The sequence below is a fragment of the Scomber japonicus genome, chromosome 13 (genome assembly GCF_027409825.1).
Source record: "Scomber japonicus isolate fScoJap1 chromosome 13, fScoJap1.pri, whole genome shotgun sequence".
Lineage (NCBI taxonomy): Eukaryota > Metazoa > Chordata > Actinopteri > Scombriformes > Scombridae > Scomber > Scomber japonicus.
This window is the reverse complement of record NC_070590.1, coordinates 24,544,498-24,607,029: the sequence shown is the minus strand read 5'-3', so window position 1 is coordinate 24,607,029 and position 62,532 is coordinate 24,544,498. Positions and strand designations below refer to the sequence as shown.

At 40.5% G+C, this 62,532-nt stretch overlaps 4 protein-coding genes across 5 annotated transcripts in view; all 4 read left to right on the top strand.

Moving 5' to 3' along the window:
* Window positions 1-7,092: 7,092 nt before the first annotated feature.
* On the top strand, window positions 7,093-13,516 carry dhx33 (DEAH (Asp-Glu-Ala-His) box polypeptide 33). Its single transcript, XM_053331176.1, has 12 exons — window positions 7,093-7,450; window positions 8,240-8,400; window positions 8,657-8,884; window positions 8,999-9,169; window positions 9,501-9,686; window positions 9,927-10,038; window positions 10,539-10,698; window positions 10,825-10,913; window positions 11,000-11,127; window positions 11,284-11,487; window positions 11,583-11,669; window positions 11,828-13,516. Exons 1-12 carry the CDS (start codon window positions 7,240-7,242, stop codon window positions 12,134-12,136), a joined length of 2,046 nt encoding a protein of 681 aa, XP_053187151.1. The 5' UTR covers window positions 7,093-7,239; the 3' UTR covers window positions 12,137-13,516.
* A 1,379-nt stretch (window positions 13,517-14,895) lies between these two features.
* On the top strand, window positions 14,896-17,842 carry c1qbp (complement component 1, q subcomponent binding protein). Its single transcript, XM_053331419.1, has 6 exons — window positions 14,896-15,281; window positions 16,483-16,633; window positions 16,728-16,818; window positions 16,995-17,090; window positions 17,199-17,321; window positions 17,405-17,842. The coding sequence occupies exons 1-6, from the start codon at window positions 15,029-15,031 to the stop codon at window positions 17,552-17,554; spliced, it is 864 nt and encodes a 287-aa protein (XP_053187394.1). The 5' UTR covers window positions 14,896-15,028; the 3' UTR covers window positions 17,555-17,842.
* Window positions 17,843-20,728: 2,886 nt separating this feature from the next.
* On the top strand, window positions 20,729-40,241 carry LOC128371173 (carbohydrate-responsive element-binding protein). 2 transcript variants are annotated; one of them, XR_008322796.1, is made up of 17 exons: window positions 20,729-21,247; window positions 23,389-23,495; window positions 23,612-23,694; window positions 23,781-23,870; window positions 23,955-23,996; window positions 27,527-27,701; window positions 29,255-29,335; window positions 33,053-33,204; window positions 33,348-33,957; window positions 34,047-34,120; window positions 34,702-34,972; window positions 35,666-35,781; window positions 35,884-36,006; window positions 36,222-36,349; window positions 38,151-38,274; window positions 39,381-39,505; window positions 39,608-39,748. XR_008322796.1 is itself a non-coding variant. In XM_053331418.1 (17 exons), exons 1-17 carry the CDS (start codon window positions 20,910-20,912, stop codon window positions 39,769-39,771), a joined length of 2,808 nt encoding a protein of 935 aa, XP_053187393.1. In that variant the 5' UTR covers window positions 20,731-20,909; the 3' UTR covers window positions 39,772-40,241. The 2 variants fall into 2 exon arrangements, 1 of the variants encoding a protein (XP_053187393.1); XM_053331418.1 differs by having other exon boundaries at window positions 20,731-21,247; window positions 39,376-39,505; window positions 39,608-40,241.
* Window positions 40,242-42,041: 1,800 nt separating this feature from the next.
* The window catches only part of srrm3 (serine/arginine repetitive matrix 3), a 72,734-nt gene continuing 52,243 nt past the window's right edge, over window positions 42,042-62,532 (top strand). Inside the window, exon 1 of the mRNA XM_053332212.1 lies at window positions 42,042-42,158. The gene's annotated coding sequence lies outside the window, so the exon portion shown is untranslated. The remainder of the gene's footprint in view (window positions 42,159-62,532) is intronic.

The window sequence follows — 62,532 nt, the reverse complement described above, 5'->3', positions numbered from 1 at the left end:
ATGCCTGTAAAAAATGTTGTTGTTGTTGTTGTTGCAAACCATTCAACAGTTACATGCAAAGCAGTAGTCTAACTAAATCAGTTAACCAATCACACTGCTAGTGTGGCTAAAGAGGCAGTTATATCATCGAGAATAATCTAAGCGAGATAACCTTCAACTAAACAGTGAATAGGATGCCAGTAATTAAAATGATGGTTAGCACCATTATTTAGTAAGGAGTGTTGCATAAGGTAGTGTGTGACAGACTATCCACATTATTATTTATGTCTGCAAGAGGATTCTGATAAAGAAGAACTGATATCACAGATGTTACAGCAGGGGAAGTGTAGCAACTATGAGGAAACCTGTACAGACCAAGACAATAACACCATAACTTTGGAATATGGAGGTTGGTAGTAATAGATTAATTAAGAAATGTTGATTAAATGTATATAGTTTTACCTTTTAAGACTGAGCCAATACCTCCATCATCATTTCAAATCAAACCCTTTTTCTAATGAAGTGGGAAGTTACAAAGTCTGAGTTACCTCATTGACTTTGCTAGATTGATTGCTCGGTTGATTACTAAATACACAGGAAATGAACATGATTACATAGTGCATGTTGATACTTGATCATCACTTCCTGAGATTTGAATGTAATGCAAAAAACCTTTCAAAAAGATAGTGAATCATTCGCTATGAATGTATGACAGTGTAGGTGTCCACTGCACTGTCTGGGCCATTACAAAGGGAAGGTTATATACTGAACTTTTACTGAGGACACTTTGTTCCCTCCAGCTCTGGATATGGATACTTTTGCTTAAATCATAAACTGAGAAGGTGATACTGTACTACTATGTTTTATTACTATTAATTACATAAGAAAATTAGAATAATACAAAGTGCTTCAAAAAAACTGTGAAAGTTTAGTGAAAATGTGTTTTTTAAAGTTTAAAGGAGGTGCCCATTCTCACTGTTTCAGTGCCTGTAGGCGGTATGACTAAATGCAGCATCACCATAAGCTTTAATCCTGGACTGAGGAAGAGTTCATGTGAGAGAGTCAGCAGAACAGAGATCATAAACTGTAGGCAGGTCACTGATAGTAGTCTTGAGCAAGGGGATTTGAAAATGATGAGAGGCACCATAAATCAATTCTAGAGCTTACAGACAGCCAGTGTAGAGACTGAGATGTTCACTGAGTCTGATTTTAGTGAGGATCCTGGTTGCAGGTTCTTAGGTAGACCTGCGAACCGAGAACTACAGTAATCGGGATAACCCTAACCATGAAATGGTGTGACCTTTGCAAATGCTTCTTAAATGGCACAAGGACACTTTACTGGCATTTTAAATATATTTTATTATCAATCCCTGACGTTCTTAGCCACAGATGTAATGTTAAGAGATTGTGCACTGAGATGTGAAATGGGGTTGTGTCTTTTGGCCTGCTCCCTGATAACCAAAATCCATGTTTTGTCATTATTCAACTAAAGAATAATTTGAGCCATCCAATCATTGATTTCTAAAATGTAATTTACAAGATTGTCAACAGGGCTCTAATCATCACGGTGCAAAATGTAGCTATTTTAAAAGTTTAAAATAAGTGCTGACAGTGCGTGGGAGTTGATTTTGTTAAGCTGGTAATGGTAAAAGCTTGGTCCACTTCCCCCAAGAGAGTACATATCAGTTACCCCTGCTTTAAGATCTGTTTCCTGTTTCGATTTGAAACTAAAGTTTTACATTTGATTACAGTGAAGTGCCACTGCCTGTGGCCTTGATATGAGCTAACATTTTTAATATGAAAGTGCATTTGCATGTACATACAATATACTGAAATAATAATAATAAAATAATAATTAGTTCTGATATTTTTTTTCTTTTGAGGATGGACTAAGATATTTCACTCCAGTTTGATCAAAAGTGACATAATGCAAAACTGGAGGTTTCTCAGATTTGTGAATTTAGAAGTTTTAAAGGTGAACATTCAAGCAAGGTCACCAAAAGATGTGACCCTGCATGAGGTTGGGTGATCAAAACCATCAACGGAGGAAATGACATTAAAGATACTGTAAAACTCATTGCCATTCCACAGAGGCATATGGACTAAATTTTTTTTTTTAATATAACTTAATAGACCATAGATGAATAATTCATTAATTAATATAGTTGTAGTGGTAATCCTTTCAAATCAAAATCATAACTGAAGAAAACTGAATTAAAAGATCAAATTTATAGTCCTGATTGAACAATTGAAATCAGTAGCTTGTATGTACGTTCATGTTTGTAGGTGAATCTGATTATGGGATGACTATTATGTCATTTTGAAAGGATGAAACTGAGTGTTTAAAAGCTTGAAATCTATCTGTTTTGCAAGATTGAAAGCTCTGAAGACTTGCATAAGGTTTTGATAGGCTGAAAAAAACCCTCTAATCTCTCCTACATATTTCAGAGTTTCATATTAGTAACTGTTCTCTCAGTGTATTAGTTAGTTTTCCATAGTTATGTGATCTGAAAACTAAGTGCACATATGTTGGGGAAGCATTTTGAAACTTGAGTTTTGTAAAATCTTTATTTTGAAACTTGGGCGGGTGTCCATTTGCTCTCATATTGCAGAATATTATCTCAGAGCTGAGTTTACAACACATGTCTCACAGTTTTGTTCTGAAACACCAAAACAAACAAACTGAAAAAAAATCCTGGGGGCAGGAGCATTGCTCTTAACGTGTTATATGATAACATATAAATATATAAATACATTTTGTTAAATAAAATAATTAAATGACTGTCTTGGATTTCTTCTCTATATTTCCATAACTAACATTTAATTTAGGCTATTTCTGTATTCCTACATGTATTTATTTAGCTGTTAACAGGTCCTTGCAAATGACCTGTGGCAATCCTGTGGAGTACATGGAGAATCAGAGGCAGTGGAAGACAAGTATGCAACAAGGCTTTTTGGTCATTCTTGAGACAGAGCATCTGTGCCCAAGGGATCCACCTGAGCCCTCAGCATAAACCAGCTCTTGCAGTGAGTCATGCTGACATATTAGTTTGAGCTCTGTGAATCAGGACCACAGTGACGCTACAACCTTTGGATGTGAAGCTTCCATTCACCCGTGAGGGGGTCAATCCTGGACTATATCCTGCCTTTCCAGAATGCACCCAAACCTGTTGGGGAGACATTGGTGGCACCACTGCCCTGAATGATGAGTGCAGTGCAGTGCCCAAATGAATGGCTGCATCACGTGGAGTTTAATACACCTGTCTCATTTTGGATGGAGATTGAAAGCCTTAAACCAACTTTGCAGTGGCCAAGCCTTGAGGAGGCCTAAGGGGCCCACAGCCGCTGCTGCTGAAACCACCCAAAAACCTCTGAAACTGGGCCATTTTCAGCTACAAGCCTAGATGAAACTGTTCTAACAAAGGTAAAAGTTTCATAACCCTCTGTGAGGTGAGGGTAGCTGACATTGTGGGAAGTGCAGGCATAAACCCACAAACAATATGTAATGTGTCTGTTCAAGATTGCTCTTTTTCATATTCATCTTGAACCCTAAGGCTTCTTGTGTCTCACACAACCTGAATGTGATAGGGTGCGGATCAACTAATTGTTTAATTTGAAGGTGGACAGAGCAGCTGCCAACACCCTGGTGAATACTCTTGGTTAGAGATTAAGGCCAAATGATAGGACCTAGAACTGACAGGTCTGCCCTGGAAAAGCGAACCACATTGGTTGCTGGGCAGATGGGGACATGAAAGTATACACCCTTTAAATTTAGGAAAGTACACCACTCTGCTTATGTGACATCGCCTTGAACCACTAGTTTAATTTGACCCCACTTGCTAGCTAACCAGGTCAACCTGTGCATACCTCAACACTCCATTTGTATCTGTCATTAGAGTATGCACGCATCATGTATGTGCGCATCATGTATGTGGGCACTCCCCTGTCTCAATGGACTTTTGTTTGATGTTCAACATCTTGAAAGGCAGCACCTTTTTATGAGCACATTTAGATCTAAGATGGAACACAAGCTGACATCTTATTTTGGACAAAGTATTTGGAGTAAAACCCAGCTAGCTGTTCACTGGAGTTTGCTCTCACAATTGGCTACTTCAGAAGGAAGGTTCTTCAGCCAAAATCTGTGACTGCCATATGGACCCCAAAAAAGGGAGGCGGACACAGCTCAAACTGGATTTTGTTGCATTAGTCATAGTAGTCAGGGCCCAAGGGACTGACATTGTCCCCAGCTACCCAGGCATAATGTTCCCCTGAGGTCCTGAACCTCTTGAGGTTTTGCAAACATTGTTTTACTGCACCAAATGTTTTTGGTTTTTTGGTTTTTTTTAAAGATTTAGTGATTATATTTGTCTGACTTTCATTTCTGTCTTTCATAATTCCTTACAACATAAAGGATAAATGCTTTCGTAGCCTAGTGATATCACTCTCAGAAATGATAAGCCTCTCTTGCAATAGGGTGAACGATCTCTTGCACAATGGACTTCATGCATCTAAAACCATGTAAACAAATAGCCAGTGTGGTTCATATCATCTTGAGCCAAAAAGGGCTTCTTAGCAACCTAGCAAGTAAAACTGTTGAACCATGTTAATAAAGTTTAATACAACATATGCTGTAGCCTACATGCTTTCATAAAATACACCATAATGAAAAAGTGTTTACAGTTAGTAAATGGCACATTATAACATGATGTGCACATACTCTGACAGAGTACTAACAGATACAAATGGAGTGTTTAGGTATGCACTGGTTGAACTGGTTAGCTAGCGAGTTGGGTCAATTTAGACTAGTGGTTCAAGGCAATTTCACAAGAGCAGAGATTTCATCTCTTCTCAAAACGTCCCTCGGAGGCAGCTAAGTGCCTGAAAGAGAGAGAGAGAGAAATGACAGCTGACAGTAAAACTACAGATCTGAAACATTCTTTAAAATGTACAAATGTGCAAGGTTCCCCATATTTTTTTTATTTTTGCCTATTTTCACGCTTTCATGTTCTGTTTCATACAGTTAAGACTAGAATAAGTCTATATGGAATAACCAACTTTCATTCAAAAGCAGTCTCTCATTAGGTAGGCTTAATGAAAGACTTTTTATTTTGCACTTTTTATTAAAGGATTGTTTTTAGGGTTTCATGATTGATATGAGCATGTATGACATATGCTATGCCATTTTTATAAAAAACATTTTTTTATTGTCATAATTATAATGATACCTTGTGAATATCTAAGTCTTTCTAGTTTTCTTAATAGCTGAATACTTATTTTAAATTAAAACCAGTGCTGTCCAGGACAGCGCAACATGAAAGAAGTGATAGTGGTGATAGTAGTATGATGGATGAAGTACTCCATGACCCTCCTACACTCACATATTTATATTATCCCCTCTGAGAAAATAGTTCCTGAACACAAGTACCGAGAAGAATGCAAATTGAGAAAGGCCTACAGAAGAATTCCAGTGTTGAAAAGCATTCATTGTCAGTGTTTCCCAAGCATGATTACTGGTAAGTTGATGAAATGACTGCATTGTTCAACATTTTAACACATTAGCAGGCTTCTCATGAATTTAGTCAACAGTGGTGTAATATGTAGCCCGCTTTAGTTAATGTTTATCATAAGGTCATAGCTCGTTAGATTCTAAATGCAGTTAGCTCAGGTAAGCAACATTCATGACCAGATGTCAGTTGACCTAAATTGACCTCATATTAATTGACATTGACACTGACACTTTGCGTTTATATAATCCCTGTAAGATATGTCATATAGCACTTAACCATCTCTGTAGGAGCAATGGTGAGGCTGGTGAAGCAATGACCAGGCCAGGGCAGCGATGGAGAGACACAAGGTTGAATGTTGACAGAATGGTTAACTTAGGAGAGATGTAATTTTCCACTTCTGCCAAAAATGTATAATTTATAAAGGCACAGCATTTATGCTTTGTGTTGAATTTTTTATTGCATAATGTTGACATGAAATGAATAATAGTACTCATATCTTGGATGTGATAAAACTAGTGACTAAGTCTTGTTGTGCAATGGGAGTGAATTAACTTTCAACCAACACCTCTCAACATATGTGTAGGGGGCATGACGCCACAGCTGGATGAATCAGTCGATGTGATGATCTTGACAGAGATTTTTTTTTTTAAATTAAAGAAAAGGAAGCACCTCACTGCATTTCCTTCACATTACTGCCACCCTGTGACATTTTAAAGAAATACCTTAAAATAAGCACTGTTCACTCTATGCATTTTCACCTAGTAAAGATGTACAAAGACTTGCTGTCACATGCAAACTGGGCAGTATTTCCTCAACCTTCCTAGCCGTTGTCAACAGAAAAATATTTGAGTATATTCAAAACCCAGAACATACCTTGCATATATCTGCAGATTAGGTTATATCAGGGTTTTTAGAACAGAATAAGTCTTTGACTGTCAGACTTCACAGATGAAAAGGAGAACTTTTACTCCTTAACAGACGCAAGAAATCAATTCTCAGTCAGGGGTATGCTGAATTTCAACTCATTCTGGTTTAACATCCCTCTAAAATATTTGATAAATGTGGTGGATTTTCTTACAATATGATTTCTGTATTGCTAGACTACCTCTCAAGCTGTCTAAATTTCTTTATTACTGTAGGTCCTACTATTTTGGAAAGTGATTTATAAGCACAGGTACACAGCTCTCCAATCTGCAATAACAGTTAAGTCTGGTTTAAAAGAAAATCTTTATGGTAGGATACTGTAATTTGTTGGAGAAAGGTATTAGATCTATTTTACATTTGATGGATTCAAGAGTTATTCTTTTAGAGTACAGTGAATTCATTGATAAATTCAACGTGAAGTATACAAAATTCCAAGGCAAGGCAAATCATGCTGAATAGGGTGAACAATGTGTTGCCTTGTGATGTGTTAGTGCCACAGATGCTTTTACTTTATATAGACAAAAAAGGGAAACGTGCACAAACAACCATATTCATCCCATAGAAGGTACATGTGCATATTGTAAGCGAATCTGCCTGACAGTCAAAACTCAGGGTCAATTTTACACTAAGTAATGACGCCTAACATCTGCGCCGGAGTTGACCACGTGGGGACGTTTTTTTTTTGCAGAGGTAGAAAAACAACCGCAGTGTCGCCTGCCTGTCCGTCAGTGAGCATGAAAAATAAACTTTTTTTTGTTTCTTTCTGATAATTAATTCTCTCAACAAAAAGCCACGAGGGTTTTACGATCAGGGTCACTCTTTCTAGACCATGCCCCACGACCCCGACCCTCCTCCGGCTAAAAAATTCAAGCCGGGGTCTGTTTTTTTCCGCCTGGATAAGAATAAACCTGGAATGCTGCTGCCGAGAAAGGGAAATGTAAGCACTTCAATAGACGTCCAGAGGAAACAGCTTCCCATCCACCAGGCGAAACCTCAACTACTGAACCAGCTGAGGCAGCTCCACAGCGCTATTCTCATAGGTACAGTCCGCTACTGTTAACATGTGTTAGCCACTGTTGTAACACTCAGTTTAAAGGGAAGTGAACCATGTTATCAACTCAGTTAATCTACAGGTTAGTTATAATCTGTACTTTTAAATACTTGGCATGTTTCTAATTCAAAGCAGTAAATTCAGTATGTATATATGTATGACGTGAGAGCCCGACCGATATATCTGTCAGCCGATATTGACCTATCACAGATATATTGGTGTCTCGAATATGATGTCCAATTTGTGCCAATATATATATTTTTAAGTTATGAAGGCGTCATTTTATGTATATTTGATCCTTTTTCTTTATTCACTGTTTAGTGCACTGTTATCATTTTCTACATTAAAGTTTATTGTGAAACTGTAAAATATCACTGCCCCCATTATTACACATCTTTACCACAAACACATTTTTAGGGATAACTATTAAAAAAGTGTGTTTATGATGATATTCTTATTGTTATTGGCCCATTTGTCGATATCAGTATATTGGTGTCAGCATCAGCCCCTAAACCAGTATCAGTCGGGCTCTAGAAGTGACATATGAAATATTTACATATGACAGGTTGTGACATAATGTTCACTCACAGAGCACTTTATTAGAAACGTTATATTGCACTGGTGTTCTCAGTAAAGTTCTGATTGTATTTTATGCCTCTGCCTGGCATATTTTCCCATCAAAATATGTATATCACACCCAAGTGAATATATTTGTACTCCACAGATTCATAGTGTGACATCTGAATTGTTTCTAACTTGCATTCTCTCTCTCACCCAGGGGAGACTGGCTCTGGGAAGACCACCCAGATTCCACAGTATCTGTATGAGGCCGGCATCGGGCGACAGGGCATCATTGCCATCACTCAGCCACGTCGAGTTGCTGCGATCTCACTGGCTGGAAGGGTGGCAGAAGAGAAGAGGACTCAGCTTGGCAAACTGGTAAGCACAATAGTTGGGTTTTCCCTTATATATAGAAGCATAGTCTGTTCTTTAATCAACAGCTTGATAATAATTCTAATCATGAATGTATTTAACTTTTATGATGATGTAGTAAATTGAGCTATATATATATTTGTTGAATTCATTTTTTATCAACAGATTAAATCATTGTGGTAGATATTTGAGTTGATATACTGTAAATGTTAAGTCTTACCAGGCTGTTAACACCTTTTCACATCAACCAACTTGTTTCCAGGTCGGGTACACAGTGCGTTTTGAAGATGTCACCTCCTCTGAGACAAAGCTGAAGTTCATGACAGATGGCATGCTGCTACGAGAGGCCATCGGAGACCCCTTAATGCTGCGCTATACTGTGGTGGTCCTGGACGAAGCTCACGAACGCACCGTGCACACCGACGTGCTGTTCGGCGTGGTGAAGACTGCTCAGCGCAGGCGCAGAGAGCTTAATAAGATTCCTCTGAAGGTACAAGGACTGTTGATATTTTCTTCCTTTCTTTTCCTTCACTGCTCTGCTGTCTAGATCTGTCGAAGCATCTCTTTTTATTCACAGCTTCTCTCTTTCGTGTCACCCACACAGGTCATAGTGATGTCGGCCACCATGGATGTGGACTTGTTCTCTGAGTACTTGAACAAGTCTCCTGTGCTGTACCTGGAGGGCAGGCAGCATCCCATTCAGATCTACTACACCAAGCAGCCCCAGTCAGACTATCTGCAGGCTGCACTTGTCTCCATTTTCCAGATCCATCAGGTAGTCTTTTTGAATTGTTATGTTTTAGTTCTTCCAATATACTATATTTTATGTTGCTATGGAAATGTTACACTAACCAGTCCTGAAGAAATAGAGCAGATTGTATCTCTACAGGCACCTGACAGATACCATTCTCTTATTTACTTTCTCATGTGCAGTCAGGTGCATTTAAATAGATCCAATCTAAATCAAAGCCAAAAAGCAGAGAATCTCCCTCAGCATCACAAAGAAGACAAACCTGTGGGTGCATGTTCATGTACTCTATGTTTGTTAGTCGGAGGTGGTGGTGGTGATTCTTCCTGACACTTGAATGTATTTGTTTGTGTTGCAGGAGGCACCTCCGTCCCATGATATCTTAGTCTTCATGACAGGCCAGGAGGAGATCGAGGCTCTGGCAAGAACGTGCCGGGACATCGCAAAGCATCTGCCAGATGGCTGCGGTCCCATGGTGGTTATCCCTTTGTATGCATCGCTGCCCCCATTACAGCAGCTCAGGGTCTTCCAGCCGGCTCCCAAGGTAAACACGCTACAGATTGCTACAGATTAGTGCAGACAAACTGATATGTTTTTTTTTAAAAGCCCTGGTTCTCTTCTTTGCATTCCAGTTCTCGACAAGACATGTTTGGTATTGTTTAAGTTTTACTATGTCCCTAAAGCCACACCTACCACATGTGTTTCTTTTCACTGTCTAACTGTTTTAAATAATTGTATACCTTTGCTTTAAATATTGGTCCTCTCTACCTTTTCTTTTTCTCAGGGTTGTAGGAAGGTCATCCTCTCAACCAACATCGCTGAGACATCAGTTACAATCTCTGGGATCAAATATGTCATAGACACAGGGATGGTGAAGGCTAAACGTTTCAATCCTGGTAAGATGATACACACACTCATTCACACATCAGTGTTAACTTCAAAGCAGCTATAATTGTTTTTTTGTGTGTTTTTTATGTGTTTCGTGGTGGGTGGCTTATTCAGTTAGCCGCAATCTGCCACCTCATCACTAGATGTCACTAAATCCTACACATCAATGCTTTAAAATGTGATGTCAAACTTGTATCTGCTGCCCCCAAGAGGCCAAAAAATCTGTAATTGCAGGTTTAACACAGCATTCTGTTAACACCTAATAATGATGAAAGTCTGTTTTAAATCACGACAAAAGAGACAACCACGGTTCATTTATTTTGAAATGTCATGTCAAGCATACTTCAAGGTGATAACTCTACTTATTAATTTATCTTACTCTTCTCAAGATTTGACCACCATGATTCCACCTCTTCCAACTGGAAAAACAATAAGCAATGTTTTTTTTTTGTTTTTTTTTTGGTTATTTGTCTCTCTTCTAACTGTACATGTGCTGTGTGTCTCTCAGACAGCGGACTGGAGGTGCTGGCGGTGCAGCGGGTGTCTAAAGCGCAGGCATGGCAGCGATCGGGCCGGGCTGGCAGGGAGGACTCCGGCTCCTGCTACCGTCTCTACACTGAGCCAGAATTCGACAACTTCATCCCCATGACTGTGCCTGAGATCCAGAGGTAGGATGTTGTTTTTGTTTCTTTTCTTTCTCACACAGATAATAAAGCTCAGTATATAGGTCAGTGTGATTGAATGGCCTGTTCTGTTATTTTCTTTTCCCCTGCATGTGTGTGTGTGTGCTGCAGATGTAACTTAGCCGGTGTGATGCTGCAGCTCATGGCTCTAGGGATACCAGATGTGATGAATTTTGATTTCATGTCCAAGCCATCTCCAGGTAAAATTGATCATGAATCACTGCGCACCTCCGGTCCTCCAGAAGGATTGGAAGGCCGTAGTAGTAACCTGGTATGTTTACCCCAGAGGCTGTTCGCTCGGCTGTGGAGCATTTAGAGCTGCTGGGAGCGGTGGAGAGGAAGGATGGGCAGGTTCTCCTCACTGCTCTGGGAAAGAAGATGGCGAGCTTCCCTCTGGAGCCAAGATACGCCAAGGTAAAACATCCAGGGAATGCACAAGATCACATAACTTGATAGTCTTTGCTGGGGGTTCTGCTCTGAAAGATGATCCTAAACACCAGCCTGTAGCGTAAAAACACAGATACAATCTAGTTTAACACCTCTCCACCTTTTGTTTCCACCATCTTATAGACCATCCTGTTGTCCCCTGACTACTCCTGTTCAGAGGAGATTTTGAGCATCGTGTCCCTGCTGTCAGTGGACACCGTGCTGTACAACCCTCCGGCTCGGCGGGATGAGGTGCTCGCAGCACGCAAGAAGTTCTCCTCCAGCGAAGGGGACCACATGACCCTCCTCAACATCTACAGAGCGTTCAAGAAAGTCAGTGGTAATAAGGTGAGTACAGCCGGATCAGTAGGGAACGAAATGCAGAAATCAAAGGGTGCATTTGACCTAGCTTTCTATAATTTAGTGTGTGTCTGCTTTTAAAGGAGTGGTGTCGAGAGAACTTTGTCAACAGCAGGAACATGGGGCTGGTGAAAGAGGTCCAAGCGCAACTTAAAGAAATCTGCCTTAAGGTAAACATCTGCACACTTACCCTTATGTTTATATAGTAATACTGTGAGTGTTCTGTCTAAAGATGATAGCGTAATGTTGTCAAGTGTTGGTCTCATTTCGGATCCCAGCTGTAAATCATTATTTTAAGCACACCCTGTTGTGTTTCTTCACCTACCAGCTGAATCTGAAGCTGGAGTCATGCGGGGCAGAAACGGGGAACGTTCGCCGCTGCCTCGCTCACGGGATGTTCGTCAATGCCGCAGAGCTACAACACGACGGCAGCTACTTGGCCCTGGACACCCACCAGCCTGTAGCCATCCACCCCTCCTCCGTCCTTTTCCAGGGCAAGCCAGCATACGTGGTGTTCAACGAGCTGCTGCACACGTCCCGCTGCTACATGAGAGACCTCTGTCTGGTGGACGCCGACTGGCTGCTGGACGCCGCGCCAGAGTACTTTGGCCGCAAACTGCACTCCGCCAAGAGCTAACCCATAGAGAAACAGGACTGATAGGATCTCATAGGAAGAAAAATTGAAGAGAATCTTAATTGAATTTGGATTAAGACACTTATTGATCTCATACAAGTGCAAATCAGAACAGAACATTTTATCTCTGGATTTCACTACCTCCCAGTTGACAAACCTCTGGCATGTATCACTGCAGCAGGAATCTGCATATTGAGGCCTCACAACTTTGACTTCCTCCAGACTGTAATTCCAGTTTTATAAACTGTGTACTTCTTCTGCCTGATAGTATCTCATTTTGCCATTCGGCCACTTCTTTAACACCTAAAAAGGAGATTTTGTTTCTAAAGTGTCATGCTTCATGTTCTTTCAACCATATGCATGCATTTTTAACAGCACAGATAACCTCACTGGAGCACGGCTCTTTAAATAAGCAATGTCTCTGGCTGATATGATTTATCCTTTCATTCTTTGTTAAGTCTAAGCAGTCTCTGTAGAGTCAAAGCATCACCATGTGTGAATTTGTGTGTTAAGCACCTACTAATTAATCAATTCATAAATCAAATGTGGGTTAGTTTGAGCATTCATTTGAACAGTGTTAACAGTAAAGTTAACAGATTTATCACAAATCTTTATTTTGCATCCAACATATTAGCTTTACAGAAGCTAAAAAAAGCATTTTGTTTTAAACTTTCTCTCCTTGTAGTTTTGGCTTTATACAAAGTGGTCTTAAAAGGTTTTATATATGCAAGGACTTTAGATTTGTTTCAATCTATGATGTTATGTAATCACACAAAAACACAAAAAACACCAAAGTTGAGTTCAAATGTTTTCACGTGTCACACTGACATGATTTGACACTGACAATTAGTCTGTGTGCAGCATTTGTCTTGTTCGCATGTGCATGACCCTCCCCTTTTTTCACATCTATGATTGTGTCACCAGTTTTCCCCCAAATACATGCACGTAAGAAGTAGCATGCCAGTGTCTATCTCCAGGTTCTACTCTTTGCTGTCGTATGTTGCATAAATCCTCCAGCCCCTACACAGACTAACAACAGATGTATGCAACGCATGTAGGCGATAGTTACTGATCTGATCACTCAGGTCTTTCACACTTCATAGAATGTAAGTCACACCATGTTGAGGAATAGAACGGATGCATTTCTCGTATTTTTTTACACTGGACTCAGGATTGTACAATATACATAACCTGAATAAATGACAAACAGTTTCTAACTTTTCAAAATATCAAATTCATCTGGGTAGAGATCAGTCAGACTGTTCCATAGAGGTTGTATGTTTGGTGATTAAATCTCTTCCAGATCACCATGCCCACGATTTCTTTCCATTCACAAATAAAAGGTTGACCATTTAAGATCTGCATGTACTGTTCCAACGTTTATAAGATTAAATGCACGCTTTTTGATAAGTTTATTATTATTATTATTATATTTGGTTTGTTACAGTCTTACATAATCACCATTGCGATTTTTTAAATAATAAAAATCCAACTTCTGACACAGAGCACAAGTCTTCATGTGTAGAGCAAAGATTTCAAGAAGAATATAGACTTTCCTAGTGTTTAGTTTTGACACAGTTATGATCACATAGATGTGTGAGTGGGTGTTAAAGAACTTTTGAACTCTATCAGACCTGAAAGATACCATGTTTCAGTAGTTGCTAAGAAATAAAAATGTCTGAGAAAAACAATGAGAAAGGAGGAGACCAGAGTCATAGAGTCACCAGACAGCTGCATCTTCTGGCAGCAGGTTTTTATGTCTGAATGATGCAACTGATTCACCTCATTGCCTCAAAACATGCTGCACTGTAAGTGATGCAACCTTCCTCCAGGGTGTCCACAGCAGCCCAGAAACTGAGTTTATGTCACAAATTTTAGGTTTAGTGGGGCAATGAATCAGTTTATAAGTAGTTATGAGGATTTCTTTTTATTGTTTCATTAAGTTCTTGTAATTTTCGGTTTCAATAAAATGCATTTAAATTTCTCTTCCGTAGGAGTGGTGTAAAACCTAAAAAATACAATCTGCTCTTTGAATGCTGTCAAGTAGCTCCTGTGCAAAATAATCAGAAAGAAATAGACATAAAATTGTTGAAGCTGCCAACTTGAGATCACATTAGTACGACGGCGTATTAGGGCCATACAAGTAAAAAGGAAAGTATATCAGTATTTCAATATTTCAAAAACAACATGGCTCAACCTCAAATCCAAACCTTTTCTTTAATGTTTCTGCTGCTGGATAATATCCATTAATAATTTTAAATTGCAATTCTTTGGCTTTTGGGCTGATTGGCTATTTCAGATATTTTGTAAATTTGTTTGTAATTTTTAGATTACTCTCTCTTATTCTAGCGTTTGTTGCCCTTGTATACCGCATGAACATCTTTCGTATTATGTTATTATTGCATTTTTATTATCAGTAATTAGCATTTGTTCAATGTTTATATCTGGTAAGACTATCTGTACACTGGAATGAGATAGAGTAGAGTTTTTTATCAATTGTATTATTCGGTCTAGATGCTCGTTTCATACGTTTAACCTTCCAGTCGCTACTGAGGGCAAAGCAACATTAAAGTAAGGGGGCGCTGTTTGTGTAATGGCTGTGTGTGTACATTTTACATATATCATTCAATTTATGTTTTTTTTTTTCATATAAGACTTTGTAACGATAAGATATTATTCTATCTGATAATATTATTAGGATACATACAACATATTGCTGCATTTCTTCTTTTCCTATCAAAATACTACTTCCGGTTTAAAGGTCATAGTTAAGACAGGTCAAGGTGTCCTTCCACACGTGTTTTACAAGAAGCAGCTGTAACGGAGAGCTAGACGGCTCTTGTGTGTCAAACTAATTTATCCTGTTGTTACACGCCTTAATATTTCTATACCGTCATGTTGAAGTCAGTTGTCCGACTGGTGGGAGCCGCTGTCCGCCTTCCTACGGCCACCACGTCCACGGCCCGAGCTCTGCCGCTCAGCTGCCCGACACTGCGCACTCCTAGCTCGGCAACAACTCGGCCCTTCACCCGGTCTCTCTGGATGTTAAATAACAACGGAGCCTCGTCAGGATACAGACCCAAACTGTTCAGTTCAAAGGTGTTGGGTCCCTCGGCGTCTTGTGGATGCGGTGGACTGCACACAGAAGGTAACAGATTAACGTTACTTGAGAAATTCATATTTAACCTGCTAGCTTAGCTGGTGCCGGGTAGTATTACACGTTTAGAGCGCAGCTATGATTAGAAAGTATATTTTTCGTTAAATGTTCACATAAACATGACTTTTTTAAAGATGCTTAATTAACTAACTTACTTACTTTAGTAATGTGAGCTTTGTACATACCAGAAAATAGGTCAGGACACTCAAATGTATGTTGTCGCTAGCTTTGGTTAACGTTAGCAAGAATTCACCTTGAACGATGTGTTTACTTGTCATCGGAAAAAGCAAACATATAAGGGTTTTAGTAAATAACTGTTGTTTAGGACGTAGAAGAAATCATTTTTTATAATATATGGTATAAATGATAGCATTGTGTGGCTGATGAAATAGCATGGTGTGTAATGAGGGGGAGGTAGGAAGGTCAGTCACTGGAAGACTGAAGACAAGTGATGAGGGTCCATAACATCCAATGATAATATTAACAACTGCAATAACACAAGCAGTGTAACAATGGATGATGAGGTTGTGCATATCAGGAATGAATGGAATTAATTATGGTGACAAAACCGAAGTTGAGCCACATGGTGTGATGTTGGAGTTTCCCATGATGAAACACTGGGGAGGCACAAGCTCACATCAGTCGTCATGTCAAAGGTTGTGCATTAACTTCAGGGAGGAATAACTACACTGCACTGTCAAACGAAGAGTACCAATTATTAAATCAGAATCAAGTTTTTTGCCAAGTAGGTTTGCACAAAAAATTAATTTGCCTTGGTATTGTGGTATCTAACAGTCAAAAATATACACAATATTAAGTGAAGAATGTAAAACAGAAAAAATAATTTATAATTTTAAAAATGTAATATCTAATGTATTCTAAGGGAGAAGAGCTACTGCAGGTTCAAATGCTAAATTGAAGAGAATGAGAGGACATGTACAGCAGGAGTAAATGGTGTTTGCACTGCAGTAATAATAATATATTACAGGTTGCATTAATGTAACATGCCATAATAGATTAAAGATCACAAATGTGTAAATAAGATTTGTGTTGTACTTGATGTGGCCTTGTTGTAGATATCCCAGTTAGAGATAGAGATGAGAGGTTGCTTTGAAAGCTCTGTGTAAGCAGATAGAACTACAGAAAAGATATAATGTTTGGCAAAGTTTTAATCTCATATTCTTTCACACAGGTGACAAAGCTTTTGGCGAGTTCCTGTTCGATGAAATCAAAGAGGAGAAGAAGATCCAGAAATCCAAAGCCCTTCCTAAAATGTCTGGAGGATGGGAGCTGGAGATGAGTGGCACAGAGGCTAAACTTACAAGGAATAACGCTGGAGAAAAGTAAGTCTGTAGCAGCTGGCAGTGACACAATTATCAAATGCTTGGAGTTAATGTTTCACTCTAAACATGCTGATGTTTCGTCTTGTTTTTACAGAGTCACTGTCACATTCAATGTCAATAACAGCATTCCTCCTAACTTTGAGGAAGAGGCAGAACAAGGGCAGCAGAAGTCAGCAGAGGAGGAGGTGAGCCATAACACACATGTTAAGATGAATGCAGATGTGTTATTGTCATGATGTGAATGAAGTTTCTGCAAAAATCTTTCATCCTATAGAAGTGGAAACCCTCTCAACTGCATTGGCTTGGAAATAACTGTAGCAAATGAATTGGTAATTAATGTGCACTATGTTTCTCTTCACAGCCAGAAATAGTTTCAACACCCAACTTTGTCGTTGAAGTAACGAAACAGGCTGCAAAACATTCCCTGGTGTTTGACTGCCATTTCCCTGAAGACGAGGTAAACACAGAGATTAATACTGAACATTTACATGTCACATATCACCAGCACTTCTCTGCCATTGATCCTAGATAATGAACAAAATAAGCTGAATTTGCTTTTGTGTAGATGAGCCACGGTGAAGGAGAGGAGAGCAACATCTTTGCCATCCGTGAAGTCAGTTTCCAGCCTGAGGGAGAGACAGATTGGAAGGAGACCAGCTACACACTCAACACAGACTCCCTCGACTGGGTAAGATTTGAGGTGCTTAAAATCATCTCATCACACCTGACGAACGATATATTCGACAACTTAATTAATGTGCTGTTTTCTAGGCCCTGTACGACCACCTGATGGACTTCCTGGCCGACCGGGGGGTTGACAACACCTTTGCCGATGAGCTGATGGAGCTGAGCACGGCTGTCGAGCATCAAGAGTACATCAAGTTCCTGGAAGACCTTCAGGGCTTTGTTAAATGCAACTAATATAGTTAGGAGGCAGAAGTTAGATTTCACTTTTCATCAGTCCACTTTGGAGGTCGGGGGTATGACGGCACAGTTAAGACTAAAGTAAATGTTGCAGCACTGAATGATTGAAACGTTTGTCACTCTAAAGAGACTGATGATGACTTCAGTTTGACAGTGAGCCGTGCTGTCAGCAGTTGTCACATTTTAAGCTGCGAGTGTGTTCTCTTCATTGAAATGTGTCTATATTTTTCTGTAAGTTAAAATATCCTGTGAGTATAAATATTTGAAGTCCATAAATAATGCAGGTCATGACGATGTGCAGAAACCATCATTTTTGAGTTCCTGTCTTTTTCCTGCAACGGTTTAATATGGTCCAGTCAGTATTTGGTAATGTTCAGCTATCTTCGAGCCAGTAAAGAGATAGTTTAACATGTGGAATCAAATCAGATCCTCCATAAAATAATATGGTTTACAAAATCAGTCTTTATTATAATGAATGTGACAGCTTCTGGATTTACAGTGTGATAATCCTGCTTTAAGTCTTACTTACAGCCAGCTTGTGAAGGGAGTTCATGTTGACTAATACTGATTTGACTGTCAGACCATAATACATGAAGACTGAATTTGAATGATATACACCAATATATGTTCAGATAAAGGAAGGTCAGTGTCCAATAAAGCTCTTTGATATTTATCGATGACTTATTTATTATCATCAGGTGTCACGAATGTTTTGATGGTGTTTGAAAATCCACAATATGTCAACAGTCAAAGTAGATGTGAAGCTTATATGAGGCTTCAGCAGTCTAAGTTAGTCATATCAAGTGAATGTCAGACACATTTAGTCTTTTTAGCATCACATACCCTTAGTGTTTCCCTGTTGAGCTGTGGTAGAAGTAAAATAACAAAAAGAGGGACTTTGACACTAAAAAGACTAACTTTGAAACAAATCTACTTGATTTGACTCATTTAGGCAGCTGAAGCATTTTTGCACTTACAATTGTAAGTGCATTATGAAGGGATCTAATGGTTAGTATGAACAGGAGGAATGATTACAGCAAGAAAAAATCTATTCCAATGCTCATTTGGACTGTTAAAAGAAAGATTTGAGAATTAATGTGAACCTATTCTTCAACAGTTTTCACTTTCCAAGTTTTCAGGTCTGAAGGACACCAAGTAAAAAAAAAAAAAAAAAAGCATATTTCTTATCTGAACAAATCTTTTCTTTTTGAACTCCAGGGTTACATCTTTCTGCAGTCAAAGGTTCAGTGACTGAGGAAAATCATTTTTATAGACTTTTGCATTAGATCATTTCTAGTGGTATAAGTGTATTAAAGTTCAAGTACTACCTACAAGAAGCTGAAACCACAGAAAAGGGTTTTATTAAGTTCCCTGTAGTTCATGAGGTATATAAAGTGACTGAGCTGACACTATATAAACTGTAATAATGCATTTAAGCTGCAATTTTTCAGTTGGTAAGCAGCACAGACAGTGTTGATTGTTAACATCATTGAATCAAAGGGGATTTAATGTGTGTGCATAGCTTTTTTCACAGTGGTCAACAAAAAATGATACTTTAATGTCAAATTCAAAACAGATCTCTGTAAAGTTATCTAAATTAATTACAAATATAAAATACAAAATACATGAATTTATAAATATCTGGTAGCAGTTCCAGCTCCCCATCAGCTTTGCACATCTGGATTTTTCCCTTCTTTTGCAAAGTTGCTTCAGCTGTCAGGTTGGGGTATTTTGAGGGAACAGCCTTTGTCCCGGCACAAATTTGTTCTCAGTTAGAGAACTGGACTCAGACTCAGTCCCATTAGGACATTAACATTGTTTTTCAAGTACAGCTTTGGATTCATGTCTGGGCTGATTGTCATACTGGGAAACATCTCCAAAGTTGCAGGTTTCTAACAGATCACATCAGGTTTTCCTTGGATTTTGGCTGCATTCACTTTAACCTCTACCGTCACAAGCCTGCCAGAGCCTGCTGCAGAGAAGCATCCCCACAGCATGATGCCGCCACATCCATGATTCATGGAGGAGATGGTATGCTTATGATGGCCAAAAGGCTGTATCTTGGTTTCAGATTTCAAAGTCACCCACTGGCAAAATGTAGCTGAGATGTCATGAGTTTTTGTTTAGTTTTTTTTTAAATTTTAAATTTCCCTATACTCCCATAAAACTGCAAATGGTGAAGTATGCAGATAGCTGCTGTTTCATGCACAGTCTCAGGTCTGAGCCTCTGAAGCCTGGAACTCCTTCAGAGTCATGACAGGTCTTGATTTAACTCAATTTCGAGGGATGTTCAATAACTTGACTGTTCTTGGATCCATCTGCTGACTTGTATCTTTCAGTCACCTTTTTGCAGTATTACTTTAGATTTTTCCACAACTGACTCACCAAAAGTGGGACCTTACAGAAAGAGATGTAGTTATATTGGAACAGTCAATATAACAGTATTGAAACACACAGGTGATCTCCATTTAATTAATCATCCCACTTCTAAAAGTAGATGATTTTATCAGTAATGATTAACTTATCTGATGATCAGTGACAAAAACACTCTTTCATACAGTGTTGTAAAATGCAAAGAAATAAACTTATTTTATTATTGGAATATTATTACTGATGTATTTATATGTAAGCACGTTCATTTAGTTAAGCTGGAGCTAATATGAAAATACAGCTGGGGCAGTGAGTTACAATGTATCCCATTCTATGAACTGACCATCTGTAAATTAATTCATATAGCTTTCAAAATTAATATCTGAAATGTAGTGGAGTAGAGGTGCAAAGTAGAACTGGTACTCAAGCAAAGAACAAGTAGTAATAGTATACTGATGTAAGGTACATAGGGTACTTTCTACCTGTGGATCATTGAAATGAACTGAAACCATTCCTGACCAATAGTAACCTACTGTGCCGTTACTGTACCATATCAATATTACATTATTATAAAATCAAATAGCCCTATCTGATATATGAAATAGTGATTATGAAGCCAGTAAGTATCAATTATGATTATAATTTTACATTAACGTTATTATCATTATGATTTTCTACTATGGTCTATTAATTATTACCGTCCTCAGTGGTTTCTGTTCAGGACTTTACCACCAGGTAGTTGACATAATGATAGTGCGCTCTTACACAACAGTTACCACACACTGTATCCAGAGCTGCGGAGGGAGACGCACGCTCAGCTGACAGATGAGGGGCCTCACTGGCTTCACCAAGCGGCTGCTCTCTGAAGAAGTATTCAAGTGGTTCAAGACAGAGGAGGAGGAGGAAGAGGAAGAAGAGGGGGCGTCAGCTGAAGAGAAAGAACACACTTTGGCGGATAGTCAGCACTGAATGAAAAGGCAGCATGGCGAGCAAAGGGACAGCCGGACAGAGCGAGCTGCAGGGCTCCTCAGACTCAGAGTCAGAGCCGGAGGGGGAGCCTCCTCGGATGACCGATTGCGGACCGTCCGCCGGGTCTGTCCCCTGCTCACAGGTCATCCACAGCGGACACTTCATGGTGTCATCGCCCCACAGCGACACCGCGTCCCGCAGGAGAAAGAGCGGCACTTCTCTGAGATATGATTTCGACACGGTGAATAGGACGTGGTGCCAGACGTACCGGTACGGCCCGTTCAGCTCCGGGAGCCTGAGCATCGACCCCACTCTGACCCGCCTGTTTGAGTGCATGTCCCTGGCCTACAGGTGGGTCCCTATCAACTGGCACAGGATGACCTCACCTCAGTTCAGCTCAGTTTAGCTGATTTTCATTTGTAGGTCTGCCCTCTTTAAACTGGTGTAACCCCTTACTTTCACTCCTTCAACCCCCCAGCTGTTGAAACAGATCTATAGATAAACTGGTGTGGATTTGGAGTTTACACACATCTGTACAAACATTTGAAACCAGGGTGATTTATCAGAGGAAGGTTTTCTGATTATTATTAAAAGGCATATTTAAAATAATCCTGACCCCAGTGATCCTTTTAACATACGTTTTTAAGAACCACGGATTACTACACAATAAGAGCTCCACATATAGGTATATGTTGTTCAAGAGTTTTCCCTCTTAAAACTGATAGTGAGGATCTGGTTGTGTGTAGAAGAGGGATTTTGCAGTCTCTTGCACAACAGCTCAGAAAATCTTCACTGAAAACTGGACTTTGATTCTAGTTGGCAGCACAGGACAGATTACACTGCAACTGAGGGAAGGAGAGAAGATCCTGGAAAGATGCCCCTGCCCTGACTTATTTACTGTTATTATGTTAGCTTTACTTTAACTTTATATTAACTTTTTATAAGTTATTACACACAGACACTGTATGCACTTTAATTGAATTCTCTGCTATGTTAAAGTAAATGTTTAGTTACATTTGATATGGGACCATGTGCTTAAGAAGATGTAGCAGGGTTACACTTTATAATAATAAGGATACAAAAACATACTAATGCACAACATATGTGTATTTAATGCATGGATTAATACAGGACTTCCTGCTGTTCACCAATAATAGACAATAAACTCACTATGACTGCATGTGATTATTTAACTTTTGATAGATCATCTATTAATGACATTAATTGACAACCACCAAATAAAAAGAATGTAAACACAGATACTGTTATTATCAATGTAAAGCATAATACTCACCAGTATTAGAAAGCAGTATTATGCTTTCTAATCAGGTACAATACATCTTTATAATGTTACAATCTTGTAAATGTGTCATCAGGACTGTTGAATCATGCAGCAACATGTAAATGTTTGCATCTGACTACTGCTTTGATTTATTCAAAATCCTTTATGTAATATGTATAGTATTTTTTATGTGAATATTGATCTGCTTCATAGATCAGATGCACTGGTAAATAGTAATTTGGTGGTATATCAATGAATGTATGAAGTAACTGTGAATCAACACTGATAGTTTATTAACTATACTGTCATAATGACTTGATGACATGGTGAGCAACATGAATTCATGATACATCCTGCATGCATTCAATCATCACAGGCCATGCATTACTATGTTGTAGTCATAGGTTGTAGTATGTGTAGCATGTGTTTTGTACTCTTACTATAATGGGTAACCAACTTCAGTGCTTCTTTAACAGCTTCTTCATATGTGGTGCCATCAACCTTTGGCCCAAAGATTTGTTCCTACTACTCACTGTGTGCCAATTTAGTTTTTGTTTTTATAGTTTTGAGAGTTTCAAGAGTTGCACAATAAACCCTGAACAAGACATGTTTACCACTAAAACAGACCACAAAGAAGAAGAACCTAAAATATATCAATACTGGTGACTGATTTGTTATTAGTGCTTTGTATCACGTGCAGCAGGTATTAACTACTGCTGCTCTCCTGCATAGTATTAGTCATTAACCAGACTGAGGTTAATTGGTTCTCTTCCTAATTGGTTTTTCTTGCTGTCTCTGCTGTTTCTGGAGTGTGTGACATGCAGCGATGTCACTCCGTTAAAAGCATGTTGAAAATGATTCCCAGAGCTTCCTAGCAACTCCCTGAGCACCTCACATTAGGAGGCCTTTTCGCACCACTCTGCAGGCCAAGGGACAATGGAGAAAAAAAAAAGTGCAAACAGCGTGGCAGCATGGTGGTGAATAAGTTGATTAGGTGCTATTAGTCAAAATCAGGACAGGTTTCCAATAGGGTTGTTTTTTCCACTGTGTCCTTTTTCTAAGATTAGAGTACCTTGTCATGTCTGCCTGTCTGCTTCTTTCTTTTATGGTTTTTAGGTGTGTTTTTGGGGTTTTTCTTTGTTTAAATAAAAGTTAGAATAAAAAAGAAGTGATATGAATATTAATCATGACACGTTTTTTTTTCTTGCAGTGGTAAGATAGTCTCTCCCAAGTGGAAGTCTTTTAAGGGTCTGCGGCTTCAGTGGAGGGATAAGATCCGTCTGAACAACGCCATCTGGAGAGCGTGGTTCATTCAGTGTGAGTCCATCGCTCTTTAACATCTCTCCACTGAGAAAATGACCCAAAAAAAAAAAATAAGTGACCAAATGTAAAGGAGGAATCTACTTTTGCTGCTTTGTGTCTGCTGTGTTTAGATGTGGAGAAGAGGAAGAACCCAGTGTGCGGGTTCGTCAGCCCGCTGGAGGGCTCTGAGGCAGACGCACACCGAAAGCCTGAAGTGAGTGATTTGTGTCTTAGGTATTTTTCATGAAGCACCACTTACATATGAATCCAAAGTCAACTGCTAACATAACATATCAACAGGCAATCGTATTAGAGGGCAGCTACTGGAAGCGAAGGATCGAGGTGGTGATCAAGGAGTATCACAAGTGGAGGATTTATTATAAGAAGAGGGTAAACACATAAACTTTCCATCTTCTGCATGTATATTTTTATTTACTTCTAATTCAAACTTTTTCTTTTTTTTTCCCTTTGCAGCTTCAGAAAAAGAAGGATGATATTTTATCAATGCTACAAGAGGTATGACCTAAAGATTCTTTTGTTATTGTCACTCTAGTGTCTGTCTTTCTATAGGTTTTGAAAACACACTCACATAGACAAACATTGAGTTTGACCCCTTGAAGGCTGAAGTTGGCCGACTGACCCACGCTTCAGTACGTGTGTGTGTGTGTGTGTGTTCGTGTGTGTGTGTGTGTTGGTAACCGGCTAGCATTGTTTACTTTTGAATGCAGTTGGAGCTGACCATATGATCATCAGAGTCGTCCAAGCAGCTATTTTTAGCACATGGATGTAGCCTGTCTCTCAGTTTACCAGAGACGTAAAAGAGAGAGTGAAAAAAAAAAAAAAAAAAAAAAAGGAGACAGAAACGTGCAAAACAACTTGCGTCATGGCCCTGACATTTGTAGACAATTGACACATATTGATTGTCAGCAACAACAACACCTCCAACAGCTCCCGGGGTTTTTACCTTTATTCAAGGGAAATAACTGCAGAATTTAATTTCATTTAATCAAATCTGACCCACTTTCAGCAGTGCTTTGTAAAAAGTTAAGTGGCAGAGGGGCTAGTGAGTACAGTGGTGATGTCACGGCTGCAGAAACAAACAACAGAGGTTGGGGGAAAGGAGAGAAAGGGATCCTGGGGAAGCACCTCATTCATGTTAGTATTCATATGAGAGTGTGACAGCCCACCCTGAGACTCTGCCATCCTACTACTCCCTGTTAGACCATTGCCAGCATCATTTACTGCCTTGTTTTCAGAATAGAGTTCAAAGTTAAGACCACTGCACACTAAGATAAGATCTGTCTGTCTGTCTGTCTGCAAACTAAACAATACACATTGTGCGGTATTTGAAAGGATTCATATCAGCAAGTGCTTGAGAGGTCAAAGATCACTAAACCAGGTTTATATGCTACATGTTATCTTGCTTTTCTCTTAACGGTTTACTTCCAGAACATGGGAAAAAAACACCTCGGTAAAACCCATGGGTTGTTTTTTTTATGTTAGAGTTCATTTCATATACTTAATAACAGTCGCCAGCTTTAAAAGCCCTAATCTAAAATGTAATTGGCTATATAATTTTAGCTCCAGTCCCATTCTCGTAAAATTTTCAACAATCTGATTTGCTGCGGTGGACAGTGGCTTTATCACCTCCCACCAGCCGTCATATTTTAAAAACATTCTATGAGCACATTTATTACAGGTTCAAATTATATCCTGTACTGTCAGTCCTAATTTTAAAACTCAATCAGTTTGACAGTGAAATAATGTTCCAGCAGGCTGCAGATTCAACACAGGCAGTAGGAGGGGGACTGCTTCATGAGGAGGGGGAGTGCACTGTGTGACATATGAGAAGTCTGTACATTGATAATTATAGAATATTACCATTGATTTTAGCGGTGTGGCTTTGTGGCTTCCAGTGTCAGTCTGTTAGTCCAACACTTTGGTCCAGACTGATCTATCTCAAAAACTATGAGATGTATTGCTATTTAAGTTTTATTCAGAGGAGGAATCCTACTGAGTTTGGTAATCACCTGATTTTTTATGTAGTGCCACCATGAGGTTGACACTTTTTGATTTTATGTAAAATATTTAAACAACTATTTGATAGATTGGTGTGAAATTTACTACACATAATGAACATCACAAGAGGATGAATTGTAAAGGATTTGGTGTTTCCTTTACTTTTCATGTAGCGCTGCCATCTGATTTTAATGTGTCCAATAGAGTCGACCGATATATCGGTCAGCTGATAATATCGGCCGATATTGGCCTGTCACTAGATATATTGGTATTGGTGTTCATGCTCTCCAATATGTGCCAATATTTAAAAAAACATATATAGGATACATTTTATGTATATTTTATTTTTCCTTATTTAAGTTTAATATATACATATTAAATTCACAGTGAAGTCATTTTATAAAAATTCTTAAACTGTAAGATATTATGCCTCCATCACATAAATTTGTCAGTGTTTGATAACCACAAAAAAGAGTGTTTATGTGTATATTCTCTACATATATATATAATATTATCAGCTGATATATATATCGATATTGGAATTTTTAAATTTCCTAATCTTGTTACCGGCATCGGCCCCAAAAATCCAGTATCAGTCAGGCCCTAGTGTCCAACACCTCATTTTATGACCTAATACTTGCAAAACAGACATCCCCATCAGCCTCAGCTGCACTTTGTGTTTAGGGCTTATTCGCAAATGTCAGCATGCTAACAGGCTAAACTAAGATGGTGAGGATGGTAAACATTACCTGTCAGCCTCACACAGCCAGCAGCATGACTGTAGACTCTCAGTCTTTTTGCATGTGTGTGCTGTAAATGTGCAAAGTAATGTCATGACTCAAGAGTAAGAAGCTGTTGGCATTAAAATATCATCCCTGCTTATGTTAATCTGTGCTTATTTTATTTCTTTCCTTGACACATCATCTCACTTCATCTCTTCTTATTTCACATTAAACTGAATTAATGTCATGTACCACTTTGTTGCAGGAAACCCCTCAAAAAATTGTAATTTAACGCCCATCGGAAGTGGCAAATTGCAAGGTGTTCATATGCATGCACGTTTCTTTCTTCACCGAGGCAACAGCAGTTTGTGCTGATTGGGGCTTCAGGTCTGCACGTGAATGTGACTGCCAGAATTAGGTCAGGGACAAAAGGCTGCTGCTTTACTGATGGTGAGACATCAAAAATAAAGAAATGAACAAAGCCGACATAATGATAACCTGTAAGGGGCTAGTGTTTTTGAACAATATGTCAAAAGTGCCTTTTCATCATGCGCTGTACACAAACACACACACAAACACACAAATACACACACCAATCTTACTTCATTTGTACTTGTACACACTTATATTCTCCCTCAAAGCAAACGAATCCAGAGGCAGATAAATAAATTATAAGAGGGGATGTCGTATGCTCGCACGTAATCAAAACAGTTCCCGGCCCAATCTGGACTTCCCTATAAATGTGGCCTCAGACTTAGAGGTGGAGGGTAAAGACAAGAAGATCAGACTGAAGCAAACAGACACAAGGAAGAGACCCAGACTGGAGCTTCATTTCCTGTGAGTTTTTTATTGGGATCTGAGAAGAGAATGGGCACTAGGAACAATTTAATATGACATGTTTCTGGCTGGCTAGATGCAATATTTATTCTGTGTGTGGATGTAAAATGTGTTCAAGCTGCTTTGATATTTGTCTTTTAAGCAAATTTACATTTTTAAGGATAACAGGATTCACTAATTTTGCATTTATTGAACAAAGGATATATTATATAGCTTTTTGGTGTTTTACATGCATTTGTCAGTGCAACTACCATGAAGGTTTTTTTTAATCATTACCTTTTCACCTCCAAGGCACACCAAAAACTGGATGTTTACAGACTGGGAGAACTAAATGCCATCAATGCCTCACTTTGGCCTTGTGGTTTTTTGTAGAGGGCCCTCTAATGGATAGATGAGGGACTGATTTAATGTTTCACTCTATAGAAGTTGTTCCTGTAGGTGATTCAATCTCTTGCTGATGTGCTCTAGGGTCAAATCTGCCAGGCCAAGCTGGAGAAATGGACCAACCAGATGTATCAGGAGCCTAAGGCCGCGCCGGTGGAAGCCCACATGTTTGACCTGGACTGCCTTCTGTCCGACATCTCCGACACCCTGTTCACCATGACACAAAAGCCGTGTCCCTGGGCCAGTGACAGCCACAACAGTGAGTAGTCTGCCCTCTGAAGTCTCAGACTGACGTTGAGAGGGATCTGAGTTTGACTTTGCTCTAACTTCAAATGATTAGAAGTGCTTAATAATAAGGATGGATCACTGATGGCCTGAGATCTGCATGACAACATTAAATGCCCCCATTGTGTATTAGCAAATCATTTGGATGGACTTTTAGGCTGGAGTATTCTGTAGGCTATTTCATTTTCATTTTCATCAAATAATTGTCAAATCTCTTATTGGTAGCCACTATCTCTGTTATGCACAGGAGCCAAGACAATAGATGGACATAATCTACTGTATATGAATATCTGCTGTAAGAAAGTAAATCGTAAGTCATCGGTAATGTTTTTAAGCCCCTGAACACACGTTTTCTGAATCAGTATCTCACTGTGAAAGTGTCATGTAGGGTCCTATATGACACAGAATGTTAGTTTCTTCTGGTTTGAAGTAACAAACTCAAGGACAGTTGGATAGTATCAAATCTGACCAAACTGAACCTTTATAGTTCTAACAAAACATATTAGTTTTGGTTTTGACTGTCAAACTAAATATATAATACCTAAAGATGTTTTTTCACAGCTATAAATGTTGCTTATTTATTTGTGATTATTTGAAGGGATAGTTTGATATTTTGGGAAAAGCATCTATTGGCTCTCTCACAGAGAGTTCAATTAATTCAGGGGTGTCAAATATATGGCCTGCGGGCAAGAACCGACCCACCAAGGGGTCCAATCTGGCCTGCTGGGAAAATTGCAGAAAAGTAATTCCAGTTTTTCAATAAGATGCAATGCTACTCTTGCTTATTTTCACTCACCATTCACAGTCAAAGCTTCTGATCTTTCCGTGGACATCCATCTTGAGAGAATTGACTTGCAATGTGAATACATTTTTTCCTCAGTGGACTTGGACACACTTTATCAGTATCTCTGACCAGGGTATCCCTAGTTTAGGTTATTGTGGATACTGTGATGATACCACTTGATTAGATAATAAAAACCACTCTCCAATAAAAGGCTGAAGCTAGCAGCATATTAGTTTAGCTTAGCTTAAAGTTTGTAAAAGGCTAACCTCATTCTGTTAGACTCAACATGGTATATCATATTTGTTTAATCAGCACAAAATGTGTGTAAAAATGTAATTTCAGAGATTTACACGGGTAACATATCTTTTCTGGCCACGGTTACTTCCTGGAGTCTTGTAGTCACTTATGCTAAGCTATGCTCATATTGAAAGAACAGATATGAGAGTGGTATTTATCTTCTCAGCTGCCTCTCAGCAAAAAAGAAAATTAATGTATTCCCTAAAATGTTGAACTTTTCCTTTAATATCCTTGAAAAATACTTAGGATTTGAAAGTTTTCAGGGATTTTAATGTCTGGATCCACAGCCACAGTTTTGGGGAAGAAGTAAAAAGAACCCGCCCAACAAATAAGCTTGCATGAAGCAAGACGATACATTGACAGACGCACTCTTGTATTTATCTTTTTCTCTCTCTCTCTCTCTCTCTTTCATGTCTGATGTTCTGTTCTGTTCATCTCTTCTTCAGCATACACCAGTAATGCTGATATGATCCAGCCAGGCCTGACTCCACTACAGCCCAACCTGGATGATTTCATGGATATACCAGGTACTGTCTGCCTGCCTTCCTACCTGTCTGTCTGTCTGTCTGTCTGCCTGCCTGCCTGTCTGTGTGCTGGTGGGATCTCCACACACTATAGTAGAATGGCAACAGATCAATATCCCTCATTGATTGTGCTTCTTTGCAGTATCCATCCAGTTTCAGCTGCCCATCTTCAACATAGTCAATTATTCAGTGACAGAGTGGTGCATATGTGATTGATTTGGTGTAGAAGAATATATTTGAAAGCTGACAGAGAATGTTTCGACTGACAGATTCACTAGAAGAGGTATCAGAGTTTTAAAAATCATGTCAGATTTTCAGCCTCAGAGTTCAGTGTCTCCATTCTCAATAAATCAGAATTCTAGTAACCTATTCTGATTAAGGTCATGGAACTGAATTTGAGATTAAACTAGTTAATGCAGATGTTCTTCTATGTTGTATTTTTTATGTGTTCATTGTTTTTCCAAACACCAACAGAATCAAAAATTCTGCTCTTGAGTGACACTTTTTTTTGTTAATATGCTGTGTCTGCAATATATTATTTAGCCCACGAAAGGTTAAAGAGTGGTCAAAGGCAGGGTTGAGCCAGCAGAATGGGGAAGTGGAAGAGGATGTAACTATTTAAATTTTACTGTGTTTAATCATGACCCTTGGGTTGGGCACTACTTAGGAGCCTGGGGGGGAAATTAAAAGATGGGCTGGGTAGATGGTGGAGTTTCCTTCTCCAAAAACAAGTTCCAGATGAGCAGATTTTAATATTTGCTTTATTCTGAACCTTTATTTGTTAATCTGGAGTATTAAAGGTGAGAATATGTCAGTGTCGTGTGGAGTAATCACAATCAGTAATTACAGGTTTACCATGAGTCATCAGGACTTAATGTGCTACAGGGTTGGGTATCATTTAAAAAGTTAGGATCCAAGTAAAGGGTACTTGGATCCTAACTTTTTAGTGATACCAATATCAATTGAGTACTTCATTCGATACCCATCATGCCACCACTCCTCCACATCTAAATGATTTGATTTTTACACAAATGGATTTTGAAAGTCTTCAAATTATTAATATTCATGTCTGCTCTGATCGGTGGCAGTGGGTCAATCGCTTTCGTTGATTGTGAGGAAATCCATACATATTTTCTATCTCTGGGTGCAAAAGGATCAATTACAGGTATCATTTGACAGGAGACATTTTGATACTACTTGGTATTGATTTATTTCAGTCAATACCTTAAAGGTATCGAGTACCGATACCCAGGTCTAATGTGCTAGCAGAAAGTGTCGGATATATTCCAGACACTAGTTATAGTAGACAGTAGAAACGTGCTTGTGCTTGTAGCTAAATATGCAAGGCTAGTGAGCGATTTGTAGTTGTAGAGTACCCTGATGAATGCATAAAGACTAAAATGAGATATTTGAAGTCAAGAATATCATGGTATTATCTTCCCACTACTATATACTTTGGTTTCTTTTTGAGGAATTTGAAGGATATTGTAAAATTGCATGATTAAATCCGACATAATAGAGTAACAATGATGCGGACATTGTACTGGCGCCACTTTCTCAGTGTGCATTTGTTCTTCTCAATTATTGGGGGTGGCCCCATAAAGCGGCAGATCTTCTAATGTGTAATTGAGCCATCAGAACATTAACTTTAATTTTAAAAAGCTTCTCATTTTACTTCCACCTCAAATCTGCTGCTTTAGATGAAGTAAACTGCCAAGAAATGTTGGAGAAACACAGCGCTGACCAAATCTGAATATGTTTTGGAGCAGCTGCATTTAAACCTACAAGCTCTAACTGAGCTGTTTTTTTTTAGTTAATACTTGTTAGTACATCCTTCAGTGTGTGAGAGGGAACGATTTGGCTTCGTGCCTCCTTCAGAGTAAACAGCTTGCCCCGAGCAAAACACTGACAGCCGAAGAGCTTCAGACAGCAGCGAGGAAGCAGGCTGGAGTTTGGTCTTTTGCTTAGGGGCACAATGGCTCAGGCTGTTTTGGCCTCTGTGTTACTTTCAGTGAAGCAATCTAACAGCCCTCTGGCTACAAGTCAGCCATTGTAACCCACAGACAACCTGCTGCCCAGTGCTGTGATATATGTGTGCATGTGTGTGTGTGTGTGTGTGTGTGTGTGTGTGTGTGTGTGTGTGTGTGTGTGTGTGTGTGGTCTGTCAAAGGCTACTTTTTGGGACAAATTTCAGACTAAAGGTTAATTGGGGACTTTTTCCAAACTGGGGACACGACTTTTGTCCTCAATTGGGAAAAAGCAGATTTTTGGGACAGTATGGTTAGTGCTTGAGTAAGTTTCCAGGGAATGAATGTTAAGTCTTTGTAAGTGTATGTCCCCAAATGTGACCTAGGACATTGTGTGTGTGCGTGTATGTGGCTGTTTGTTCTCACAGCACTGGCAGGGTCCTGAGGGATCAGCTGTCTGCCTCTCTTTTGGTCACAAGGTTCAGGGACTTGGTGAGTGTCTGACACAGCAATGAGTTAAATTTATGCACAGTCTTCCACTGTGATCCTCCTGAATGGAAACACAGATTACCTGTCCGAGGTCGCGTGTCGTGCCAGTCATTTCTACCGCTGAGATGGAAACAAAGACACACTGGTATGTATTGTTCAGGCTGTGCCAGATTCTAGTCTTGTGTTTTTAGCCTTGCACGTGTGCTGTGCTGAGTGCTGAATACACTGTGTGTTAATGACAGGCTTTCAGCTCTACAATGTTGGAATTAACACCTTGTCGGTCGAAGCAAGTGAGTAAATGTTTGTTTCTCATTTTCCTCCACTAGCTGAAGCTTGTTTTGCATTCATTAATATCAGATGTGGAGAAACATTTTGTAATCACAGATGGCAGCCTGCCACTGCCAGTTGCCAGTGTGGCTCCAGAAATATGTGACCTGGCAGATCTGAAGCAAATAGCTTTGATACTCTTTGCTTTTTCTATTTGATTGTTTGAGTTTCTGACATGAAGCCATGACCACACTGATAGTTTTTGTGTTTCAGGTTACTTTCAGTCAAGAATGACATTTTGTGTGATGTTACGTTAATTCAAGTAGCAACAAGGAGCATACTGTGAACTGGAGGCTTTAGGTATTCACTTCACACTTGTTTTAAGTTGCATACTGGAGCACGATTGACTCCAAAACTAGTTGTGATGTCACAAATCCTACTCATAGGTACACATCATATACTTGTTTTAAGGTGAGAACAGAGAAACTTCACTTGTTAAACAGTCTTCTGGTGTCAAACTCATACACATACATCATCGTGCACAGTGAAGCTCAAACATCCAAGAGAAGTAACAACAAGCAATTCATTTTTAGTAGAGGTCGGCTTTAAAAAACTATGATAAAGAATCAAAGTGTGGACTAAAACTTGGATCTTGTGAGGTACTTCTGCAGGTGACTGTGCAGTAGATTACATGACTTCAGCAGAGCTCTGTTGTACTTTTCTAAACAAGCAATGCAGACATGATCTGGCTTTAACTGATCGTTTTCTCTGCCTGTTCATGGTGTTTGTATTGTGTTTGTTGTAACTTTGCCACCTTCTTGGACAGATTGTCACTGCTTAAATAAAGGAAAGAAGAAGTAGATAATGTAGTTTGTATATGGACTCACTTTAACAATCTCCTTTCCAAAACAATTTATATCCTTCCAAAGTGTCTTTATGACTGATAGTCTGACTGGCAGTGTTTATGTGTGTGTTTTTGTGTGTGTGTTTTTCTCAGATATCTTTATGAACTACCGGGGCCAGCCCACAGAGCTGACTGGTTTTGCTGACTGTGGCTATTTTGAGAACTCATCCAGTGTAGCGTTTGCTCCAGTTACCTCCCCTGTGGTAACAACTCCTCAGCTACTAATCAACACCCAGCTGACTCAGGTACTGCCACTGTTAACTGCTCCACCTGCTTGTAAGACATATTACTGCAGATGAACTGTGTTCTGTACTGTATTCTGGGTATATTACAGTAGCATCTCATAGCACTTTACAGTCAATAAAACTGACTGAACTTTCTTTTGCAGCCCAATTTGTCATCTGACAGTTTATCTCAGCCCTCCTCATCCAACACCCAGCCAGACCACAGCAGGCCAGGCCAGGATTGTAGTGAATACCACACACCCAGCATGCCGTATGGACACCAGTCGTACCCTGATCCACCTGTTTCTATAGGGTTCACCAGCAGCATCGAGCAGCCAGTCTCTGCAAGCATCCCCTTTTTGTACCCACTGCCGTGCCACAAGTTCGGTTACCACACAACCACCAGCGTAACCTCGTCTGTCATCACTCACACCGCCTCCACCACAGCAGCCCAGGGCCCCGTGCAACAGGCTCATGGCTACCCCCACTCAGGAGACGCATACCCCCAGACTCCCTGCCAATCTCTCAGTTACCCGGCTGTCATGTCTGAGCCGGTCCACGCAGTGCTGCCCTCTGTCACCGCGGCCCACTGCTTCTCAGTCCCGGAGCAGGTGTCCACCACGGGGGTCAGAGGGAAGCACAAGCAAAAGACAGGAGGAGTGAGGACAGCTGGTCCCTCCGTGGCTCCGTCTGGCACCCAGTCCGCTGCACCCACATCAACACCCACACCCACTAGCTGCCTGGCTAAACTGCTCTCCTCAGCCACCCGTGAGCGTGAGTCCATTCTCTCCCCCCTTCTATCTATCTTTGACAACAGTTCTTCATCTGAAAAAAATGATTAACATTTGTTTTTGTACTTTTAGGGAAGCCAGCGCTTGGATTTGATACTTCTCGAGGGACAGCCAAAGGTCAGAAGTCATCATCTCCCAGCTCATTGGTGAGCCTGTCCTTCTGTTTCACAAGAGCAGTGTTGATAACTAGCTTGGCACAGCATCTCTACAACAAATAATTGAGTAACTAAAAAGTTGCGTCAAGGCAGCTTCACATTTGTTCAGACTGAAATATGACATGTTTTCTTAGTCGTTACCCATTTTTTTTATTCTTCTCTCCTCTTCGCTTGTACTAAATTTTTCTACAATTGCTACTTTCTATTGTTATCCCACCTTTTCCATTAATATTTTATTGGTTCTCTGTATAAATAAGAAATTAACTTCGATTGCCTTTATCATGAAAAGCCTGAGCATGTAGCTAACTCATTAAAATTGGTGGATTCTTCGTGCTCCAGTGACCAAAATGGAAGTTGGTTCTCTGGGTTGCTGCATTGATAAAAGTGTCTAGCAGAACACTGCTATTAATCTTAATGATTTTCAAAGTGAGAGAGTTTTATAAACATGCTCTTCTAACACCAGAAGGATTAATTCTGACTAACTTGTCTAACAGCCAATTCTTTTTGCATCTGTTGGGTCATGGCACGTGTAAGCAGAGATTGTGTGTTTTTTTTTTTGTTTTTTTTTACAGCAGTCAAGCAGTAGCACGCATGTTGGAGGACCTCCGTCCCAGCTGCAGCATGGAGCCGTCTGGCCCCCGGGGATCCCAGTGATGACGCCTCTGCACAGCCAAGGTGCCACATTGGGTCATAGCGGTCCTCACGCGAGCAGCTCCAGAGGCTCTACGGTGTCTGCCTTGCTCACCCACGGCTCAGCGCACAGCAACACAACCCTCCTCATACCCAAGACGGAGAAACTATCACCTGTCCAGCTCTACAGCACAGACAGAAGCAGCTTAACCGGTAACTGCTGCAGCGAAGCACGTCTCACTTATTCCAAAATTCATGCATCAAGTCTTCTTTTAATTGCAAAATGACTGTCAAGGAATATACTGTGTAATATTGTAGGAGCTATGACATGATAAGCTGATCCCTGGTAGATAGGCTATTACTCTATGTTGAGTTTTCTGCAGGAATCTGGCAATAAATTACAGGCAGTTTGGTGTGACAGGATAGCGGAAGACAATGATAAAATATGCCTGTGTAATGTAAATCATAAGTGAAGGTGCTGCACAATAAAGAGTATCCATCCAAAAGATTTGTGTATAACAGATGAATATATGTACACTTTTTATAGCCCAAATAATTCCAAAAGTCTCACTACAGGAGTTCTGTAGAGTTAATGATGATTCCATTTGCAGCACAAAGTTTGAATCATTAAAAGGCCACTTTTCTTAATCTGAACAATGCTGCTTGTCTCTTATCACACAGTATAGAATGCATGCTAAAATGATGATTTTAGTTTCTGCTTTTTGCTCCAACCCATTCTGAGTCAAGCAAAAAAAAAAGAAGGGTCATTGTAGAAAAAACCCAACATCTGCTGAATATGCAGAGATTCTGAGCGGTGAAAGAATTCATGACGGATTTAAACTTGTGTGTCAGTGTAGAGGTCATTTCATTTCCCTACACGGAGATTGATATCTTTCTTTCTTTCAGTCAATTTCCCTCGACATCCAGGCCAAACATCACCGCCAAACGCTTTAGACAAAGCCTCCAACCCAGAGTCCCCGCACTCAGGCTTCTCCGGACATGGAAAGATAGAATCCAGTAAGGTAGGACATCCTGTTTTTGTGTCATTTACATACACTGTTTGTTGAACTAGTGGGTCAATCTCATTGTGATATGTACATATTTTCAACTGGTTCTTTCTGCAGCAAACAGAGAGCAGGAGGATAACTCATATCTCAGCTGAGCAGAAGAGACGCTTCAACATCAAACTGGGATTTGACACTTTACATAACCTTGTGACAACACTCAGCTCTCAGCCGAGCATAAAGGTACTGTCGTGTGAAAGGATGTGCAGCTGCATTAAAGACTGATGTGCTGAAAGGTGAAGGTGGAGGGAATCGGCAAAGAGCAATGTATTCGATGCAGAGTGTGACTGGAAAACGACATGACATGCATCGTTTTGAATATTAACCACTGAATATTTGTGAGTATTTGTGGTGTATAACTGACATGTATTTTAAACATGCTCTGTTTTATGGGACAGATCAGCAAAGCCACCACACTGCAGAAGACCGGAGAGTACATCAGCAAGATGCAGCAGGAGAGAGCTCAGCTGCACGAGGAGGCTCAGAGACTCAGAGAGGAGATCCAGCTCCTGAACTCTGCCATCAAGTGAGGCCTTCAGCTAGGATTGACTTCTGCATGCTGTGTGTGTGTGTGTTTGGGTGTGTGTGTGCAGGCATTTGAGTGTGTGCATGGTCTACAAGGATTGGATGGATATGCTGGTTTCACACTCTATCAGATTTTTATAAGATTTTATATGGTATCAAATATTGAGCTCTCCTGCTGATATGAAGCTACACTGGGCTGCTGCTTTGATGGAGTCTCCTATTTGAGAACAGCTACATTAAAGGAGCGCTTCACGGATTTAGCGCTTCTTTCCTGTAACATTGTGGAACTCACTGACTTTTTTTTTTTTTTAAAGGATCAAAATGCAGCAGAACCAGAGATATTTCCTTTTTTATTCCATGCATTCTCCTTCCTTCATCATCAAAAACTGCTCTGCTGCCTACATTTCACTGCTGCCTACATTTCACTCAGTCTAGTTAAGTTGGAGTTGCAGCTAATGTAGCCTGAAGCTGCTAGCCTCAAGCAGAAATGAGGAGTGGGCTACAGAGGTCTGGTAACGTCTTTCCGACTCCCCACCTCAAGATTTATTCCATTTTCCAACTTGTAGTCTTTAACCTGAACAAATGCTGACTCCAGTAGCATTACATGAAACTATTCATCAGACACTCCCTCTGGAGACATAGCATGCTTTATATAACCTTTTTCACATATGCAGTTGAACTCCCCAACACCTGTTAACAGACTTTGATGTGTAAAACAGTGGGAGTTTCAATCCTACACAAGGCAGAACACTTTGCATCAAATACAAAGTGGTGTTATATCATCAGCCAAACAGGATAAATACATGTACTGTGTATCCCACACTACAGTCAGTGCTGTGTTTGTGAGAAGTGGCATGTTGCTGTTAAACCGGTGATTGTGTGTTGTAATGTTGGAGGATTCTAGTGCAAATTAAATCCCTACTACTGGTCTTTAGTAGTCTTAATTCTATTTTGTGTGAATGGTAGATCAGTCACATTATGCACAGGTCTATACCGAAGTAATGTAATAGCAGTTTGCAAAGCCAGAACTGAATTAAAGTACAGCAGTGCTACAGTACTATACTGCTTAAATCCACTGTAATAATATGCATGCTGATCAGGATGTGTAACGCAATGCTGGGGAGTAACTACATAATTTAATTACAGAATAAATGTATCTGTAATCCATTACAGGTACTGAGAAAATATGTGTAATTAAATTACAGTAACTTATGAAAATGTTGATTACAAAGATGGTTACATCTGAAGTCAGACCTTTAATTTATATATATTAAATATTTAACATATTACAGTTTTTAATTCCTTTAAATCAATATATTTTTTAAGATTTTATAAATATAAATAAATCATGACATGGACCTTATTTGGAACACACATGGGCTTATAAACATGGGTCACAGTACCAATTAAGGCCATGCCAGACTTCTGACTTTTTTTCATAAAATAAAATAATATCTTTATTTTATATTCCAAAATCTACTTCAACTAATGAATAGATTTTCAAATGAGAGATTAATGTTGCTTTATTAGAAATGATCTTATAAATAATGTCAGTATCCTTGAAAAACAGCTGAACTTAGATCACGGTGCATCATGGTACCCTTACCTAACAGCTGAAAACATTTGTTAGAAAATTAGAAAATAATCAAAAAGTAATCAAATGTAATAAGTTACATTACTTTGATTCAGCAAATCAACTATTTACATTACGTATTACATTTTAAATAGGGTAACTAGTAATGTGTAATTTATTACATTTCTAAATTAACCTTGTTGTTAACTCTTTATGTTTCTTGTTGCAGCACGTGCCAGCAGCAGCTACCTGCCACCGGTGTTCCCATCACACGACAGCGCTTTGACCACATGAGGCAGAAGTTCAGAGAGTACGTCCAGGCACAGACTCTGCAAAACTGGAAGTTCTGGATTGTATCCTTATTGTGACTGTGAACCTGGCAAAGGTTAAAACATCACATCATTAAACCAAACCTAAACAAATCCTGCCAGCAAACACAGAGTAGGTCCTGGTATTGTTATATTACACCACTCTGCATAAATATTTAACAAGAATTATAATCAGCCTGGACGTTGTACAAATGTAAGTACAAGACATTCATTTCAGTTTATACAAAGCACATTTTTCATTGTTTCAGTGTAATCAAGCGGATAAAATAAGTGCCTGTGTGTCGTAAATGCCAGTTTCATTAAAAAAATATTATGCTAATTTAATCCATAACTCTTTCCTTAATGGTCACCTAATCCTCTGCCACTGCCTTTAGCTTGCAGGCAAGATAGGAAGATTAAATCCCGATTTTATCATCTTTGTGTGTTGTCAAAACACCTGCAGGGCATTTCCTTTGCTTGAATAATAAAGTGTTTTCTACAGTTCCTCAAGAGATTGTGCATTTATCTAACTGATGATATTCTAAATTAAAAACTAACTATTTTCTGAGAGGATTTTTTCTCTTTGCATTGAGTCAAAATAGCAACATTAACAACCAGAAGTGACACGTTTACTTCTTGTCGACTGCTGCTTCAAAAAACCCTTGTTTGCAGCGTTACGACTGAAACTATTGTGAATAAATCCCATGAAAAGACCAAAACCAACAATAAACAGATTCTACTAACAGGTATGTGCAGCCAAGGCCTGATTCCTCTGTGCCAAAAACACATCGGTGATTCCACATTCACCACTCTGCTGCTGCAAATATTCACCTGTGCACCTAATGTGTATTCATATGCAGCCAAAAAACCCCAACAAATGCAATATTTACTCCCCCCTTCTTTTTTTTTTTTTGCTAAAAAACTACAATGCTCAGCCGTTACAGGAAAATAACCACCATTTTTAAAACATGAAGCAAGATTATTATGACCAATTTTAATGATTTTCATCTTAATACAGGGTAGGGATGAGAGACATATCAATGCATTGTTGGTTTTTGTCCTTTTTGGGAGGAAATTCATGAACCTAACCCTAACTCTGACGTCACATTTGAATGAGTCAGATTTCTTTCCTCAACTCAATGTCAGTTCAGTATCATTATCGAGCCACTCTTCGAGTCCTATAACGGAATGGTGTCCACTGCCAGCGTGGAGGACCTGTGTCGATCCACTCTGTCCTGGTTGGATCAACACTGCTCCCTGCCTTCTCTAAGACCCAGTGAGTCCAGCACAACTGACCTAAAGCCCAAAACGTGTATTCCACATGTCTCCTATCATCCTTTTTACATTAACTGTATTTGTCATGTGTGTGTCCGCTCAGTGGTCCTGAGTTCACTCCGTCTCCTGAGTACCACCACGGCCATCCTGACAGACCCCAGTCTACTGCCAGAGCAGGCCACCCTCGCTGTCACCCAGGGCAACCCCGCTGCTGCCCTGGACCACTCCTTACAGCCCGCCACTCGGGACAATATACACCCCATGTGACTGTGATGAACAGACTCAGTGGAAAACCGCCTCAAGGCTCAGCCAGTGGAGAGCCTGTGGAATGATTAAAGAAAAAGAAAAAAAAAAAGACTCAACACTCAGCTCCAAGACTTTTAATAACGCATAATCACAATAAAACTCACCGGCTGCAAAAAGAATGTACACCCCCCCCCAACCCCAACCCCCACCCCAAAAAAAAATCATAGGATCTATGCTTAAATTCTGTAATATACACTTGTTATTATTTTTAAGCTTCAAAATCATATTTTGGTTAAAAGCAGTGATTGGAAGGAGGTGTCACTGCAACTGTGATGAATTGCTTAATTTTCTGTTGAAATAATTCGGGTAACATTAGTTGACAACTCCATTTATTCTCATTTCCTTTGACATCTCAGGTTATGTTTTGTGTGTTTAATATATTTTTGCCTTCAATTACTGACACTTCCCCAATGAAATATGTCCTAATACAAGTCACACTTGTCTTATGCTGTATTACACACCAATATGTAAAGAAAAAAACAGCTTTATATGGCAGTTGTTATTTCAGCCGTTTACAAAGTGGAGTCTGCGGACTACCAGGGGTCCTAGAAGGTGGTCATAAGGGTGCCCAGTAAAAATGAAAGATATGCAATTATCTACTCATTATATGAGAATGTGTAAAAGCGGCTGCTGTGATTAGAGATTTTTTATTTGTGCTATTTTACACTAAATCCTAACAAGAAACATCTCAGGGTCATCTTAGAATAAGGGCAAAAGCTCACTAAACCTGATGTTATGTGAAAAGCCAATGTAAGTGATTAATTAGGAGTAAAACACTATGTGCAGTTTACAGGAGTACAATATCTCTCAATTCAGTGATAGACCTTTTTCATAGCAGAAATTGTCAGAGCAGGAAAAACACAGATGTTACTAATATTGTTAATGATGCCTTTTTTCTACTCAAGTGTCCCAGTAAGCCATGAAAGTGTGACAGTGAGTCAGCATGCACAGCACCAGAAACCCAAAACTGAAGCAGCTAAGGGAATTCAGCCATCATTAATTTAAAAATCCCCTCCAGTCATGTTTCAAGTCATATAAAAATACTCTGCTTGGAATAGTAATGTGTCCAATATGTTTTTTCTATAGAAAATGTGCAATTGATTTAAAATATTATCATCTCTTTCTCTTGAATGATCGAGAACCTATAAATATGTTGTTGGTGTTGTTTTTCACTTAAAAAGATTGACTGCTATATGCAAGATGTCGTCACATGTCACACTTGGGAAAGTTACCTGTTGGGCCAAGATTGACTTCCAAACTAGTTCCAATGTCACAAATCATGTTCATTATTTAAACTCAGATATAAGGTGAACACAGAGAAACTCTCCACTTTCAGTAGGTGAGTGTCACCACTCCTCCTCCAGTGTCAAACTCTGCACATACATCATTCTGCACAGTGAAGCTCAAACATCCAATTGGAGGAACGAGAAGAAAAACACATTTTTGAGTGAGTGAGCGAGTAATTATTACTGCCTGTGCTTTTCCTACTGTGTCATGTCAGCGTACACTCAACAGCCACTTCATTAGGTACACCACTGCAATCTAATTCAATCCAATACAATAGCTGTGCCTTAAATTTTCAGTTTGTGTTGACATTGTCAAAAGGGTGATAATTATACTTTATGTATATAAATAACGTCATAGTGGGTGGTGGTGGTGGTGTACTGGGGTGAATGTTATTGAATGGTGTTCCTAATATGTTGCCCCTCATGTATGTTAATGGAGTGGACAGAATATTAGGAACGCCATTCAGTATAATGCACCACCAATCGCCCACTATGACCTCAATAATAAACATAAAGTAGAATTATCACCTTCTTGATACTTTGAACAAAAACTGAAAATGTACAAGCTACGTAAATGTAGAATTTAAGGCAGATCTGTTATATACTGGATTGAAGTATATTGCACTGGTGTACCTAATAAAGAGGTTTGTATGACTTCAAACTGATACAGAAATTGAACTGTAGCATTCAGTTAAGGATAACTTTCACAAAGGAGACATGTTTAAGGGGGGGGGGCGGGGGGAATCCCTGCGCTAGGTGACGCTATCCTAGTGCACTTAACTCCATGTGGTTTCCCTGCAACTGGCGCACCTCCGCTCCAACAGGGGGCGCTGTGCTGCAGGTCGGCCGTAGAAGCGCAGTGTGTGGGGGTTTTGTTCCCGGAGCTCCGCGGTGCGCTGTCCACTTCAGCACCACAAGCCGAGAGGAGGCAGCGAGGAGGGGGACACAAGCCGCGCTGCTCAACATCAGCACCAGCACCGACTTGAGTCCAACAATACTGAACAATACTGCCTATATCTGCTGGAAACGCCCGCTCCTCCGAGACAGAAGACTGCAGAGAAGGTAAGAGTTCGAAAAAGAAGCTCAAATAGGATCAAGTTGGTGGTAGGCAGGGATAATAACGGCATCACTGAAGAAGAAGCAGCGGCTCCCCTTCCCTTTCCTGGTTCATAAATACTGTATGAGCGCATTAAGACGCTGTTTACGTTAGCTTGTTGTCCTGTTTGTGAGGTTTAATAAGGGAGGAAGAGTACGTACAGACAGTGTGAGTAAAGCGCTGCGGGGATACCGTGTTTGTGCTGGCAGCCTCTCCTCGCTTTGCAGATGGTGGTGTTTTATAACTCGTCGATTTCCGTCGCTGCACTGTGGCCAGCTGCCGTTTCTTTATCCCCTTCACCTCCCTCCTCCACCACCACCACCACCCCCCCCCCCCCCATCCTGTCCAAGCCTGCGGGACATGTAATATCGCTGTCACCGGGATATTGTTTCCATTAGTGTAAAATTGTAGGGGCGTATTTGTGTGGTTTAAACCGCCTCCACTCAGTTTACATCCCGACGAATCAGCAGGAATATGTTTGTGCTGCTGCTGCTGCTGCTGCTGCTCTCACCTAAACATGTAGCTGATGGTTATCTGACACTGAGAGAAGCACGCATTAGAGCTGGCTTATGTTTACATATGTGTAATCATTAGCTATATGGTCTTGGTATTTATTGTTTTTTTGTAAATAGACAAAAAAAAAAAAAAAAAAAAAAAGCTGTATTATTATATCCAGTTTTATCATTAAGTAGACCCTTTAAAAATTTGATCTGTTTTTAATGACTCACAAACATTATTCTCTTATCTACTTATACAGTCACTGGCCACTTCATTAGGTAGGCTACACCAGTGCAATCTATTTCAATCCAATACAACAGATCTGCTTTAAATTCAAATATTATGCAGCTTGTACATTTCGGTTTTTGTTGACATTCAGAAAGGTGATAATTCTACTGTATGGTTATTATTGAGATCATAGCGGGTGATGGTGATGTACTGGGTGCATTAAATTGAATGGTGTTCCTAATATTGTGTCCACTCCATTAACATACATGAGGGTGGCAACCTATTAGGAGCACCAGTCAATATAATGCACCTCAGTACGCCACCACCACTTAGCATGACCTCAGTAATAAACATAACTTGAACATTGTAAAGCAGAGCTGTTGTATTGGATTGAATTAGATTGCACAGGTGTACCTAATAAAGGGGCCGTTGTACTGTAATTGGCAGGGTTCACTTGGTGTCATTTTAGTAATAATGTGTCGATCCTTTAAAAATGACATCTGCTTTCTTTTTTTTTAATGACTCACAGACACATTATTTAGATGATGCGGATGATCTATTTATAATTGTCAGGGTTCACTTGGTGTCATTTTATTAACAATGTGTGAATCCTGTGAGTGTTGGGTGAGCTAAAAGTGTCAGGTCTCTCGAGCAGCCGAAACTGTGAATTGTTGGTAAATATTTCCTGATGCACAAAACTGCACCGAGGGAATATTTACAGCCTCTGATTCACTTCAAATACGGGAAGAGAAACAGAAGATCTTGTAGATTATTATCTTGTTTTTTTTAAAGATAAAAAAAACAAAAAATTGAACTTCTTTGCTGTGATGCTTCTGTAGTGTCTCCAGGCTGGAAATCCCTCCAAGAAACAACCGTATTCATTCATTTTATAATATGTAATATGTTATATAACAACAATCAAAAGAAATTTCAAATAAAATGTAATATTCTGTTTGTGGTCAAACATAACCAGTGCTGTTATTATAAGCTGTGGCTTCAGCCTGCTGGAAAAGTTGTGTTCTTCAAGTATCTGCCTCTTTTTTCATATGTTTATATATATGTATAAAGAATGAATTTATATATGCAGGCAGAAAGATAAAATCTAAATTCATGTCATGTCATTAGAGGATGATAACAAGAGGGGATGGTAACTCATTAGATTCCACAGAGTAAATCCCTGCAGAGAGGGGGGCTCAGTGTTAAAGCCTGTGACGAGCTCTGGTCTGTCTCCTAATGAATGATTTTATATTGTGACACAAAATATTGATATCAGAGCTGGGAAACTTAGTTCAGTAATGCATTAGTTGATTCACAGACACTATTTTGATCATCAACTTGTCATTTTTCAGCTTCTCAGATATGAGAATTTTCTGCTTTATTTCACTCTGAACTCTTTTGTTCCTCCTTTTTGGATTGTTGGTCAGACAAGACAAGTAATTTGAACACACCACCCTTGATGTTTGGGTGTATTCAACAGTTTTTTTTAATTCATAACCCAACCACTCCATTGATGATTTGAGAAAAATACTCTGCAGATAATCACTAGCCGCAGCCCAGAGCTGATGACAAACACCCCTAAATCTGCTGTGTCGTAAATTGCGTGATGAGACACAGCTGCGTGTGACAAAATTCACAAATGCCTACCGCAGCTCGCACCGACATAGCAAATTTGGAACTTGCCGGGGCCCCGGTCCTCGTAAGCACGTCTCGAATCGGTAATCAGCGCTCGGTTTGTGACACGCTGCTCGGGTTAAAAAGGAAAAGGCAGCAGGAGAGGTGTGAGCGACGGGGGCCGGCGACAGCACTGACCAAATACTCAGCTGCGTGGGACTCGGGGGCCCAACTGTGCTAACTAAATAAAATAATAATACAAAATAGAGAGTGTATCTTGGAAAGCAGTCTTCCATTTTGTCACAGTACTGCTGCCGCTGCTGCTGCTGCTGCTGCTGCTGCTGCTGCTGCTGCTGCTGCTGCTGGTACTGGTGAGATAGGCCAGGTGAGGTAAGAGGCTGATAGAGGGGGATTAGCTTGTATTAGGATGTGGCTGCTCATAGAGATGCAAGAGAAATGTCAATCACTCCCACTGTATCTGTCTCTCTCTGCCTCTTCCTCCACAAAAGCATCTGTGTAGTGCTCACATTGTCCCTAGATTGAGCAGTGATACCCCCACGACCACCACCCCTCTCCTCAGCCATCCCTCGTCACCGCAAGTGGCCAGTGTCAGCTCATGCCCCCCTGCACACTCCTCTCCTCTTCATCCTGCCGGCAGCAGACACACTCCTCCTCCTCCTCCTCCACCTCCTCCTCCTCCTCCTCCTCCTCCTGTCCTACTTCCATCTTCTTCGGCTCTCCTGAAGGGCGAAGCCGCTGTCGGCGGAGGAGCCTGCAGGGGAGGGGGGGGGGGTGGTGGTGGGGGGGCAGTTTGATTGAGGGGTGGGTGAAATGCAGCTTTTTTTTTTTTTTTTAAGCTCAAGTGTTTCAGGCAAGTAGCATTTACTAAGTGTCAAAGCGTAATAGCCAGACGTCATCTCTCAGTGTGGTCTGATTGTGTGTGTATAATGAGAAACACACACACACACACATACTAACACACACACATATATACAAATTGCTACAATGTTAGAGCACAGCAGGGGTGTCTCTGCTTATTCAAAGTAAACTATGCCAGATAGACTCAGATCTGGAAGGAGAAACAGGAAAATCAGCCTGATATATTAGCGTTTGATTCTCCTTGAATGTGCTCTCCAGCCTGCTGGGTGAGGACTGTAGCACTGCCAGGCTGTATGCTTTCACTGCAGGTGGTCCTTCCTTTATGTTTTATGTAAAAGGCCTGTCGGTCTGTCTCAAATCCAAGGCGTAGACCTTAGTCACAGAGTCAGGTTGTACTTCTGTATGGTTCAGTCTGGAGTGGATGTGAAGCGTTGTGTTATATTTTTGCGATCACGGTGATCAGAGGAGGAAGTTGAACCCTTCTCTAACCCTTCTCTCCATGTATTACAGAGAGATATTTGATACATTTCATACCAAAAAGAAAAGCGCAGTCAAATTGAATAACTTAGATTCGTAGCACATATTGGTCTTTAAATGATTTGACTGTTTTTGTTTGTTTTTGGAGTTCCTTCCACCCATCCCACCATTACTAACTCTGTTTTTATTATGATGTAGTCACAGTGTGTTCATGATTGACGGTTATGATAATGACTGACTGTAAGTGACCTCTTTCAGATGCATGAGCAAAGCAAATAAGCGTGTGTGTTATTATAACCAAGATCCTGAACATCCCTCTTTACTGTAACTAAGAGAAAATGAACAATAGGAATATACGGAAAATCTAATTAAACTTGACTGGAGAAGCCTGACTGTCAACAACATGGACATAAAGCCAGATTACAAATTGGATAGAGGAAGGCTGAACAATCTAGAAAGCCTGAGACATTTCATTTATCATAATCATGCTTGTTTTTAAAATTAAATCCATATTTTTGAGGGTTTTTTTCCGAGCTTCAGCTTAAAAATAAGATCAAAAACAAGTCTAATAGAAATAAAATTGTGGTCTAAAGCTTACAGATGTGAGCTTATGACTTCACCATCACTTAGGTGTCCTTGAGCAAAGTCCTTGACCCATATTAGATCAGACTGTAGTTGTACTGGCCTGCTACCAAGTATGAATGTGTAACTGTATGAATGAATGATTTATGAGTGCACAGAAATAAAAAAGTACCCGTAAATAACCTAAAAACAGTTGAAAAACACCCCAAATCTTTTACATAGGTTGAAATAAATGCAGCAATTTATTAGAAAATGTATTTTGCTGCACATTATTGTGATACATCCTGAGGCCTTGCACTCCAAGAATAATCAGCAGCTGATAGAGATCAATACTCTGGCTCTGTGCTCTACACACTGGCTGTGAGTCCTTGAAGAGGGTCCTGTTGTTGTCGCAGTCTTCCTAACCTAAACCTCTACGGCCCACTCGCAGGCACAATGCAGCACATTCTCCCGCTCTCTCTCTCTCTCTCTTACCTGAGATGAATTATCTTTATAAGCAAATCCACGCATACCCCCCCCCCCCACCACCACCACTGCCCCTACACCACCACCACCACCACCACCCGCTCCACAGGGCTTCTCAGCAGGGCCTGTGTCACAGCGCTCAGGATGACAAAATACCATGCCACTCTTCTCTGTGTTAAAGCGTATCCGTTTTTAATCCTGCTCCTTTGAATGCGCAGACACACACACACACACACACACACACACACACACACACACACACACACACACACACACACACACACACACACACACACACACACACACACACACACACACTTGCTGGCTGATTCTACTTGGAGTTTTCTTGTGATGTTTGATCCCATTTCTCACAATTTTGCAGTAGAACACAAATATCATTGTGAGTGTTTTGTTTCCCCCCAATTTTATTTATATGATATTATATATTTCCAGTGCTCGGCGAAGCAATACCCACCTCACCGCAGGAGGTTGTATTATTATTTTTGTTCCATTCAGCATCCCTCTGAGAAGAAGGTAGCTCACACTGCAACCACAACAAATATTAGAGGTGTAAAAGCGTGACTCATCTCAATAACCAAATCAGACTGAATCTCTTGTATGCTGACAAAGATGCAGAGATGAAGCAGGATGCCGTATCTGTTCAGAGCACTTCTCCTCTCTCCTCACAATCCACATTCTTTCGATAGTTTGAGTCTGGATTCAGTCGGTCTGTAACGTAACTTCAGGTTCGAGGTCAGCCTCCTATGGCGGAGAGCGTTTAAGCTACTCGGCAGATCAAGAGAACGCCTGCTTCATCTTCTGATCAAAGGGAGCTTAGCCCCAGATTCATCCTCATCAAGAAGTAGAAAAACATTAGATAACATTTAGATCAAGGGCCGAAACTGAATAATTCAACCCAACTTTTTTTCTTCTTTTTTTTTACATCTTTGTGGGTTTGTGTGTGTGTGTGTGTGTGTGTGTGTAATGAACTTTGTCCTCTGCGTGCTGATAATTGTTAAATAACACAATGTTTTATTCATCATTTTCCTCAGATCTATTATTACTAAATTAAGTATTAATAATACTAATGATAATACTAAACTTGTGCTGCTCTTTGCATTCATAGATCCATTTAAATCTGCATGATCTTCTGTACCAGACAGATGTGTTTCCTGACAGATGTGGAGTTTGTGTGTAAGTGTGTGGGTTTAAGTGTGTGTTTTTTTTGGGTGGCAGACAGGTGATTTTAAAAAAGGAGGGAGAAAAAAAAACACATGAAACCACATTATTGAAGTCAAACAGTCATGAGAAACGTCCGTGCACTTTTTGAGCCGGGGCCCGTTTGAAGCTGTCACCCAGTTACTGCTCAAAGGCCACTGTCTGACTGCTTGTTAGCCATCTTTGGACTCTCTGTCTCTCTCTCTCTCTTTCTCTCTCTCTCTCTCTCTCTCTCTCTCTCTGTGTGTGTGTGTGTGTGTATGTGTGTGTGGTACTACCCCCTAGGGATCCCCTTCCTCTACTCCCACTGACTTCAGAGGTGCTTTGAAGTTCCTCCTCAGAGGAGAGGTGAAGGGGAGGGAAAGAGACAGAGAGAGAGAAAGAGACACACAGAGAGAGAGAGAGAGAGAGAGTGAGTGAGTGAATCTGAAACAAAGAGGGATGGAGGGGGGAGGGATGAGAACAGTGAAAAATGCTTAATTTTTATTCCTGTGCTCATCGCTGAGACTTCTCCTTCACTATTTGAAAATGAAGTCATAGGCTACACGTCGCGTCTGACATGACATAGCGGTGGCGGCGGTGGCGAGGTAACACAGGGAGAGACAGAGAGAGAGAGAGAGAGAGAGTGATGGGGCAACGTGGGGGAGAGTTTGCTGTGTTAGGAATTTACAGCATATTAGGATGGTCTTGTAGCTGCTCTCGGTCAGCTCATGAATAATGGAGGGGATCAGTGTCTGGTTCCATCAGGTGATCTCGGTGTACTTTTCAGGAGCGCCGTGTGTGTTTACGCGTGTGTGTCTGCGCGCGAGAAGAATGGAGAGGTGCAATTAGAGCAGCTGCTGCGACCAACACACCCTCAATACAAAACCATCTGCCGTGCTGACTCCAGAGAACTAACACACACACACACACACACACACACACACACACACACACACACACTCCCATATTCTCTCTTAAGCAAACACATACAAGCTGAGAACAATACACTCTGTTTTCTACTTCACATATATCATCCAATATTGTAGTTTTTAGACACAAATAATAAGGATAACATGAGTGGTTTTCTCTAAAATTAGACATGATTGGTTTTGAACTTCTATGTGTGAAAACCGTAGACATTAATGATTGAATTGTGTCATAACAAAGAAGTTTTCTTTCCCCAAAAGCCACAAAAGAACAGAAGAAATTTAAATGAAGCCCAACTTGAGCTCCTCAGCTTTGCCGCATGAGATTTACACACACACACACACACACACACACACACACACACACACACACACACACACACACACACACACGATCGCGAAACACGCAGAAATGCCTGATGATGCTTTGTTTCATACACCCATGCCGTGAAGGCAGGTGTCGGCTGTTTAGGTAATGATTCTTTTTTTGTTTGTTAGCGCTCCTCCGAAAGCCTACCGAGTCCCGTTGCAGCAATAGGTGCGGCAGATAAAGAAAAAGAAGAAGAGAGAGAGAGAGGGGAGAGAGAGAGAGAGTGAGAGAGAGAGTGAGAGTGGGAGAAATGATCCTCTCAGCAACCCATCCAGAGCTGTCATAATCCTGAGTGGGTGAGGTGGTGGAGAGGATCGGGCAAAGATAAGATGATGACTCAGGCAGCAGCTTTCACATGAGGAAATGAGACAGAGCCTCAATAATGCCCTTTTTTGGGGGGGTTGATTTATTAAGCTCTCTCTAGCTCATTAAAACCACTATTTACAAGAGTAAACTAATATAATCCAAATGGTCTATTTGAATCAATGTTGACTCTTATTAGTGTCTATTTGGATCACATACAGTGTTTTGAATAAACATCAGTTTAATTGCTCCGGATAAACAGCGCTGTCAGTGTGTGCGTGAGTGAGTGTGTGTGTGTGTGTGTGTGTGTGTGTGTGTGTGTGTGTGTGTGTGTGTGTGTGAGCAAAACCAGCAGGATGATAAAATGTCATTGGTGAACTCATCTGAGCTGCACCGCGTGGCGCAATTCCATTTATTTACCCCAGAGAAAGAGAGAAAAAGAGAGAAAGAGAGTGGGGGAAAAAAGGCCAAGGACGCATCTCGGAGGAATAAAAGCAAGGGAAAAAGGTGATGCTGCGAGTGAAAACAGAGCCGAAAAAGATGAATGCAGTCTCTGACCTTTTCCATCTTTTCTTTCGCAGGGCACGCTGGGAATTCATATCAGCCCCTGCCTGCTGCAGTCGCCGCACCGCCTCCCGCTATGTAGAGCGGGGCCAGACCTAAAATAACAATGCATTCCCCCTTTATCCTCCACTCAGAGCTGGTGCACTGCTGGATGCATTTAGTTAGATTGGCCTCGCCACAGTAGCTGTAAAATCTATACAGGTGCTCAGTTTGGAGTTACACTGTTATTTCTGTCTTTATAGTCCCGATGTTCAAAAAAAATTGGAGCTCATCAGCACCCTCGTCTCTGTCAGAGATTCATACAGCTGTTACAACAGAGCGTATGGATCAATCACACTGTCTTGCTCTCTCACTCTCTCTCTCTCTCTCTCTCTCTCTGTGGTTATGTAAAACTGTTTGTGTACGTGTGTGTGTGTATGTGGTAGAGCTCGAGTGTGTTTATCGGCCTTTGCGAGTGTCTGATTGGACAACGATCCATCCGATGCCTCCCCAGCCAGACTTATGAGAAAACTCCTTTTAAATAATAAATAACCTGTTTAACAGAAAGGCCAGAGGACAAGCGTGTGCATTATTCACAGCAGCTGGAGCTTTACTTTACCTCTTTGATTGTCCTCATAACATAGATTATTGGCCACAAACACCACCTGGGTGTTCAGTGATGATAAACCATTTAGTAGTTTTCTGTACAGTTACTATTAATTAAAATTGAAGTGGTTCTGTGCAAAAATGTAAAAAGCATGCAAGAACCACTCATGAGAACAAGCAGCATTCATCAGTTCACTTATAATTTTCTCTTATAATGATTGACATTGGAGAGTTGAGAGTCTGCCTTTCTCTCTAGTGGAAAACACTTGCTTGAGAATTCTATTACCAACATATGAATGAGTTTGAAGGTTAAATACGACACAGAAATCAACCACAATAAAACATTAGAACTAAAATAAACTAGAAGTTGCCTCTGGATATCAAAATTTACCCTCCGTTGTGGTCGACAGTGTAACATCACCTGCTTCATAATGTCCTCCCGTCCGTCTCTCTCTATTTCACGTTCCCTCGATCGCCTACCAATTTACTCATAGGCTGCTTGCCTTTAGCAAGATGATTGTTGGTGTTTTTTGGCATTTAACTATCTGAGTAAGTATTCTCTCTTTATTTCTGTCACAGTAAGGCGCTGCTCTGATGACAAAGCGCTGGCAGCTATATTTATATTTCCTAATGTTTCTTTTGGAGGCAGACATCAGATAAACTGGGCAAACCAAGTCACTCACAATAGATACACACAGACAGAAAATCGGGAACATCCCTCATTTGTAAAATCACATCCATAACATGTGCTTTGAGTGCGTTAAGGGGAAAAGGGGAGACATTGATAGAGCCTAACATGGCTGCACCCCTGAGTGTGTCTATGGTAACTACCATCTTCTCAGAGAGAGTTTATATGTAATGGACGTGAATAGTGGATAGTGAATTATTTAGAAGCTGTTTCAGACGGTATCTGTCAGGTTCAGTCCCAGACTGTGAATCCAAACCTGATATTGGCCTGATATGCAATATCCAACGAGCTCTATCTCCTGCTTTGACAGACTCTCTCAGTGGAAAATCCACAAGCTATTTTGAGAATAAACAGCACGACAGATTGCTCTACAGTTGTTGAAGCGTGCAGTGTTTCATTCAAAATGTAACAAAGAAGGTTGTCGTTTGTGTTTACTGTCATTTACAGACAGTAAACACAACATTAAAATGACTTTATTCTAAGTGACTTAAAGATACACTATGCAGTTTTCGACCTCTAGCAGCACCACGGAGCCGTTTTTGTATGAGTACGTTCCGATTTTGTTTGTTGCACATTCACACAGGGTGCCCTGATGCATATTCCTGCCAATGCTTTCACACTATTACAGCGATAGACCAGCGGTGGTAGCATGCCAAGAAATGTAACAACGCGCCAACAGAGATAAGGCAAGAAGACGACGGCAAAGCATTGAATTTAAACATAACTTTTGTTTGTTTACAAGAAAACTTGGCAAATATGCACACCAGTTAAGTTTCAGTCCAAATGTGGCAAAAGTTTTAACCACATTTCCAGAAAATGGTAGTTAATGTGCTTTTTTTATAACCACTGCTGTTATGTTATTATCAGCTGTTGGATTCATCAAGATCAACAGTGGCTCTAATTGTCCAGTCCAGTGCCATTAAGCCATTGCAGAAGACTATGATGCAATGAGGTGATTTAATTATAAGAGCTACAAATGGTTGAAATTAGGACGTGAATGTATTATTTTGAGGAACGAGTGCGACTGTTTTGTTTTTTTTCATCTCTGGAGCGAAAGTACAACATGATTTATCTGCTGAGTGTCTGTCACGCTTTACCACATTTAGTTTCCACCTTGGGCCAAGTGTTACAACAACTGCCCAACATTTCCAGCAGCTTTTCTTTAAATTGCCAAGTCTAAAATGTGCATAAAAACCAGTAGATGGAATGGCTTTTAGCGAGTTGAAGGTTATGTGTAAATGCAGAGTATGAGAGGCTGTGTACCTTCTTGTTGGTTGAGGGAATTGATGTGAGAGTATCCCCGTCTCCTCTGCTGAAGGATGCATTAGGCATGACCAAGTAACACATCACTGCTGTCAATAGCGGACATCCACTCTACATCTCATACTGTCACTTCCCTTTATGTCTCCAAATCTCTGTCACCACTTTGATCAAGCAACCACAAGCAATTAGTCTAACTAATTGTCTCCAATTTGCAGAATGAAAGCATCGGCAGCACTAGAAGCCTGTTCTTCAGACCTCTGAAAGCAACATTTCTGCCTCCGTCTTGCAAGATTCAGTCCAGATGACTTTTTCACTGCACCTTAACACACTAAAAAACACATTTTCACTTATATTTCCACACTAAGAACAATGTGTTTCTTCTTCCTCAGCGTTAACATTTGAGTTGTTTACAGCATTATTTTTCTCTAACAGCATTTGCAAACAGCTTGATTCACCTTTTACTCTCTAAAAAAGCAGAGAACTTGGATTGAACCTGAACAGATGCTGCTTGAAGTTGAAGCTTAGCTGCTGCGCTGTAATTCAGTTTGTTTCTTTGTGTGCACGCTCTTTAGAATAGAAAGTAATAGTAGTATATGTTGTTTCTCTTCACCTTCTGAGTAGTTTTGGCAGCAGCTTCATTAACAGTAAAGATAACAATCACACGCCTCATATGTGTTAACTTAAATATCTATCCTGTAGTCATCTGAATAATAGTGATCATAAAATAAAACAATTGCATTCTGTAGCTGATCCGGCAGAAAACAGAAAATAGAAAAATGTGAAAAAAATAAATAAATATGTAAATAATGTATATACACATATGTACAAATGACCCATAGGCATATAGATGAGGTCTCTATATGTCTATGGATCTTTTTTCTGTTTTTATAGTGCTATCATGGTTTGTATTATCTTTTTGTAAATATAGAGTGGGATTGGCACATCATATGACTGTCAGGTGACCTGGGTTTTTGTCTATTTAACCCTTACATACTGTACAGGGTCAACTTTGACCCATTTTTACACATGAGAGCTGTAAAAACACCATATACACATTTATTTTAGCCAGAATATTCTTGTGACTTGTGATATCCTATTAAATTATACCTGCGTTGGGAGCTACAGCACCTGTTTTTTTTAATTCCAGATGTACGCATCTACAACATAACTTTTTCATTCTGTAGTGGAATCAACTTTTCTTTCCATGCCCACTTTTCTCCATGCCCAAACTCTTCATATTCATATTTTACTACAAGGCAGTACAGTTGCGGCTTTACCTGCAAGAATTCACCAGTACATTGTTCATTTTTACAATTTCATGATTCAGTCGTTACTAGCGATTAGGCCTTCTAAAAATATTCCAAAGACTTTTAGTAACACTGAGTTTTTCTCTGTTATAAAAGAGGAGCTACAGCAGCTCAGTAATTAGATCACAGATCAGGATTCACCAGCAGTGAGCTGACGGCTGGTAGTTCAACTCTTTCATAACTTATGATTAAATTCTTAAATGAGATCAAATATGAAATTAAGAATATTAGGAGAGAAGTATGTATAAATATTCAGTCTGCACCGTGGTGATCTGTAACAGAGAACTAGTCTTAATGAATTCATCTCGCCTGTGTATCAGCGTGTTTCTAACAGGCTTTTAGCTTAACTCACACGTTTTCAATTAGGTGTCAATGACATCCTCTCCTTGCCTCTTACACACATGCACCAAACTTTTTTCTTCATACCACTATTAAAGTTTTTCCAACCTTGATTTAGTAAGCAGTTTAAACTTTTGCAATCAGTAGAATTTGCACATCAGTCATTTGTCAAATTAAGCCATTTTCAGTGCCTTATGCTAATAAAGCTGATTAAACTAGATGAAATCATTTTCCAGTTATGGCCGCAGCAGAAATCCTCACTTTATTGTTAAAGCGGAACACACACACACACACACACACACACACAAATATGTTTAACTGTATGCTTGCGAACGTTAGACCCAAGAGGGTGTAATGCAACCCTCATAATGAGCGATGCCAGCTGGTTCCACTAATACAAAGAGCTTGAATTTAGAAAAAAAAAAGAAGAAAGAAAACAACGCACGCACAGTGAAACAGGGCGTTCTGGGAGCTTTGAGAGACCAAACACCAGCAGCAATTCAACACAGCAGAGAGCCTGAGAACATTTATGGACCCTGGCTGCCAATTTCTTTTTTTTCGGTAGGGGAGAATGTTTGGCTTCATTGCTCCCCGTGGACCTGTGCAGGGAGAATTAGGAACGTGCCGCTTGGTTGTCGGCAGCAGAACCCGGAGGCATGAGGTGAGAGGCTTGTCGAGGCGCCCTTGTTAAGTCGCAGGGGCCACGATAACAGACGGGAGCCTCAGAGAAAGATGAAGATTAAAAACTGAGACATTTTACTATTGTGTTTAGAATCAGAGCATTTGTCGGCGGCAATAGAGCGCCACTATTTACCACGGGGAGCCACTTATATTAACCGATCTGATAAAAGAGACACGCTAACAGCATTTCTATCTCTGAGGCTCTCAATACCCATAAAAGAGCTTTTGTTGACTCACATCTTGAACGGCTGTTATTATGAAGAGCGGCTTTCTTAGCAACAGGAAGTTACAGGTTTTATAGCTTTCTTACATCACCTTGTAGTGCTTTGTTACTCACAAGTGCTGTTATTGGTTGATTATATGTTCAATGATTCTCAAGGATTGGTCATAAAGAAATGTACGTGTGTCTCTATGAGAATATTCAGTGTTTTATACTTACTAAGTTGTGTTTTCTTTTCTTTTTTTGAAGCTGTGAGTCATTTCTTTGCTAGTTAGCTCTGAATTGGCTTTCTGTCAAGAAATATTTATCTCACAGGCTGAAGGAGTTTGGTGTGAATCAAGATCTTTTTAAACATGAGGTTAGCTTTTATGCAAGCAACCACAGCACGCAATAAGTATTCCTTTAGTGCAGGATAGTGTGTTTTTCATCTGACCCTGCCTTCCTCCAGGACCACGCTGCAGGAAGAGTGTCTGACCTTTACCCGCTCCGTGAGGGCAAGTGACCCGTGGATGCCAAATGAATGCCGTCGCCAAACTCTTAAACGCCCTGGAAGTATTTTATTTTGTTGTGTTCCACATAGAGAAATGTCAGTTTGCAGGCCTGTAGCTTGAAAAGCAGGCATGACGCATTCAAGTTTCTTTAGGTTTTTGCCTGCAAAGATGGATGTAGGTTTTCTCTGAGGATGTGTCTTTCCTCATCTGTTTCTCATCTGTATTCCATCCTCAGCCCTCCAACCCCATCGATTAACCCAACAGAATCGAGCAGATCTTTTGCTGGGTTTAAAGGAGTCAGCTGTCGGGGGAAATTTCATGCCCGATGCCTTTTCCATTAGGGAGAAACAGGAGAATCTACCTCCTTGTAAGGGTGGGGGTGGAGCGGGTGGAGCGGGTGGAGGGGGGCCGTGTAGATAAAAGTTGCGGCCCGTGAACCTTATAGGCTCTCTTAAAGCTCACATTGTGAATCACAAAAGCGTGCGAGGTCACACAGCACCGGAGACAGATAGAGAGTTCTGTACTCAAGCGATGAATACACAGTTCATGGTGCCGCGAAGCACTTAAAGCGGCGGACCCTGACCTTCCGGCATCGGAGGCGGGGCACTCGTTAAAAGAGGAGGGTCTGACGAGGACGATGCTCATTTATTCAGCGGCAAGAAATACCGTTACCAACAGAAAGCTAGACGTATGATAGATGGACAGGATTAGAGTGAGTGAGTAAAGAAAGAAATGGATCTGTGATCGAGTTATCTGCAGGGTAAGTGTGTTAGAATCTGACATTGAATTTTCTTTTAATGACCTGAGTCATAGATCTGATTGGTCAGTAGCTGTAAGACTGCTGTAGTTACATACTGCTGTTTTTTTGTACTAATCTACAAGGACAAGGCAGAGGCAACACATGAGATTAAAGCCATATTTTTAATCATTTAGAAAAAGAACTGCAGGGTGCATCTCTGACTCATCATGTCATCTGATGCAAGCCATAAAAATGTGACATTTTAATCCTCGCAATGAGTTTAAATAACTGCTCCATCACAAAAAACAACCCACTGAATTAAACCTATATACTCAAAATGCTCTTAGGAGGACTCACAAAACACATAAGCACTCCTCTCTTATGATGTGAGCCAAATAAACAAGTAAGATGTTAACACCTCCTTAACTCGAAAACGTGATAAGTGCAGCCTTTTTTTGATATATTTTGGAACATGCTCACTGGATTGAGGTTTTAGCACTCTATTGAGAATCCCATTGTTAAAGCACAGCCTCCTTCTGCAATTTAGTCAATTGATATAATTGGCTCGTCCCAAAAATATAAGCGAGAAGGAGCATAAACACACATTTATTGAAGCATGTGCTTTATATAAAGGCGGCTGTAGCTGGTGTGAGTATTTTGTTGCGGAGGAGTTGCGAGTTCAGATGAGAGGAGCTACAGGGTGCTTGCTTCATAGCCAGGCAGCCGCAATAACCATAGCAAGACCCCAATGTGATGCTGGATTGGACACGAGGGAGAGGGTGGGGGTGGGGGGGGGGGGCGGTCTCAGGGGACAAGTGAGGAGAGAGTGAGAGAAAGATTTTAAGCACAGCCTAGATGTATTCAGTGGATGCTTTTTCAATTTTCTATAGGTTTTCAATGGATTTGTAGGGAGGTGCTGTGTATGTACATCTGGATGTATACGTATGAAGTTCATGATGGTGGCAGTAGTGGGAACGTCTCAAAACAAGTTGGAAAAAGGCTCAGTTATCATCTCCTTTTCTGAACGCACGTGTGGCAAAACAATTTCTACTGCAATCCTTCTGGTCACAGACATCCTCGAGTGAAACTACACAATACCAGCTTCCCTTTGTCACTGGTATCACATATAAACACACTGTGGGGAATTTGATAGAAGCAGGATTCTATCTGACCGTGTGCCTTATCTTATGATACATATGATTTGGGTGAAACTGAACTGAATTTTAATGCTAGGAATAAGATGAATCTACTATTAGTCACCATTTGGATAACTGAATAATCAAAAGTCAGGTTCTCTAATGTGAGATTTTGTATTTTTATATGTCATACATGATAGTAAGCTTAAAATAACACATTTAAAGACTGTACTTTGGGATGGAGAGAAATTATAAAAGCCTTTTTTACTGTTTCCTGTAAATAAATCGATTAATGGAGAAAAAGAATCAGTGGATGAATTGATGATAAAAATAACTGTCAGTTACAGCTTTGCTCATTTTCTATTGAACATTTTATTGAGAAATAGAGCTGATTTATAAAGCCTTTCACACTAGCTATAATCAAATGTGCCTGCAGTCACTTAGTTGAATTATAACCACTTGATCACACACTCATGTTTACTGTATGTTTACTATTCTAACCTGGAGATTGCATGTGTCTTTTCGAGGCAGTGCACGGTGTATGAGATGACATAACGGCCGATTGGGGCACATTTTCAAAGCGAACCAGAAGAGCAGAAGAGAGCGAGGCTCCGCAGGGACTTAAGCCAGAGTGCTGGGCAGGAAACAGATGGCGATGGTGGAGGGAGTGGGGGCGGTGCAGTGCACAGATAGACGCAGTGCCTGGCCAGAGGATATTACAGCGAGCCTGGACACACTCATCCTCTGTCCCCTTCCTCCCGGGGGATTAATAAGCCCATCATAGCCACTGTCCATATGGGGAACCGCAGAAGGGATGTGACACTTTTAAGGGGTTACTGTAACCGTAACTGTTAGCCATTTTGTTTTATAATGTCTCACTTTGAAGCGGTAATGTTGCAGACGTTTGAATCCGGTCAGCTTCACTTCGTCTCGCAATGGAGGGCAGAGGAAGAGGACTGGGCAGGAGGCGAGAGCGCTGATTTGGCCCTCTGAGAGCACTAAGAAGACCGCTGCTGTTCATTATTTAGGTTATTTTTACACCAGTGTGGCCAAACAGGTGGTCAAGCTTGCATCCGGCAATAAAAAGAAGCAGGAACTCTTGCTCGTGCTATTCCTCCAAGCTGTCCTCTACAGAAGAACACCTTGACTGCAATGACTTTGTAACACAAAGGCTCCAGCATTCTGTGTAGCTGCTGCTGTGGCAGTATCGACTTTGTCTGGAGCTGTATTGGTGTCTGTGACATTTCTTGTATTCTCACATCACCTCCGGTGTGGCCGAGGGCTCCGTCTGACCTTTGTGGCGCCAAGTGGTGGCCCACTGGAAGAGCAGCATCCAGATCACCTGACCTTTACGAGTGTTTTAACCATGTCCCCGGCCCCCTCCACCCTCTCCTCCAGCCAACTCTCAGTCGGCTCGGCTCCTCCAGATTGCAGCGTCTAGTGCTGACAAGCTGGATCTGCTGCTGTCCTCGGCTCCCCAGAGAGCCTCTGCAGCCTGTCTCGAGGTATAGGCTCATAGACAGAGATGGCAAAGATGAGCAGACAGTGCAACTCCACTTCCAGACGGTGAAGATAGATAGTTTTACTGCAAATAGGTCAGGGACTCCTCTGTGTCAGGCTATGCTCCATATCATTGTCACTCTGTCTGTGTGTGTGTGTGTGTGTGTGTGTGTGTGTGTGTGTGTCACCAAACCCTTAAAAAAACTGGTTTATTTCAAGACACAACAGCTTCCAGCTACAAAATCCCTTGATTTGCACATTCACAGATGCATGAATTTTAATTTTCCGTATGAATCACAATTTTTGCATCATTATCATAGTGTAAGAAGACAGTATCGCGTGTGTGAAAGGGGCTTTTTGTTATTCAGTTGAAATGTCAAAGCAGGCAAAGACGAAGGTGACCTCTAGTCTTGGCCACCCCCGCAGGTCTCTGGGAGGAACCAAAATTAAAAATCCACACACCAACAATAACAGTCACGCTTTGTGAGTGCAGTGCTTGCTGGTGTTAACATTCAACAACTCTGACATAGAGAAGTGAGGAAATAAGCTTCATTAGACCCTGATTGTCCAGCCATAATGAACTGGGATTTTCTTGAAGAGCCTGTTTTCTAAACCTCACTGCAGATTACAAGCATAAAAACTTTAAAATAACTTCCTGTAATGAAAGTGAGCTCATTTAAAGAGAGATAACCACCTCCACTGTCCCTTACGGCTGGTTACTTTTTCTTATTTATCAGCTCGTTTTGTGCCCAGAAGCAATTCACAACTGGCTTCTACGTCCCAATTTGTGTATGAATATACAAACTGTTGTTTGTACAGAGGCTGGGGATTATAGCAGGAAGCCTCCTCTGAAAGGTGCCTTAATCCTGCTCCCAGTTTGCAGATTAGAAGCCCCTGCTTTTTGAAGATTTTACTCAATATCAGCTCCTTCCCCCGGCATGTAAACACGTTTCAACACTGATTAGCCCAGAAACATTGCTTTGGACCCCCCCACCCCCCTTTTCTCCCCCTCCCTCAAAAATACACAAAACAAAAACAGCCTTCATGAGACATCAAAGGCATAACCGCATTGGTACATGCATGCATGTATGGTCTCTGGAGGCAGAGCAGCAGAGCGGCGGAGCCTGCGTTAATGCTGGAATATCTGCCGCTTCATGGCCCTCCAGCACGTAGTCCTCTCTGACAGATGGCCAGAGGAGATGTGAAATCCAAGCTGGCAGAGAGAGGTGGGATGTCCATTGTGGCATTATGGTTTGTCTCATGTTATCTCCCTTTTGCCACGGCCGGGGCGCTTCACGCATGGCCTCGGATACGGGGAGCGTGGCAGATTGAGATGTAAAAGCACAGGAGCAACACAGAGAGAGGAGGGAGGAGTGACCGGTCTCACCTTGACAGTCTGAAGGAAGCTGCTGAAATGTTGATTTTAAAAACTCATATCTCTCAGGCTGCAGGGTCGACGGCTGTGTGTGTGTGTTGTGAATACACGTGCGCACTGTGTCTCTGCAGGGCACTGATGTGCACGAGGAGCCGATGACATCATCATCACTGTCAAAGACATATCTGTTTGTCCGGGTCCCCACCTCTCTCATCTACTGAAAGAGGCCTGTTTTCTCTCAGTGGACTGAACCTCACTATATTTTGTCCCTTCTTTTTGTTTGAGATCACTGAAGATTAGAGACGATAGCGGTGAGCCGTCTATTGACTCAGTTTTTCATCGATCAATCAGCCAATCAGTTTCTCTTTCACATGGCCTCCAGTCTGACATTGTCTTTGAGTCTTTATCTCTCAGTCTTCTACATTTTCCCTTTTCAATCAATATGTGTGCCAGATTAATTCCGTCCTCATCTGTGTTTGCCTTCCATGGCCATTTTGGTTAGTTTTTTTTTGTCTTCACAAGCAGATCCAATTTAAATCTTTGCATTTTCCAATGAAAGCCATTACTGAGAAATCCTGTCAAAACATGGCTTTTTTTTTGCAGTTTGACCTTGATTCAGTGGAAGCTCTCTGTCCTCTGACGTTAGTTAATCACCGTGTCTCCTTCCGTTGAAGAGAATGTTTCCTTATCGTGACAGGCAGTGAACCTGTCAGCGATTGTGGAGGGAGGAAAAAAACACAAAAAAAACAACAACAACAATCCAGGCCCGAAAATATCGGGAAAAATGACAAAAACCTTCTCTAATCAGTCTCCCGCTGTGCAACATCAGACAGCGCTCTTGTCAGCAATCTCAGTGCAGTCCCCAGTGGACACCCTCCATTTTTCCCCCATCCATCTTGACACATCGAGAGTATAGAAATACACTGTATGTACACGCTATGAATGCAGAGAGAGAGAAGAAGAAGGCACAGTGATTCTTAAACCTCTCCCTCCATTGCGAATGAGCCGCACGTATACAGGTGATGAGAGATCAGAAAGCAGAAGCAGAGAGGTATATTTGTGTGTATGCGTGTTATCTTGGTGAGGAGAAGGGCAGCGTGTGACAGGAGACACAGTGTACTCTCTGAAAAGCTTCCCTCAGTGACACTTGTTCTCTTGTCATATCTGTATTTTGTCTATTATTGTCACGGAGGCCAGCGTCAGCCAGCGTCAGCCAGCGGCAAGGCCTCAATCTAGATATCAGCGGCCCGACATCTCTAATTGGAGCACACATGCAAATTACACCCCTGTTTATTCATATAGATGAATACATCCGCAAGCAACCAGGCGTGAAATAGAAAGCTTTACGCTACAAGGTAAAGCTGGTCATCTCCGGAGAATTTCAATGGGTACAGTCTGTGTTTGGTAAAAGCATTTGACCGACACACAGGTAAGCACCTCTTATTCAAACTGAGGGACCAGCATATTTAACATCACTGTCAAACAAACAAGTATTTTGAACCCTAACCCTAACCCTTACCTTGTGTCCATTAATAAAGTGGTTTAATGGTAATACGTCCACTCCACAGCTTAGTATTGGGAGGAATTTGATGACCTCAGTTCCATTTAGTGACATTTTGTTTCTACTTTCTGTTAGAAAATGTAGACTAAAGTACAGTCTATTAATAGCTTATGCAATTCCACATTTTTAGAAAATAGAAAAGACAAATAATTGGAAATCTAAATGGCGTGCTAACACACTAATATTATATGATAGTATTATTATTATAGTCTAGAGGACAATGTTTTATCTTACCTCAATGAGTATAATTCAGGTATTCATAGTTTAGGAGACATGAATGATGCTGAATTAAGAAGCTTTAGGGATTTAAGGGAAACACACATGGTCAGTCAAGTATTTTGAGGGACAGGCA

Coding starts and splice junctions, on each gene's coding strand:
- LOC128371173 (XM_053331418.1), top strand. CDS start 20,910: ATGGCGAGCAAAGGGACAGCCGGACAGAGCGAGCTGCAGGGCTCCTCA. Junction 27,702..29,254: donor GGCCAGTGACAGCCACAACA/GTGAGTAGTCTG, acceptor TCTCTTCTTCAG/CATACACCAGTAATGCTGAT. Junction 34,973..35,665: donor AGACAGAAGCAGCTTAACCG/GTAACTGCTGCA, acceptor TCTTTCTTTCAG/TCAATTTCCCTCGACATCCA.
- c1qbp (XM_053331419.1), top strand. CDS start 15,029: ATGTTGAAGTCAGTTGTCCGACTGGTGGGAGCCGCTGTCCGCCTTCCT. Junction 16,819..16,994: donor AGAAGTCAGCAGAGGAGGAG/GTGAGCCATAAC, acceptor TTCTCTTCACAG/CCAGAAATAGTTTCAACACC. Junction 17,091..17,198: donor GCCATTTCCCTGAAGACGAG/GTAAACACAGAG, acceptor GCTTTTGTGTAG/ATGAGCCACGGTGAAGGAGA.
- dhx33 (XM_053331176.1), top strand. CDS start 7,240: ATGCCCCACGACCCCGACCCTCCTCCGGCTAAAAAATTCAAGCCGGGG. Junction 9,170..9,500: donor CCATTTTCCAGATCCATCAG/GTAGTCTTTTTG, acceptor TTTGTGTTGCAG/GAGGCACCTCCGTCCCATGA. Junction 10,914..10,999: donor CATGTCCAAGCCATCTCCAG/GTAAAATTGATC, acceptor TGTTTACCCCAG/AGGCTGTTCGCTCGGCTGTG.